This window comes from Nicotiana sylvestris, chromosome 2, assembly GCF_000393655.2.
Source record: "Nicotiana sylvestris chromosome 2, ASM39365v2, whole genome shotgun sequence".
NCBI lineage: Eukaryota > Viridiplantae > Streptophyta > Magnoliopsida > Solanales > Solanaceae > Nicotiana > Nicotiana sylvestris.
Window position 1 is genome coordinate 113,655,924 of NC_091058.1, and position 72,089 is coordinate 113,728,012.

General features: G+C 36.6%; 4 protein-coding genes and 1 long non-coding RNA gene across 19 annotated transcripts; 4 read left to right on the forward strand and 1 right to left on the reverse strand.

Annotated features, from left to right (window-relative positions):
• The first annotated feature begins 27,826 nt into the window (after positions 1-27,826).
• Positions 27,827-33,182, forward strand: LOC104241785 (uncharacterized). The gene is made up of 6 exons (XM_009796733.2): positions 27,827-28,213; positions 28,910-29,145; positions 29,229-29,487; positions 31,694-31,873; positions 31,957-32,112; positions 32,391-33,182. The coding sequence occupies exons 1-6, from the start codon at positions 28,184-28,186 to the stop codon at positions 32,556-32,558; spliced, it is 1,029 nt and encodes a 342-aa protein (XP_009795035.1). The 5' UTR covers positions 27,827-28,183; the 3' UTR covers positions 32,559-33,182.
• A 2,742-nt stretch (positions 33,183-35,924) lies between these two features.
• Positions 35,925-46,020, reverse strand: LOC104241783 (small ribosomal subunit protein mL103 (rPPR7)-like). 15 transcript variants are annotated; one of them, XM_070168151.1, is made up of 5 exons: positions 44,695-46,020; positions 43,969-44,037; positions 43,833-43,859; positions 38,586-38,687; positions 35,925-36,576 (listed from the first exon to the last, which is right to left on the reverse strand). In XM_070168151.1, the coding sequence occupies exons 1-2, from the start codon at positions 45,886-45,888 to the stop codon at positions 44,002-44,004; spliced, it is 1,230 nt and encodes a 409-aa protein (XP_070024252.1). In that variant the 5' UTR covers positions 45,889-46,020; the 3' UTR covers positions 35,925-36,576; positions 38,586-38,687; positions 43,833-43,859; positions 43,969-44,001. The 15 variants fall into 15 exon arrangements, with proteins under 15 accessions (XP_070024252.1, XP_070024249.1, XP_070024251.1 ...); XM_070168148.1 differs by having other exon boundaries at positions 38,586-38,707; XM_070168150.1 differs by lacking the exon at positions 43,833-43,859.
• On the forward strand, positions 41,983-42,357 carry LOC138885432 (precursor of CEP6-like). The gene has a single exon (XM_070166380.1). The coding sequence runs from the start codon at positions 41,983-41,985 to the stop codon at positions 42,355-42,357; it is 375 nt and encodes a 124-aa protein (XP_070022481.1).
• A 14,932-nt stretch (positions 46,021-60,952) lies between the features above and the next one.
• LOC138885433 (uncharacterized) lies at positions 60,953-62,935 on the forward strand. The gene is made up of 2 exons (XM_070166381.1): positions 60,953-61,662; positions 62,173-62,935. The coding sequence occupies exons 1-2, from the start codon at positions 60,953-60,955 to the stop codon at positions 62,933-62,935; spliced, it is 1,473 nt and encodes a 490-aa protein (XP_070022482.1).
• Positions 62,936-69,243: 6,308 nt separating this feature from the next.
• Positions 69,244-70,841, forward strand: LOC138886379 (uncharacterized). The gene is made up of 2 exons (XR_011405088.1): positions 69,244-69,639; positions 70,614-70,841. It is a non-coding gene; the product is annotated as an uncharacterized lncRNA (long non-coding RNA).
• The last annotated feature ends 1,248 nt before the right edge of the window (positions 70,842-72,089 follow it).

Sequence of the window (72,089 nt, forward strand, 5' to 3'; positions counted from 1 at the left end):
CAGAGGATGAGCATGTGGGTCACCTGCGAGCAACACTCCAAACCCTCCGCGATAATAAATTGTATGCCAAGTTTTCTAAGTGTGAATTCTGGTTAAAGTCCGTAGCATTCTTGGGGCATATTGTATCCGACGAAGGTATAAAGGTAGACATTCAGAAGATTGAGGCTATGAAATCCTGGCCTATACCTACCACCCTGACAGAGATTCATAGCTTTCTAGGCTTAGCAGGATATTACCGGAGGTTTCTAGAGTGTTTTTCTTCTCTTTCAGCACCATTAACAAAGCTGACGCAGAAAGCAACTAAGTTTCAGTGGATAGAGGCCTGTGAGCAAAGTTTCCAAGAGCTTAAGAACAGGTTGACCTCAGTGCCAATTCTAGCACTTCCAGAAGGTCCTGATGGTTATGCCATGTATTGTGATGCCTCAGGTGTCAGGCTAGGATCTGACCCACGACCTCGAATTAGCTGCAGTTGCCCGTGCACTTAAGATATGGCGGCATTATTTATATAGTGTTCATGTTGATGTGTTCACAGCTCATAAAAGCCTGCAGTATATCTTCAAGCAAAAAAGAGTTGAATTTGCGACAGAGACGATGGCTTGGGTTATTGAAAGATTATGATGTTAACATTCTCTACCATCCAGGGAAAGCTAATGTTGTAGCAGATGACTTAAGTCGACGATCTATGGGCAGCTTAGCACATATAGAGGCCGAAAAAAGACAATTAACCAGAGAGATTCATCAATTGTCTTGTTTGGGGGTTCGATTAGTAGACTCTGGAAATGGAGGAATTTTACTCCAAAATACTGCAAAATCATCTCTCATAGCTGAAGTAAAGGAGAGGCAGTACGAGGATCAAGAGTTAGTCAAGTTGAGAGAGCTGGTTCCACAACAGAAGAAGTTGTTGTTAGAACTCAAAGGAGATGGGGTTCTCAGATACAAGGGTCGTTTGTGTGTTCCAGATGTAGCAGGGCTACGAGATAGGATTATGTCAGAGGCACATTATTCATGGTATTCCATTCATAACATTAAGGATGTGTATTGGTGGAACGATATGAAGAAGAACATTGCTGAGTATGTCGTTCAATGCTCTAAATGCCAGCAGGTGAAAATAGAGCACTAGAAGCCCGAAGGGATAATACAGACTATAGAGATCCCGACATGGAAATGGGAGGCGATAAACATGAACTTTATCACGGGTTTACCTCGTTCCCATCATAAGTTTGATTCCATATGGGTGATAGCCGACAGGCTCACAAAATCAGCTCATTTCCTACCAGTTAGATCTACATATACACCAGAGGATTATGCAAAATTATATATTAAGGAGATAGTACGACTACACGGAGTACCCGTATCTATTACAGCTGACCGTGGGGCCCAGTTTATAGCACATTTTTGGAGGTCATTTCAGAAAGGTCTAGGGACTCAAGTGAATCTCAACATAGCTTTTCATCCACAAACGGATGGACAAGTCGAGCGCATCATTCAGACGCTCGAGGATATGTTGCGAGCATGTGTTCTGGATTTTAAAAGAAGTTGGGATGAACATCTATCCCTTATCGAGTTTGCATATAATAACAGTTACCACTCCAGTATCGAGATGGCTCCGTACGAGTCTTTGTATGGGGGCAGGTGCAGATCTCCTATAAGGTGGTTTGATATTGGAGAATCTGGGTTGTATGGGCCAGACCTGGTTCAACAGGCCATAGAAAAAGTAAAGTTTATCCGAGAGCGACTGTTGACAGCTCAGAGTCGTCAGAAGTCATATTCTGACGTGCGGCGACGAGATTTATAGTTCGGGATTAATGACTGGATATTTTTAAAGGTGTCACCTATGAAAGGTGTAATGAGATTTAGCAAGAAAGACAAGCTTAAACCATGGTATATTCGGCTTTATAGGATCATTCGGAGAGTGGGCCAAGTAGCTTATGAGTTAGAATTGCCCTCGGAATTGGAGTCTGCTCATCCGGCTTTTCACGTATCTATATTACGAAAGTGCATTGGCGATCTTACTCTAGTGGTGCCCACAGATGATGTACAGATTACAGAGGACTTGTCATATAAAGAAATTCCGGTTTCCATTCCAGACCGACAAATCCGCAAGCTACGAAATAAGAAAATAGTATCCGTGAAGGTTTTATGGAGAAGTAAGAAGGTGGAAGAGATGACGTGGGAAGCAGAGAAAGAAATGAAGTCTAAATACCCCCACCTATTTCAAACTGAAGATATGATTCGAGGGTATAAACTCTCAGGCCAGTAGGTCATCAGGTAAGCTCTCATTTTTAACTCTCAGAATTTATAATGGATAGTTGTGTGGAGCCAAGTGTTGCTATTTATAGATAGTTGGCCATGTGTGGCAAGTATAGTAAGTTTTCTTGCTGCGTACCGGTTGGTTTTTAGTCTAATATGCGAAAGAGGCTCCGGCAAAAATTTTCCCAAAGTATTAGAATACACATTCGAGGACGAATGTTTTTAAGAGGGGAAGGATGTTACATCTCGCATTTTTCATACGTTAAAATTTCGTCTCCAGTTAATTGAAGTAGACTCGGGGGTGAGATCATCTTGACATTAATGTATTTACGCTATTTATAACAAGCGGAAAGGATAAAGGATGCACAAATTAGAGAAAACGAGTTTCGTTGAAATTGCCAATTTGGGATAAAATACGGATTAAGTAATAATACCCGATAATTATAAACTAGTACCATGCAAGGTACCATATGATCACGGTAGTATAATATACAAAGTATATATGAAGTATTTTGAAAATAAATAGAATTTTAAGTAATTTGTGATAATTTTTAAATTATGCGGGTAATAGATTAATTATCGGGTAATGAAACATTGCCCGGTTAATTAATAAGTGGATAAAAATTAACAAATCACCCCCTCCCCAAGAGAACGTGGTAGTCCCTCCCCCCCCCCTTTGTTTAAGGTGACTCATTGTTCACCTTTACATGTGTCTTAAAAGTTTCAAAAGGCTAATTTATAAGTCTTATCAAGAAAGACTTTTGTAAGCATTATCCAAAACATTTGTGTCTTTGATTTTAAAACCAAGAACGTGAGTATGCTCCAAAATCATTAAAGCCATTCTCAAGTCTTTCCAACAGAACTTTGAAAAGTCATCTTCAATATTTCAAAACCAAGAACATGAGCATTCTGAGAAATTGAAGGAGGCAACGTACATCATGGTTCTATAATTCAACAAATTCACGAGAATTTTTAGAATTTTAGCAACGGAGGAATTTTGTGGTTCTAACGAAATACGGTGTAACTTTTTCCAAGGATTCATACGGATTGTCCCTACTTCGGGCATGTTAAGGCTAATATTTTCCTTTGTTTTAGCATGATATCGTAATTACACAAGTTTGATAACGATGCATAAAGAAAAATTCGTATCCCGAAATTTACATATATTTTACCAGTCTCGCAAATTTCATATATTTTCTAGTTTTGTAAGTTACCATATTCTTCTTATCAGGACTGCATATTCGGTTGAGTAATTCCTCCTTCCGGGTCAAAAGAGTAGAGAGTTTACATATATATAGTATTAAAATTATTTTCATTACCATCGAGCTATAATCGATGGGCAGGCCTCTATTGGGCAACCTCTGATCAGATGGTAAGTTATATACCGAGCCTGCTGTAGCCGAGCGCCTATGAGCGAGCCCAGTTGGTTGAGATACAGAGCCTAGTATGGCCGAGCGCCTATGAGCGAGCCTACTACGGCAGAGCAGATATATATGTATATCGAGCCTTACAGGGCCGGACAGCTATTTTACTCACTATATTGAGAGAGTTAAGTCAGTATCAGCTTATGGGCATATCTTCAGATTATCTTTGATCCCCAGTTGCTTTTAGTTATTAGATCATCAGTTCTGTTTCAGCTTTTAGTATATTGCCTTACATACTCGGTACATTATTTCGTACTGACTTCCCTTTCTGGAGGCGCTGCATTTCATGCATGTAGGTTCATACAGACAGACGGGTAGACCTCCTCATTAGGTGTTGCCCGAGTTCAGCTTTTTCGGTAAGCTCCCCTTCTTTTGGAGTTTCCGAGTCTAGTAGTGTGGTGGATATCTTGTGTATATATGTAGATAGTGTCACGCCGCCTTTTTCGCCCGCGCCGCCCGCGAAGGGGCGCGGAAGGGAGTTTTTTCCAATTAAAGGACAATCGAAACAGGATTTGTTTATTTATTTCAGAGTCGCCACTTGGGAGATTTAGGGTGTCCCAAGTCACCAATTTTAATCCCGAATCGAGGAAAAGAATGACTCTGTTTAACAGTCTGCACACCAGAAATCCGGATAAGGAATTCTGTTAACCCGGGAGAAGGTGTTAGGCATTCCCGAGTTCCCTGGTTCTAGCACGGTCGCTCAACTGTCATATTCGGCTTGATTATCTGATTTTATACAATTATGAACTTATGTGCAAACTTTAAACTCTTTTACCGCTTTTATTATTATTATTATTATTATTATTATTATTTTTAGAATTGCAACGTCATGAAAATGCGTTTCGAACCACATCGCAATCAATGCACTCATGGTTGTTGACATGTTTTGACACCGTTGAGATTTGAATTTGGGTCACATAAATGCGCACCCGAGTTTAGGGATGTAGTATTATTAAAATCGTGCCTAAAGAATCTAACGCTTTATTACTTTGGAGAAGTCCGTGAAATTTGCTAACGACCCATCTCGAAATCTAAGTATTCAATTAAACATTTATTGAGGGCCCCGCAATTTGTGCGTTTTATTGGGCGAGGCTCATCTCATTTATTTTAAAAGAACAATCCTAGAATGCCTACATTTTTCTCTATTAAATTTGTCTCTACAAAATGAAAGAGAAAAGGTCTTAATTTATTTACATGCTTGAGTTGTTATAGTTGGGTTTCGAATATGATTCATAAAATCTGAAAATGATGCAAGCAGGACAGTCCGTTGCCAATGCGGGCCCAGGCCCGACGTGTATGGGACAAAACTGGACCTGGGCCATATCATTCACATGTTACTACCTAATTACATTATACTAGGTATGTTCACAATTTGTCAAATTAAAAAAAAACTTGGCAATCTAATTCTAATCCTAGACCATTTACATGTTGAAATTAACCAATATTATTTAGCTAAACAATATTTCTACAAGTTCCGAAACGGTCTATTCGTTTAATGAACTAAGTGTTGGATAATCATTTAAGAATAGTCTAAATCAGCTAACATGGTTTTTGAGACATGATAATCATTCAACAATAACGAATTAATTAGACAGAGTTACTACACCATTTATTTATTTTGTAAGCAATACCTAGATAGTTCGTCTGCTAAGCTATCGTCAGATGTTCCACTATATATATTAAACAACTACATGATTCTGATTAGAGTAAGCTAAATAATTTATATATACAAATAAAATTCAGAATATAATTAAATAAATTCAGAACTTCAACTTTTCATTTCGTATTCATGCTTTCATGTTTCAGTTTACAGTAACCAGCATGACAGTTGTGTACCTGATATTGGAAGCAAAAGAAAAGGGAGATCAGCAGAAATGCAGTAGCATATAACAACAGCGACACCCAGTAAATAGCAACAACCAGCAACGAGAAACCAGTGATGGATTTTAAAAATCAAGATAAAAATCCAGAAACACCGACAACAATCAACGGACAGAAGCCAAGGGAATCTTTTCAGATTTGAAAGACTAATTAATGTTCAACACTTAATTTCTGAATCCGTATATCAGAATATTTAAATTGTATATCATGTGTATACTACTCTCTCTTTTAATTTCCAGAATGTTTTTATTTGTATGTTTGGAAGTCTTAATATTTTCGAAATTTTTTCTCTCTCTTCAATATTCAGCTCCCCTTTTTTTTCTATCTTTTTTTCTCTGTCCTCTTTAAATCTGTCCAAGTCCCCCTATTTATTACCATCTTTCAACATTTTTAAAAAAATTAAAACCCACTATCTTCCACTCATCCCCCTTTTAATCCCACTACCTAATGTTTTGTCCTCCATTATATTAAATAAATACATTATCCTCCCCCATTATATCTTGTTCCCCATGCTTATATTAAACAATTGCATTATTTCCCACCATTATATCTTGTTCCCCCCCCCCCATTATTGATTATTTTAATATTATTTTAATCGTAATTGACAGAGCACTCAAAGTAAATAATTGTTCAGAATTTTAATTTCAAAAATACCCCTCTGACCTTACTGAAATTACCATTTTGACCCTGAAAACATTGTAATTTACCAATCTACCCCGTCAGCTATAACAAGTTTAACTAATCAATTCTAACCAAAATATAGCAGCTATAACCAATTCCTAATCAGATTTTATGAACAAACTCAAGCTATATGGTGAACAATAAAGAAACAATTGGAATTATTTTGATTGAACAATCTTTAAACAACAAATCTACTTTCAGATTCAACAACAATAACAAACAAGTATATTCAAATCATGAGCTCAAATTCAAATTAAACTTAAACAAAATAAATAAACAGATTCAAATCACTAAACTCAAATAATCAATTGATCTTCAAATTAAATCCCACAAAATTACAACAAAGATACATGATTCAAACTAAATCAAAAAATTAAAAACTAAAACATAAAATCACATTAAATCACTGGATTAACATGAACTTCAAACACAAAATGAACATATATTATCATGTCTCAATTAAACAACAAACATGTTAGATTCAAACGATTTAAACTAACATATTTCTATATTACAACTAAATTCTTTTAAACGAATAAAAACAAACCGAAGAAGAAATAATTAATTGAATTTCGACTTGAATCTAACAACATTAACAATTTCTAAAAAAAATACATAAATGCTCATGAAACAAACTTGAAGAAATAATTAATTAAATTTCAATTTGAATCTAACAACATTAAAATTAAACTAACAACTTCTTTTACAAAAAATAAATAAAAACACATGAAATAAACTGAAAAACTAGTTAATTAAGCGATAAACACGAACAAAACAAGAATCAAACATTTACCGATTTTAAATCCGAGAATATCAAAACAAAAATACGGACAAAATGAAACTCCAACCCACTAACCGGATCGAAGCGACGACGAACTCGAACGGAAAGTAGTTTGGTCGTTTGGGCGAGGACGAAGAAGGAGCAACGAGGGCAGCCATGGCGTACAGTGAAGAACGCAGCAGCAGCAGTGACGGAGAAGAAGAAACAGTATCAACGTGAAGAAGAAGAAACAGCAGCAACGATCTTGAAGAAGAAGCAATCAACGTGATCTTGAAGAAGAAGGAGCACGGGCAGCAGCAACAGACAGAGAAGAACGTAGCAGCAGCAGTGACGAATGGAGAAGAAGAAGCAAGAACGATCAGTCATGGCCGAGCTTTGAGCTCGCCAGGGAGAAACGAAGACGTAGCGAACGTGACAGACTGAATGTTGCTGCTTTTGGAGCGTCGAAACTGAACGTAGCAGCAGCTCACGTCCATGGCTGGAGCTCGACGGGGCAACAGGAGTTTGGTTGTTCATGGCTTGGGTGGTGCGATGACGATGGCGGATTTGTTGGTCGCCATTGACGAGCTCCGATGACGCAGATGAGGCAACAGTCATGGCTGCTTGGAGATGTGTGTGCGTGGTGTGTGCTATGTGTGTTGGAGGTGTGAGGGGGGGCAGCCATGGTTGGCTGAGGCTTGGAGATAGTGAAGTCTTGGAGAAGAAGAAGAGAGGGTGGCGGATGGGATTAGCTTTCTTAGGGTTTGGGTTTTTTTGTTTTGTTTTGTGAAATGTAAGATAGGGAGATATGGGTGTTGGGTATTTGGGTTATGGACTGGGTCGACCCGTGTTGAGATGGACCGGGTCATGGGGAAGGTTGGGTATTTTTTGGGCCTGTGGTTTGAATTTGAAGAAGAGGCCCAATTCCGATTTTCTCTATTTTTTGCTCTCTTTTCTTCTTTTATTTTTCTAAAACTAAATTCTAAAAATCCTTAAACTATCATATGGAACTAAATTAATTTATAAAAGCGCAAATTAACTCCCAATAATAATTAACACACAATTAAGTAATAATTAAGCATAAAATTGTACAATTGGACATTAAATGCTAAAAATGCGAAAGATGCCTATTTTTATAATTTTCATTTTTGTAAAACAAACTTAATTGCTAACAATTGTAAACTTAAATCATAAACGCAAATGCGACATATTTTTTATATTTTTTATTAATTTATAAAATAAACATGCGCAGACAAATGCAAACAATACAAGAAAAATAACACAAAAATTCTCAAAATTGCACACCAAGGAAAATCATTTTATTTTGAATTTTTTGGGAGTAATTCTTTCATAGGGAAAAAATCATGTGCTTACAGCTGCCCCTCTTTGCCCGAAGACACGAAGGGTTTTCGTGCAAAGATAAAGTGAGCGATTTTTGCCCATCCGAGTACTCCGTGTGAAGCATTTTTTTTTTGAAAAAGATTTAACCGAACCTTTGCTTCAAAGGTTTCCTACATATTCCTGGCTAAAGGGGAATCAGGTTAATGTAGTTCGGGAAGTTTTGGTAGCTGGGACTACCATGGAACTGCAATGTTACTGTTGTTGCATGCTATTACCACTGCTTACCGATCTCCTTGTTACACCGTGTTTAAAAGAAAAATCAAGAAGTTAGGCTAGACTACGGATTACAAGATCACATCTATCTTCCATTTGTTCCTGATGCCTTGTTTTCTTGTCGGCTTGTGTTTCTTCCGGTGTTTTTCTTCCGAGAACTTGGGGATGACACTGGCCTTTTGCTTTTCTGAATACCAGTTTTCATCATTTTTCTCGGTCTACTAGGAATATGGCTTCCTTCATTAAGCTTTTCGGTGGTTCCTCTAGGGATATGGCTCTCTTCATTAAAATTTGTTATGCTGGGCATAATTTAATGTTCACAGGCCGCTTCTTTCAAGACGTGTCTTTTCTTCCTTTTGACTCATGCGCTTGAATTTGTGCTGGGACCTCTTGTTGCAACCTTCTACTTTCCGGTGCTGGGGATTTTTATTGTTTCCTGCTGGGGATTCCTTTTGTAACCTTCTACCTTCCGGTGGGTTACTGATTTCAAGATCTGAAGTATAAGACTGAAAAGTATTCCTCTCGTTATACAGGTGGGTACCTGAATGAAAAAATATGAAATGTATTCCCTCGTTATACTGGTGGGCGACCTAGGACATGAAATGAAAAACAAAAATGTATGCCCGCATTATACTAGTGGGCGACCTAGAAAATTAAAGAACAGAAATGTATGCCCGCATTATACTGGTGGGCGACCTAGAACATGAAATGAAAAACAAAAATGTATTCCCGCATTATACTGGTGGGCGCCTAGGACATGAAATGAAAATAGAAATGTATACCCGCATTATACTGGTGGGCGACCTAGAAATGAAAAACTGAAATGTATACCCGCATTATACTGGTGGGCGACCTAGGACATGAAATGAAAAATAGAAATGTATTCCCGCATTATACTGGTGGGCGACCTAGGACATGAAATGAAAAACAGAAATGTATTCCTGCATTATACTGGTGGGCAACCTAGGACATGAAATGAAAAACAGAAATGTATACCCGCATTATACTGGTGGGCGACCTAGGACATGAAATGAAAAACATAAATATATTCCCGCATTATACTGGTGGGCGCCTAGGACATGAAATGAAAACAGAAATGTATACCCGCATTATACTGGTGGGCGACCTAGGACATGAAATGAAAAACAAAAATGTATTCCCGCATTATACTGGTGGGCGTCTAGGACATGAAATGAAAACAGAAATGTATACCCGCATTATACTGGTGGGCGACCTAGGACATGAAATGAAAAACAGAAATGTATTCCCGCATTATACTGGTGGGCGCCTAGGACATGAAATGATAACAGAAATGTATACCCGCATTATACTGGTGGGCGACCTAGGACATGAAATGAAAAACAAAAATGTATTCCCGCATTATACTGGTGGGCGCCTAGGACATGAAGTGAAAACAGAAATGTATACCCGCATTATACTGGTGGGCGACCTAGAAATGAAAAACTGAAATGTATACCAACATTATACTGGTGGGCGACCTAGGACATGAAATGAAAAACAGAAATGTATTCCCGCATTATACTGGTGGGCGACCTAGGACATGAAATGAAAAATAGAAATGTATTCCCGAATCATACTGGTGGGTGACCTAGGACATGAAATGAAAAACAGAAATGTATACCCGCATTATACTGGTGGGTGACCTAGAAATGAAAAACTGAAATGTATACCCGCATTATACTGGTGGGCGACCTAGGACATGAAATGAAAAACAGAAATGTATTCTCGCATTATACTGGTGGGCTCCTAGGACATGAAATGAAAACAGAAATGTATGCCCGCATTATACTGGTGGGTGACCTAGTGGTAAAGACATGAAATGTATTGCCTTGTTATACAGGTGGGCGCCTAATGGTAGAGACATGAAATGTATTCCCTTGTTATACAGGTGAGCGCCTAATTTGTAAAGACATGAAATGTATTCCCTTGTTATACAGGTGGGCGCCTAATTTGTAAAGACATGAAATGTATTCCCTTGTTATACAGGTGAGCGCCTAATGGTAGAGACATGAAATGTATTCCCTTGTTATACAGGTGGGCGCCTAATTTGTAAAGACATGAAATGTATTCCCTTGTTATACAGGTGGGCACCTAATTTGTAAAGACATGAAATGTATTCCCATGTTATACAGGTGGGCGCCTAATTTGTAAAGACATGAAATGTATTCGCTTGTTATACAGGTGGGCGCCTAATTTGTAAAGACATGAAATGATTTTAAACTAGGAAGTGCGTCTCCTATGAGTGAAATCTTAATTTAGAAAATACGTCTCCTATAGGTAAAACTAAACTTAGGAAGTGCGTATCCTATGGGTAAAACTAGACTTAGGAAGTGCGTCTCCTATGGGTAAAATAAACTTAGGAAGTGCGTCTCCTATGGGTAAAATAAACTTAGGAAGTGCGTCTCCTAGGAGTAAAACTTTAATGATTTTAAACTAGGAAGTGCGTCTCCTATGGGTAAATAAACTTAGGAGGTGAGTCTCCTATGCACGAAATCTTAATTTAGGAAGTGCGTCTCCTATGCATGAAATCTTAATTTAGGAAGTGCGTCTCCTATGCATGAAATTAAACTTAGGAAGTGCGTCTCCTAGGGGTAAAAATAAACTTAGGAAGTGCGTCTCATAGGGGTAAAACTTTAATGATTTTAAACTAGGAAGTGCGTCTCCTATAGGTAAAACTAAACTTAGGAAGTGCGTCTCCTATGGGTAAAACTAAACTTAGGAAGTACGTGTCCTATGGGTAAAACTTTAATGATTTTAAACTAGGAAGTGCGTCTCCTATTAATGAAATCTTAATTTAGGAAGTGTGTCTCCTATGCGTGAACCATTTCCTTCTTCCTGAATTATTTACTTACCTGTGTTGTCTTCCCACGAAACTGCTGGGGATAACACTGCTGGGGAATTATTTACTTACATGTTGGGGGATAAAGTGTTATCAGCTGGGGATAACGCTGTCGAGGATAACACTGCTGGGGATTTTGATTCCTTCAAAACTAGTGATTTACTCTTCGGAAGGCTGCTGGGAATGACACTGGCCTTTTGCTTTTTCCGAGCACAAGTTTCATCCTTTTGTTCTGTCCGCTGGGGAACAACTTCCTTCATTAAAACTTATTATGCTGGGGGTAACACCAGTTCAAAGACCACTTCCCTTGAGACTGGTGTTATCTTTATTCTTCCCCAAATGGGTATCTGACTTTCAGAAAATTTTCTAAATGAAAGGAAAATTTTCTGCCCCAGTTTGATAATCTCCCTTGTGGCATGCATTCCCATCATCAATGCCATTTCTTTTACCTGTTTCAAATCAAACAAAATTTGTTAGTTTAAAACGCGGTGGTTGGTTGTGATACTCCTACTGGGATGGTTTTCCCTTTCTCCTTCCTTGCTCTGCGTTCCAAAACTTGTTGGGGATGATATTATTTGTTGGGGATAATCCCTTTTCTTCTTTTGTGGCATAGCTCGGAAACTGGCATTTCCCCGACCTTTTAGTCTCGTATAAATTTCCCAAATCATGTTCATTGCTCTCCTTGCTTTGTCCACGGGCCTTGGCCTTGAGTTTTAATAACCTTTGATATCGGCGGGGATATCCTTCTTGGCACTCGCCCATCCTTTTGTCCATCTCCTTTTGCGGGGAATATCTTTCTTGACACTGACCTCGCGCTTGTTCCTTTCTGACTTAGACCATTTGGATGTTCTAATTGGATCTGGTCTTGCATAATTGGAAAGCTGATGCAGATTTTGAAGTCATTTCTCACTTGTTCTGACCAAACAACTCTACTGGGGAATTTTTCTATGAAAGGAGAAAGATAAAAAAAAAGGAACAGAATAAAAGACAAAGGAAAAAGATGACTCCTTAACAAAAGAAACTATAAATAAAAACCTATCAAACACAGATACCGACTCTAATGGTCATGACATGCACATATGGCCTATCCTCCACCGTCAATCGTCTTTCAAGATCTTCATTTGGCGATTCTCCATCTTATTCTCAATCTTATTCGACTTGTAGTGCCCGAAGAGTTTTCACTATCAAGCCTCTCTCATTTTGGTTTTTCTCTCAGCTTTCATCGCCTTATGGTGCCCGTGAAGATTTTCACCGATAAGACTCTCTTATTTGTATCACTTTCCAGCTGGGGATTTGGAGTGTTGCCGATATGACTCTTTATGCTGGGGATTAGAATCCTTTCTGCTGTGGATCAGAGTGTTATGTTCACCGGTAAGACTCTCATTTGTCTGACTTGGCATCTTTTGAAGACTGATCAGAAGGTCTTTCTTTGGACCGTAATATGGGTTTTTGGACAGGCTAGAAAAAAAAGGTATTAAAGGCTCAAGAAACAAGTCAATTTGGGGTTCAAAATTACAACCTTCAGAACCATATTTGTCTACAGCAAGCGTAACCATTGCCCCAGTTTCTTGCTTGGGAACTATTATTATTATATTTTTTTTTCTTCTAATTTTTGTTACATTATGACCGAGCCGTGAGGCGCCTATGTATCCTTTTTGAGGAATCAGGTCAAACGTAGTTCCCAATTCCTCTGTTTTCTTCTGACTTTCTTTTGTTTTTGTTATCATTTTTCTTTTCTTTTTTTTTCATTTTTCTTTTATCATTTTGTTGTTTTCTTTTCTTCTTCTTTTTCTTTTTTCTTTTTCTTCCACATTTGTGTTTCTAACCTTTGCTACTGATTCAGAACGAGGGGTATGAAAGAAAACAAATAAGGCCCAAAGGGTTAACGAAGGATAAATTGTTTAGATAGCAGAATAAAATGTCTTCGTCATTCCAGTCTTCAAAACATGCCAAGTGCAAACAACATAATTTAAACAAAGATTTGTAGCCTCTTCTGATGGTGCTGAACTTGACAATTATATTCACACATTTGCCTTTTCATTTGTCATCTCTAAATCACTGCTGGGCAACACTCTCACTCTCATTATCATGAAAGGCGAATCTTGTTTTTAACGGTTTTCTTTGTGTTTTACTTGCCCTAGTTCCGTATGACTCGAGCTCCAAATAATCTCAAACCGTCCTTATTTCCTTTAAATGTTATGATCACCTTTCTAGGGTTTTATGATTAACTATTAAGATTAGGCCCATATCATGTCACTAGAATCGGCGCTGAACAAAATGATAAAAAAACTAAACGAAAAGAGGACTGGAAATAATAAAAGACCGAATTTTGCATTAGACTACCGGTGAAATGGTTTGAATAACAAAACAAACAAAAACAAACCAGAATAAGATCCTAAAATAACCTAGACAAAACTTAAACAAACCATTGTGGCAAAATGGAAGGATAAGAGGGTTTGACACAAGACAATATCCGGATTACAACCCTAAGAATAATCTAGACAACAGAAATGACAACAAAATAAGCCATCAAAGATCCTCTCCGGCTGACCCAAAAATGAAGTGTCTTTCCAACTACCAAGCATGACATTTTAGCCATTGAGCTCTATATAAACATTGCCAAGACCATCACCAACTTCAGCATCATCAACATCAGTCAACAAGTTCTCAAGAGGATTCGCGTGCTCCCTGTCACTGTCATTGATCACAATTGCCCCTTCCTGAATCATTCTTTCTATTTCATTTTTCAAGGAACGACAGTCTTCAATGCTATGTCCTTGGAAATTAGAGTTGTACAAGCATCGTACAACATGATCAAATCCTTTTGCATATGGGTCTGGAGTATAGCCAAGAAGCGGCCCAATCAGGCCAGAAATCTTTAACTTTTTAAACAAACTTGTGCCGGATTTCCCCTGAAACCCATCCCTGGAGGGTTCCTGTAGGCTCTTGGTGGTGGATAGGTGTTTTGTGGTGGTGGGTATGTGTTATGTGGAGGTGGGTATGTATTGTGGGGAACCGGCGCGCGCCATTGTGGGCGAACCGGAGGTTGGGTGTATGTCTGGGCTTGATGGACGGTGAAATGTTGTTCTTGTGGTTGGTAGTAGGGTTGTGGAGGGTAATTTGGAATGTGTGGGTAGTTTAGACGATGGGGTCTGGGTTGGTAATGAGGGGAAGGACCTCTAGATCTGGACCAATTGTCGGCCTCTAATGTCGTGACCTCCTCTCTCCTTTTCTTCCCTAGCGCACCTCCCGTGCCGCTCTGAATGGCCTGAGTTGTTGCCTTAATTGCCGAATAACTCAGGATCTTATTGGACTTAAGTCCCTCTTCTATCATACCTCCCATTTTCACCACTTCATTAAATGATTTGCCAACTGACGTCACCAAGTGACCAAAGTAAGTTGGCTCGAGAGTTTGTAAGAAGTAATCCACCATTTCTCCTTCTCTCATTGGGGGATCAACTCTGGCTGCCTGTTCTCTCCATCGGAACCCAAATTCCCGGAAGCTCTCTCCGGGTTTCTTCTCGAGCTTTAGCAATGTGAGACGGTCTGGGACTATCTCAAGGTTGTATTGGAAATGTCCTGCGAAAGCCTGTGCCAAGTCATCCCAGGTGTACCACCTGCTCGGATCTTGTCTTGTATACCACTCTAATGCCGACCCGCTCAAACTCTGGCCAAAGTAAGCTATCAATAGCTCATCTTTGCCCCCTGCTCCCCTCATTTTGCTACAAAAACCCCGTAGATGTGCCATAGGATCGCCATGCCCTTCGTATAAATCGAACTTGGGCATCTTGAACCCTGCTGGTAATTGAACGTCAGGGAAAGGGCATAGATCCTTGTAAGCCACGCTGACCTGGTTACCTAACCCGTGTATGTTCCTGAAGGATTGCTCCAGGCTTTTAAATTTCCGCATCACCTCGTCCTGCTCTGGGCTCTTAGCCGGCTTTTCAATCTCCGCCGGGACCTCAAAGTGGGGATTATAGGTATGTGGCTCGGGTGCTTTGAATGTGAGTTCAGGGGGGTAATATTATGTATCGTGAGCCTGAAATAATGGCTCGCTAGACGATCTGTGCAATGGGGCTGGGGCAAGCGCCACAAAGACGGGAACATTTGGTGGAGGAGGATTCTGATTGGGTGGTGGAGCTTGGGGATCATAGGCCTCTCTTCCCTGATAGTAGTGATGGCTTGGGAAACTCGTTGAAGGGCCGGGATAGGGGTATTCTGACGTGTGTCCTGGTTGGAGAGTAGGAGTAACAGGTAGTTCATGCCCCTTTAGGGCTCTAGCTAAGGCTATCTGCATTTCATTCATTTCCAGCCTCATCTTTTCCATTTTTTCCATGGCTTCCTTCAGCATCTGATTTGCCGTCTTTTCTGACTCAACACTGTTGTCTGAACTAGTCATGCTTTCTGGTATGGGCCCTTTTGATTTTTTTTATAATGGTACGGTGCCAGTACGCTTTAACAAACTAACTGATATTGGATTGGAAAAACAACAAACTTGTCAGTGTTAGAGTCTTAACAGATATTGTAATTGCACCTTGGGGAATGCAATGTTCTTAGTCAAGTAACCATTTCTAATATGCTTTTGCTCTGACCGCAGGCATCATCCCGGCTTATTTTATTTGTGCCTCTTTCGAGTGTTTTAGAAACCCCTCTTTTTCTTCTCTTTTTTTTTCATTTTTCTTTCTTCTTTTTTTCGATTTTTTTTTCATTTTTTCTTTCTCTTTTTTTTGTTGTGGTCGAATCTTATGGAGATTGCCGACATATCATAACCCCGCATGAATCAGACCTTGCGTAGTTCGGACGATCATGAATAAAGTAAATAAACTAACCTTTTTTTTTTGAAGGAAAGACTTATAAAGAAGAAAGGGAGCATTTTTGCAAAGAAGGATTTCTAAAGAAAAAAAATTAATTTTTTTTTTGAATTTCGAAAGAAAAACTTCTAAACAAGAAAGAAAATATTTTTCGAATTTTACTTCCAATGAAAGTAACGCTTCTAAAAAATATTTTTGAATTTTTAATTCTCTTTTCAATTTTGAAAGAAGAATGAAAATATTTTCGGATTTTTTTTTGGAAGAAACTAAAAGAAAATATTTTTATTTTTATTTTTATTTTTATTTTTATTTTTTTTCTTAAAAAAACAATTAAAAAGACTTTCTAAAGAAATCAATAATGGAAAATATTTTGGATTTTTTTTTTGAAAATTGGGGGTAAAAAAAACTTTTCTAGAAAGGAAATAAAGAAAAATAATTTTTGGATTTATATATATATATATATATTGCAACAAAGAATATATATATATATATATTGCAACAAATAATAAAAACATGTTCAACGCACGACTCTTTTTATTTTTATTTTTGGCATTTTCATAAACAAATAAATAAATAATAAAAAACCATTTTAGAAACAAGACACTTTTTCATTTTCATTTTTCATGGCAAGACAAACTATTTTTTTCTTTTTTTTTTCTTTTTTTAGAAAATAAGACAAAGTGAAGATTTTTTTTCTTTTTCGTTTCACCAAAATGACCGACCTATTCTTCCAAACTTAAAATAAAAGACTCTTTTTTTATATATATTATTTTTTGAGTGAAATAAAATAAAACATTTTTCTTTTCTTCATTTTTTCAAGATTTTCGGCAAAATTTCGACAGTATTTGGGCATTGGGTTTTTTTCAAAAATAAACAATTAACTCCCTAACCGCTATTTCTTCTTCTTTGTTTTTCTTTTCTCAATTTCACAATATTCCTGATATTCAAAAGTCGCTCAACACACAAGTCCGAATCAAATAAATGCGCAAGTAGCAGCAAGTAAGATGCATCAGGATGGTCATTTTCATTTTTGGTGCACCTGTCCTAGACAGACCCAACCCCTGTGTTGAGCCTCCAAAGTCAGATGCACGTGATGTAAACAAACATTCCTACTAGGGATCCGGCATGAAGCTGAGTTATTTTAAGTTCATAACCTGGGCATTTGTTCTAGACTGTGTACCCGAGCGGACAACTCGAGTCGAGGAGGGGGCTACGTACCGGGGACCCGCGGGGTCGTCCGGCTTTGTAACTTATCTGGCCTCTTTCTTATTTCAGGTATTGACACTAACAGAATAGGGAGTCTCGACCAGCGAGCTTCTCCCCGGAGGTAGAAGAGAAGGGTTTCGACACAGTTTATACACAGTTCACATAATATCAAAGCGGTAAAAGCATCATTTAGCACATTGAGCCCAAACATATAACAAAATCAGATAAAACCAAATATAACAATTTATCTAAGCTCGAATTTCTAACCCTGAACCAGTGGTTCTGGGTTAGGGTCCCCAGCAGAGTTGCCAGAGCTGTCACACCTCCTTTTTCGCCCGCGCCGCCCGTGAAGGGGCGCGGAAGGGAGTTTTTCCAATTAAAGGACAATCGAAACGGGATTTATTTATTTATTTCAGAGTCGCCACTTGGGAGATTTAGGGTGTCCCAAGTCACCAATTTTAATCCCGAATCGAGGAAAAGAATGACTCTGTTTAACAGTCTGCGCACCAGAAATCCGGATAAGGAATTCTGTTAACCCGGGAGAAGGTGTTAGGCATTCCCGAGTTCCGTGGTTCTAGCACGGTCGCTCAACTGTCATATTCGGCTTGATTATCTGATTTTATACAATTATGAACTTATGTGCAAACTTTAAACTCTTTTACCGCTTTTATTATTATTATTATTTTTAGAATTGCAACGTCGTGAAAATGCGTTTCGAACCACATCGCAATCAATGCACCCATGGTTGTTGACACATTTTGACTCCGTTGAGATTTGGATTTGGGTCACATAAATGCGCACCCGAGTTTAGGGATGTAGTATTATTAAAATCGTGCCTAAAGAATCTAACGCTTTATTACTTTGGAGAAGACCGTGAAATTTGCTAAACGACTCATCTCGAAATCTAAGTAATCAATTAAACATTTATTGAGGGCCCCGCAATTTGTGCGTTTTATTGGGTGAGGCTCATCTCATTTATTTTAAAAGGACAATCCTAGAATGCCTACATTTTTCTCTATTAAATTTGTCTCTGCAAAATGAAAGAGAAAATGTCTTAATTTATTTACATGCTTGAGTTGTTATAGTTGGGTTTCGAATATGATTCATAAAATCTGAAAATGATGCAAGCAGGACAGTACATTGTCAATCCGGGCCCAGGCCCGACGTGTATGGCACAAAACTGGACCTGGGCCATATCATTCACATGTTACTACCTAATTACATTATACTAGGTATGTTCACAATTTGTCAAATTAAAAAAAAACTTGGCAATCTAATTCTAATCCTAGACCATTTACATGCTGAAATTAACCAATATTATTTAGCTAAACAATATTCCTATAAGTTCCGAAACGGTCTATTCGTTTAATGAACTAAGTGTTGGATAATTATTTAAGAATAGTCTAAATCAGCTAATATGTTTTTTGAGACATGATAATCATTCAACAATAACGAATTAATTAGACAGAGTTACTACACAATTTATTTATTTTTTAAGCAATACCTAGATAGTTCGTCCGCTAAGCTATCGTCAGATGTTCCACTATATATATTAAACAACTACATGATTCTGATTAGAGTAAGCTAAATAATTTATATATACAAATAAAATTCAGAATATAATTAAATAAATTCAGAACTTCAACTCTTTATTTCGTATTCATGCTTTCATGTTTCAGTTTACAGTAACCAGCATGACAGTTGTGTACCTGATATTGGAAGCAAAAGAAAAGGGAGATCAGCAGAAATGCAGTAGCATATAACAACAGCGACACCCAGTAAATAGCAACAACCAGCAACGAGAAACCAGTGATGGATTTTAAAAATCAAGATAAAAATCCAGAAACACCGACAACAATCAACGGACAGAAGCCAAGGGAATCTTTTCAGATTTGAAAGACTAATTAATGTTCAACACTTAATTTCTGAATCCGTATATCAGAATATTTAAATTGTATATCATGTGTATACTACTCTCTCTTTTAATTTCCAGAATGTTTTTATTTGTATGTTTGGAAGTCTTAATATTTTCGAAATTTTTTCTCTCTCTTCAATATTCAGCTCCCCTTTTTTTTCTATCTTTTTTTCTCTGTCCTCTTTAAATCTGTCCAAGTCCCCCTATTTATTACCATCTTTCAACATTTTAAAAAAAAATTAAAACCCACTATCTTCCACTCATCCCCCTTTTAATCCCACTACCTAATGTTTTGTCCTCCATTATATTAAATAAATACATTATCCTCCCCCCATTATATCTTGTTCCCCATGCTTATATTAAACAATTGCATTATTTCCCACCATTATATCTTGTCCCCCCCCCCATTATTGATTATTTTAATATTATTTTAATCTTAATTGACAGAGCACTCAAAGTAAATAATTGTTTAGAATTTTAATTTCAAAAATACCCCTCTGACCTTACTGAAATTACCATTTTGACCCTGAAAACATTGTAATTTACCAATCTACCCCGTCAGCTATAACAAGTTTAACTAATCAATTCTAACCAAAATATAGCAGCTATAACCAATTCCTAATCAGATTTTATGAACAAACTCAAGCTATATGGTGAACAATAAAGAAACAATTGGAATTATTTTGATTGAACAATCTTTAAACAACAAATCTACTTTCAGATTCAACAACAATAACAAACAAGTATATTCAAATCATGAGCTCAAATTCAAATTAAACTTAAACAAAATAAATAAACAGATTCAAATCACTAAACTCAAATAATCAATTGATCTTCAAATTAAATCCCACAAAATTACAACAAAGATACATGATTCAAACTAAATCAAAAAATTAAAAACTAAAACATAAAATCACATTAAATCACTGGATTAACATGAACTTCAAACACAAAATGAACATGAATTATCATGTCTCAATTAAACAACAAACATGTCAGATTCAAACGATTTAAACTAACATATTTCTATATTACAACTAAATTCTTTTAAACGAATAAAAACAAACCGAAGAAGAAATAATTAATTGAATTTCGATTTGAATCTAACAACATTAACAATTTCTAAAAAAAAATACATAAATGCTCATGAAACAAACTTGAAGAAATAATTAATTAAATTTCAATTTGAATCTAACAACATTAAAATTAAACTAACAACTTCTTTTACAAAAAATAAATAAAAACACATGAAATAAACTGAAAAACTAGTTAATTAAGCGATAAACACGAACAAAACAAGAATCAAACATTTACCGATTTTAAATCCGAGAATATCAAAACAAAAATACGGACAAAATGAAACTCCAACCCACTAACCGGATCGAAGCGACGACGAACTCGAACGGAAAGTAGTTTGGTCGTTTGGGCGAGGACGAAGAAGGAGCAACGAGGGCAGCCATGGCGGACAGTGAAGAACGCAGCAGCAACAGTGACGGAGAAGAAGAAACAGTATCAACGTGAAGAAGAAGAAACAGCAGCAACGATCTTGAAGAAGAAGCAACCAACGTGATCTTAAAGAAGAAGGAGCATGGGCAGCAGCAACAGATAGAGAAGAACGCAGCAGCAGCAGTGACGAATGGAGAAGAAGAAGCAAGAACGATCAGCCATGGCCGAGCTTTGAGCTCGCCAGGGAGAAACGAAGACGCAGCGAACGTGACAGACTGAATGTTGTTGCGTTTGGAGCGTCGAAACTGAACGTAGCAGCAGCTCACGTCCATGGCTGGAGCTCGATGGGGCAGCAGTAGTTTGGTTGTTCATGGTTTGGGTGGTGCGATGATGATGGCGGATCTGCTGGTCGCCATTGACGAGCTCCATTGACGAGCTCCGATGACGCAGATGAGGCAGCAGTCATGGCTGCTTGGAGATGTATGTGCGTGGTGTGTGCTATGTGTGTTGGAGGTGTGAGGGGGGGCAGCCATGGTTGGCTGAGGTTTGGAGATGGTGAAGTCTTGGAGAAGAAGAAGAGAGGGTGGCGGATGAGATTAGCTTTTTTAGGGTTTGGGTTTTTTTGTTTTGTTTTGTGAAATGTAAGATAGGGAGATAGGGGTGTTGGGTATTTGGGTTATGGACTGGGTCGACCCGTGTTGAGATGGACCGGGTCATGGGGAAGGTTGAGTATTTTTTGGGCCTATGGTTTGAATTTGAAGAAGAGGCCCAATTCCGATTTTCTCTATTTTTTGCTCTCTTTTCTTCTTTTATTTTTCTAAAACTAAATTCTAAAAATCCTTAAACTATCATATGGAACTAAATTAATTTATAAAAGCGCAAATGAACTCCCAATAATAATTAACATATAATTAAGTAATAATTAAGCATAGAATTGTACAATTGGACATTAAATGCTAAAAATGCGAAAGATGCCTATTTTTATAATTTTCATTTTTGTAAAACAAACTAATTGCTAACAATTGTAAACTTAAATCCTAAACACAAATGCGACGTATTTTTTATATTTTTATTAATTTATAAAATAAACATGCGCAGACAAATGCAAACAATACAAGAAAAATAACACAAAAAATCTCAAAATTGTACACCAAGGAAAATCATTTTATTTTGAATTTTTTGGGAGTAATTCTTTCATAGGGCAAAAATCACGTGCTTACAGATAGGTTATGGGTAGGTCGGGGCCCTATTCTGATAACAGTACATCTATCAGTAGAGGCTTGTAGATATATCTTGTCGGTTAGTGCAGTATGTTGGGCCTATAGGCCCTGTATGTATATTTTGTTGGCTTGTCAGTTGTACTAATTATGACGGCCTTGCCGGACCATCCTTATGTTGATATTTAGTCAACATTGGTCTCTATTCGGTTTTTATATTTTGCATCGCACATTATCGTAATGTGGCCCATGTCCAAAGTATGACATTTCATGTTCAGAGACTCTTAGTCGCAAGTGATACGCAAGGATAGTTGAGGCACTGAGTGCCGGTCTCACCCTTAGGCTTGGGGCGTGACATAGGCATATTCCAACTGGTCGTCGGTTCATAACTTATAAAATTCATGTCTGGTCGGTACCCCCTGTGAAATATATGAGTGTTAATACAAATATAATACACAAAAATATACATCGTAACACAAAGGAAAACTGAAGTTTACCACTCGGCTTGTGGATTATGTATACTAGGGGAGAAATTATTTCCTCGTTCCTCATTCACCCGTGGAGATAAGTTTAGATCCGGCCAAACTCTTTCAACCGGAACCTGTTCGGCTAAAACTACTCCAAAATAACCACCCGATGATTGAGAGGATTTTCCTACTTTGCGCAACCTCATTATTGCGAACGTCTTCAGCCTTGACGTACATTTCCAATAGTTTTATCACATTAAATTCCCTATATTCATCCGATGTCCCCAAAAAATCTCTCAGAGTTTCATCGTCTTCGATGTTAAACTCAGCATAACAAGCAACCCCTTGCGGAGTCACACAATAAGGATATCTTTCGGTTATTTTAAGATTCACTGAACGTTTGCTCACACTCATTTTTTTACATATCAACGATACGAATTTATCATACTCCATTATAAGTGGCAACTTAACATGAGACTGTGGAGATAAACTATAGCTTACTGAGTTATTCGCTACCACAACCTCACCCCCCCTCCCAATATAATGAAACCCTAATTTTTCGCTCTTAAGACATTATGACATAATGCAAAACAATTTAACAAAGAAAATTTTCAGAACACTTGAAGATGTTTATGAATAGATTTTTACAAAATCCTTCACCTCTTTAAATAAGGCAAAAACTAGCCCGAGGTTCAATTATTTGAGGCGTCTTTTAAAAAAAAATGCTATACCCAGTTGAATTATTGTTATGTCAGTTAAGCACAGAAGAATAATTTGTGGGCTTACTTAATATGTATAGTGTTTTAGTAAAGAACGCTATATATATATACTTAACTGGCCAAACGGCCGTTAAATATAGCGTAGTTCCTAAAAATGCTATATGTATTTTTGGTCACTAAGTTTTTTTTTCCGCATATTTTCGTTCTTTGAGTCCAAAAGAACCACATTTTGGTTCCGGATTTTTTTTATTTTTAATCATGACTAATGACCTGTTAGTTTCACTCTATACACTAAAAACTATAAAGTAGTACTCATAAAATAAAGATAATCAGGATAGTACAATTCCATTCACATGAATACGCGCTATCTAGATTTTGACTATTCTTAGGAACCTAATTAATTATTGATTGATATAAGTACCCTTTGCATTTTGGTATGTTCTTTTCGTAGATTGCAGATTGCATTTTTCCAAACGCAAAACCTTTCGTTTGGATATATAGTCATGCGTGCACAATTTGGTTTACATCAACTTCAGAAATTCTAAACGAAAAAAAAATAGTGACTTAGCTTGTTTCTTCAGTTTCCTTTTGCAGATAAAGAAAATCTTATCCTTAAGCATCTTATATGTAGGAATTAGGATAACTTTCATCTTAACTACAGCACCAATCTATAGCTTACAAGTTTACTTGACTTGAAACTCAACTTGTTTGTTTGACTTAAAGGATATTGAAACCTTTTTTGGACAAATCAATCAAAAAAGATGAAGGAGTAAATCTTAGCTAAGCGTAATAATTTCTAGAATGAAAGATAGATGAGTTGGATACAGATAATAGGGATTCCTTATCCCGTTTAGACTAAAAGAAAAACCCTCAACAATAATCTTCTCGATTCTTTATGTAAGCAAGTTTACAGTAGGTATCATGGATTAATCAAAAGTCTCCCTTTATAAAGTTGTTTCATGCTATATATATAAGGGACCCCACCCTTCTGTACTATCTCTTGTTCGTCTTAAGGTCGCCCTCTGCAAGATGTCGAGCTGTGAGGATCTCGTCGTTCGTCGTGCTCATCAACGGCCGTGTTTGTTCAAATTTGGACCCATACATTGCCCTCTTTCTCTTTTCACGTGTACATTTGTCTTAAGGAAAATTTTCCATTGGCTTAGGAAAGTACTTTACCCAATGGCTGCGTTATCCTTTAGATATAGAGGACATTGATATTGAATTTACCATAATTAGTTGCACCAACTAAACTCCCTACTGGAATGAATTATCCTACAACTCCACCTTTAACCTTTTCTAGAAGCAAAATCTCTTGTAGAAACAATGGTAAAAGGAAAAAGAAAAAACTAACAGTATCCGTCAGCACGCATTTGAACATATTTTATAAAAAAAAAATACAAGAAGGAACTATTGAAGTTGTAAATCTTTTGAACATTAGAGAACGCCAAAAGAAAAGAAAAAAGGGAAAAACCTTGGGAGAAAGTTTACTGCATAAAGATTAAAAGACCAGACACAATTACAAAGTTGAACGGTGGTACTCTAAATTAATTATGACATTGTAATAGAAAAATTATTCTAGTCGTTATAAAAAGGAGAGACAATGTAGAATCTTTCATAATCTCATGGAGCACTTTGTTTATATGCTTTACAGTAATAATAATTTATAATTCCCGTGCTATGGATTTCACGATCTATTGAATGAGGAGAGAAAAGACCAGCCCTTGGTCGTGCAAAGGGACAACTTTGAGAATTGTGAGTATGAATATGAAAAGGAAAACGATAGTCAACCCCATAGTTGAGGTTTGCCAATAACTTTGAAACCACTCAATTGTCAAAATTAAGGCTTATATTTTACACGATGTCAGAATTTGGAACTAAGCTGTAGCAATAGATTAAGTAGGGGAAGTGCACGGTTAGCCACTAATTAGAGATGTCTTTACTCTTCAGTTACTGTTTAAAATGTATTTACTCTTTAGCCAGTGCTTAATGAAATTTTATTCGCCCGGACGAAAATACCCCTATGCTAGACATGAGTGCTGTGTAAATATTAATGACATGGTGTCTTAACTTCATGAATGTTGTGTAAATATTAAGAACAAAGTGTCTTGTCATGTCCTTAACTTCATATGTGCAGTGTAAATGTTAAAGACATGACGTCCTTAACTTCATGTGTGCAGTGTAAAAGTTAAGGAATGTTATTAAACTTTAGGATATCATGTCCTTAACTTCATATATGCAGTGTAAATGTTAAGGACATAGTATCCTTAACTTTATGAGTGTTGTGTAAATATTAAGGATATGGTGTCCTTAACTTCATGAATGTTGTGTAAATATTAAGGACAAAGTGTCCTGTCATGTCCTTAACTTCATAGGTGCAGTGTAAATGTTAAGGACACCATATCCTTAATATTTATACAACACTCATGAAGAAAGGGTAAAAACATCTTTTCGTATTAATTTTAATAAAATAGTCCCTATTTTTGCTCATCATTAAAAATACTGGATAAAAACTAAATATCATGTAAAAAAATGGCTATCTCACGCTATTTCTACGATTAAGTACTCCCTCATAATGACAGAAATAATATAATAAGTGGAATACAAATTAAAACGGATAGCTTACGGAAACCAACTTGGAAAACTTCAACCATTTGATATGTTTAATAGCTATTGTTATCGTAATTGCGATAGCAGCACCCGACTCTTTGATTAATCTATTAGAATCCTAGATATTAGTATTAGCAGTTTTAACAAACAAAAAATAGTTCTTGTTTAAAATACGTAATGCTTCTCTTAAAAAGTCAATTGTTGCCTTTTTTTCAAATTTGTCATTATCATTTTTTTGAAGTGTTAATTAAGTGAGATATTTAAAGAGCAATAAAGATTTACTATAGTTTATACAAATACTCCTATAAAAGCTATAGATAGTAGTATTTTTTAAAGGTATAAAAACTTCTTAAAAAACTAATAATATGGATAGGAAGGAGTATATATATTGGTGGTACTTAGGAAAACTGATGAACGACAATTGTGACATATTATTAAATATTTAATTTGCATCATGATGACCATCGATTAATATTAGTGGAACTCATGAATGAGCACAAAAACAATCGAGTTGGTGGAGCTTCTCTTCTCTCAACTTCCCCATGCTATATATGTTAATTGACCTTAGCTTTGGACCACTTCATATATAGTGAACGAAATCGAAAAGAAAGAAAAGCATATACCAATTAATCATCAAAGTTATTGCGTTGCAACTACGTTAGCTCAACAACTAAAACGAAGCTTATAATTTTGCAAACCACAACGATGCAAAATCATCATGAGTGTAGTCAACATGCAATCCCCTAATAGGTGTTAGCTTAGGAAAATCAAAGACTTGTACTCCTTTGTCTTTAATCAAAAGTTTCGATAAAAATTATCGTTACGTTGTTAGGAATTTTCTACCATAAATTTAGATTCGATCAGACCCCAGTACAATACTAGGTCACAAGATGCGTGCGTGGCACAGTACAATGTCCCCAACTGAGCTGTTAGCTTCATGAAATTTTGTCGCCAAATAGTCTCCCAAAGAGTTTAAAGCTGGTTTACACCGAAGTAAATCTTTTCTAACACCGTTACGAGGTAAAGTAAAATCTAGCTCCATTTAAAATTTATTAGGAGATTGCATTGCCTGAAGAAATTTTTCCTGTTTTTCTTCCAGTTCCAACTCCCAACAGATTAGTTTAACGATTTGTGACACTTCTTTACCAACCACCCATGTTTGGAAATTATGAAGAAACAAAAACTAGGGAAATGAATGAAAGAAAAAAGAAAAGTACAAAATCTAAAACATACTAGAAGTAAAACAGAAGAGGACATATATAGTGGAATTGAAAAAGTAAACTAACTGGTACTATGTATTTATTTCCACCTTCCTTCCACGTCACTTTGTTGGTTTTTTCTGTGATTGAGAAGACAAAGAAATGTCTTTGGAAGGTAAGATAATTCTTAAAAGAAGCAAATTCTAGAAAAGTGCTAGATATAAGTGAGATGATGGAAAAAACATGGATTCTATCTCGGATCCAAGTTTTGAAGGTCGCCGGTACACTTAAATATGCTTTGTTTATAAGGTGCTCATTATTAGTATATCATTATTTTTTAAAAACATATACATATATACATATGAAATTGTATCTCTCTTTATAACATAAGTCTGCTAACTAGTAGTATACAAAGTTTATATACTACTACTAATTAATATATCGTAACAGATAATATAACTCATCTTTCAGTTACTCACTCTACTTGTTATGTACAGTTACTTATGATTATTACTTTTTAAATAATGTAAGAATTATATACAATACATAAAAATTAAATTAAAAAAAATATATTGGCAAATACGTGGGGTAAAGTTGAAACAAGACAAAAGTCAAGTCAGAGGGTGGCATCAACCTAACCTGAGCATGCCAGAAATTTAGGTGTTTTTATTACGGTCTCTAAATAGTGTTTATGAATTGGATAGGGACAATGACAAAAAAGGAGAAACAAAAACTAAAACATAGGAGTAATAAACTAAATAGTAAAGTACTTACCATATTAGATGTAGGATGACAAGTAATATACCCAACCCAACACAACAAAGTTGGGGTCATTAGCACTCTATGAAATCAGAATTGAAAAAGACCAGCAAAAGAAGCAAGTAAACCAGCAAAAATAGACAAGTCTGGTTCTTGAAGCTAGAGCTTTAATGTCCTTTGTTTTGCACGAGCAACTTTGCTCAAACTCTCTGCCCGCTTTTCCATTACATAGAGCTGATAACACCAGGCATTTTGAAGGGGTCTTTAGCCTGCTGAGTATACTGTGAATGTAGAATACAAGATTTTGAGGTTTCTCTACAAAGACCCTTCTGATTTTTGTTCGGTTTATTGCAAGTAGAAGCTAATAATGGCTGAGGAAATTTGTTTCTTTACAAAGGTTTGTCTTTTTAGCTTTCTTTTCTTGTTCTTCCTTCTAATTCATGTGCCTATGTTAAGCAGAGATCCAGCTAAAAAATTTTACATTCTTGCTTAAGCTGGAACCCTACTTCAAACATATCTTGGGGTTATATTCCTCTAGCCAAATTCACTAATTATTTGTACAGTGGAAATTTTTTTTGCATTCTCTTCTATTTTTTCTTCCAATTTCTAATAAAAAGTTGTCAACTTTAGCAGATATGTTGAGCTTGCAAGCTGCAATGTAAATATAAATTCTACTTTTTCATTAATTTCAGAGGATGAGTCTATTTTTGGCCAGTTTCCACCGAATGTGAATTGTAGAATAATGTGTAATCGGTTGACATGTGTTTGATCTATCTTATCTTTACTCTTAATTTGTGCCGGTGGTAGTTGCTTTATGTCGAAGTACCTGCTGCTTTTCCGATAACTGTTACCAATATGGATAGTTTTATCTTCTTCTTTTTTTTTTAAAAAAAAAAAGTCACCTTTCTTAACAATTTGGTTCTATTTATCTTTTGTTCCTTATGTGAAACATTTACTTAAGCTTATTCTAATTAAACCTGAAAGAAACTTGTATCCTGCTTAGTCAAAATGATTGATTAGTAACTTCACGTTTTTCCTATCCACTTTCACATTGATCGTTTGCATTAACTACTGGCTTGTATTTGAATGACAGGATAGTATCATCATAAAACCTCCCAAGAAATCTCCAGCATTGCTAAGGATGGTTGTAGTAGTGTTCACACTGATTTTTGGTATTTATATATGTTCAATTTGTCTGAAACAAACTAGCACCGAGAAAACAAGTAAATACTTGAACATTGAAGTCATACAAAGGCCTTGCCATAACTATGACATTGATCGATCCCAAATGCCATACGTGCATTATCCCAAGCCGAAAACCTTTAGACGGTATGTACTTGAGAAATTTCGGATTAGTCTTAAGCTTCCGTCTTACACGAATTTGCCTATATTCATTTCATCTCTGTTGTCAGGGCTGAATGTGCCTGTAATCCTGTACGACTCTTTGCCATTCTCTCAATGCAGAGGTCTGGGAGTGGATGGTTCGAGACACTATTGAATAGTCATATGAATGTAAGCTCCAATGGTGAAATATTCTCTGTCAAAGATAGGAGAGAAAATGCTTCTTCAATCCTGAGGACATTGGAGACAGTTTACAATTTGGACTTCTTGACAAGTGCTTCCAAAAATCACTGCTCAGCTGCAGTTGGCTTCAAGTGGATGCTTAATCAGGTAATAATTTTTTGTTACCTTAAAAGGTTCTATGTATTGAACTTCTTAAGATTCACAGCGTATGAACTTTGTTAACAGCAGTACAGCTCCCAGTTGCCAAAGTAAATATTTTACTATTTGGCGCCTGATGGTCAGTTTGAAAGGGGAAAAGCTCTCTTTTACTTGATGCCTAGCATAGAAGGTTATGTACTTATCAGGAAAAATTAATAGTAAAAAGGGGGGTAGTTACTAGCGTTTGCACCCGTTATATTGGTGTATACCTTGCATTTCTCTTATTTCAAGCTGTTTAAAGCATTGGACAAAAGTACATTTATCTATTACAGCTTCTAGAATTAAGCTTGACAATTTTAGAGTACTTAAAATACAAACATCAGGAGAGTATGCCTTCTCTCGTGAAACTGGGAAAGCTTCACCAAGCTGTTAAGACTAATTGGTGATAAATGATGTGTACCTTTTTGTTAATTATTGATCTGAGATATGAAAAGGGCTATAAGCACATCTATTACTTCAAGTTGCTAATCAGAGATGGTTTTTTCACGTAGAACTGTTATTATGTTCTCCTTATCAAAAATAAAAATAAAAATAAATGTATAGAACTGTTCTTATCACTCACAAAGGTATTGGTTTTTTTTTTTTTAAATTATTATTTTCCTTGTAAACAAGAAGCATTATGTGTTTGCGTAAAACACAAGAATTCTGCAAGAAGGCTCTATTTCTTGTAATGGTCATAAAGAATTTGATCTAAATTTATCTCTCTCTCCTGATGATTTGTTTGAATCTTATAAATCTCTTCTTCCTACTGCTAGTTGTTTTTGTTGTCATTTTTTAATAGAAGAAAATATCACTATATATTTGGAGAAGCTTCTCTAGTTAATGAAAGAGACAGTTAAAGTCATCTTATATTGAAGGATATGACTAAAGGTAAAATATATTCGCAGGATATGATTCATCATTTTAGCATTTTGTATATGGAGAGAAGACGGTTGTAGATGCTCATTTGATGTGACCTCTTGAGAACTGTATCTTTGTATTGTTCATTGTTTAAATGGATTCTTATCTCCATGGTTCTTAAAAAAAAAGGTGCCATAGGATTCCGTCCGTTCTAATTGTATCAAAAGGTTTTTCCATCGTCCAATCACAATTTGTATTGTTAGAAATTCAGATATTCGACGAATATCATAGAAATATAATTTATGGTGAAGATCCATTTAGGATTAGTTTCTTCTCTGAGGAACTTGTAACCAGTGCCCTTTTTGTTCAACTTGATCGTGCATCAAAGTCAGGTTTAAACAGTGAGTTCAGATTGAACGAACCATGTTCAATTCTTCGGGGTTTAGTAGTTCAGCTGGTGAGAATGTGAGTACTCAACTCTGTGTGACACAAAAAGAAAGAGTATGCATGGCTGAAATGGTCTTTGCTTTTCTCCTTGAGCAATTCCTTTACATTTCGAAAAGAAGTACATTTGGATGTTCCTGCACCCAAGGCTGTAGCCTAGTGGTCAATGAAGTGGGTGGAGAACCATGAGGTTCAAACCCTAGCGGAAGACAAAAAATATTAGGTTATTTCTTCCCATCTGTCCAAGCCATGGACAGTACCTGGTACCTGGTACCTGTTGCTGGTGGGAGTTGGCAGGTATCCCGTGGAATTAGTCGAGGTGCGCGCAAGCTGGCCCTTACACCACGGTTATAAAAAAAAAAAGTACATCTGGATGTTCCTTTAGGTTGCCATATTTTTCTCTGAAAGAATATTACAATATGAGGCAAGCTGTGGGAGTTCTCAAATTTGTTGAAGATGTCATCTTGTTCTTCCAATGATATTAAGCTTTATACAATTTGAAACTGAATTTCGTGGTACATTCACAAGGTATGTTATAGGAATCCGAATCTTCATAAAAAAGTTAGGAAATTAGGCTTTTGGTAGCTAATAGCTAACAAGAGATCTTTGTTAAAGAGCAGAATGTCCTGCCTGCAGGATCAATTTTTGTGATTTTTATTTTTTATTTTTTATTTTTGTTGTTATTCCTTGTACTGTTTCTTACTTCATGTAAAGATACACTTAGTTTACCGTGAATGGATTAGGATATTATTTGTGATAAAATAAGCAAATGGTTTTTATGTCGCATCTTCAGCACATTAAAAGCAAGTTGTGTGAATAATGCTTCGGTGGGCTGCTAGAATTTTCTGATTCTTATATATGACCATTGCAGGGGCTGATACAACATCATAAGGAAATTGTTGAATATTTCAATGAAAAAGGTGTTTCTGCTATATTTCTCTTTAGAAGGAATCTACTGCGGCGTATGGTTTCAGTGCTTTCGAACTCCTATGATCGATATGCCAAACTCTTGAATGGAACACACAAGTCTCATGTGCACTCACCTGACGAGGTATCTTCTCGAACCCATCCCTCTTTATCAGTGCAGGCACATGGACATAATATACAATCTAATCACTTTGCTGATTTACCTAGGCTGGTACTCTTGCAAAGTATAAACCAGAAATCAACACAACATTGCTGATCACGGATTTAAAGAAAATGGAGGTAGCAGCCGGTGAGGCACTGGAATACTTCAACAGCACTCGGCATATGATTCTGTATTATGAAGATATTGTCAGAAATCGAGCTGTAGGAATCTTCTTTAAAATTCTTGAACTTATAATTACTTTTGTCCTGCAATACTTCCTTGGAGTTTCACTAAATACATACTCAAATTGCAAATTTAGTCGAGCTTCTTTAACTTTCCCTTTCCGAAAAAAGTAAAGGCGTTTTTATTTGATTTTTGTATCACCAACTTCCATAGCTTGCTATGCTGGAGAAACCAATAAGTTTTCCATCGTCTAACACAGTAATATTTTGCAATCTTGTTTCATCTATGTTGCTCATATTTCCTGCTTTTATTACAGAAATTGGTAGACGTTCTCAAGTTTCTAAGATTGCCTGAGATGGAATTAAGTAGCCGTCAAGTTAAGATACATAACGGGCCACTGAGGGAACATATCAAGAATTGGGATGATGTGAACAAGACCTTGAGTGGAACAGCCTACGAGAGATTCGTCCAAGCTGACTATTAATTTCTCACTTTCAGTCCCTAGGGCTTTGGTTCAGTGGTAAGAGCGTAGCACCTGATGTGTGGATTAGGCACACGTCACGAGTTGGATTGTGCTGCGAACTATTAAGCTTGGTATTTACATGGAGAAGAGTAGAGTGGCAAGCTCATCATAACTAACTGTCCATCTTGCTAGTCCTGGGGGATTTCTCCATCATCTAATAAAAAAGAAAAATATTCTCACTATCATTGATCGATGAAGGAGGTGTATATATCAACTGTTTTTCTTGCAAAAGCTGACTGGTATACTCTCAACTTGGAAAAGCTTCCTGTTGCATTCGACTCTGTAAATCAGTCGAAGCTCAGCACAGCGCCAAGTTTCACTCTCTCATGTATCTGTAGGTTTTTTCTATTTTATTCCACACTGAAGTGTATAGTGAAGTAAGTAGAGTTGGGCAGTGCCAAAGGCGATCTGCAGGAAAGATTTTTCTCTCCTTGTTTTCCCCTTTTGTTCCTTTATTGTTGCCTTTATCTGTAATTTAACAAAGAAACGACTTGAATTGCGAAAGTAGATGCATTGTAGGGAGGTTAAATTCTACCTGTTAAACTTGTAAGGATTCTGGTTGGTCCTAGCAGCAATTTTTGGAACACTTGTGTGTTTGAAAAATCTTCATTTCTTTCATGTGCCTCCTGGTTACTGCATAGCTGGACGGAACTACACTTGGGGGTCGTTTGGTTGCCGATTAGAATGATGCAGGTATTAGTTATACATGTACTATTAGTTATGCAGGTATTAGTTACGCATGGATTATTTTGTTTGAATATTTGGTTTGTTGTATTAGAAATTGATATACATTATATAAATTTTAAAGTAAAATACTTATTTACTGATTTTCTCTCTAATAGATTGAGAAGAGGAAGAGCCTAGCAGTTCTCCAAAGGGTTTGATAAGCCTTTGTGTAAAATGATCGGGGTAAATTTGACATTTCAATATTTTATCCATGTATTACTAATACATGTAGTATTAGTTATTCCATCTTCTACCCTGCATAAATAATACATAGATTAACTCATAACGTATACATGTATTGTTTATGTAGAATTGTAAAATGGTAACCAAACATGGTCTTAGTTATGCTGAATTTTGTACAAAATAACTAATGGCTACCAAACATTGCATAAGTTATATTGCCCCCACTACATGGATAACCTTTCCCCTAACCAGCTACCAAACGACCACTTAGCGTTGTTTTCAGATGTCAAGAAAGATTTTAAACTTACTTATTTTTGTAGTAGTTTCTAAAAAGAAGATGTCATTTTCCTTCAAATTTATTTAAAACTTTTGGAAGACTTGATTGATCTGAAAGACAGTTTTCAAAATTTTCGAATTGTGAAAATTTTGCTGTTAACCATTTTAACAAACGCCGGGTTGAGAACCTCCAGGATGTTGCTACTAACGATTTTAACAGATGGAAGCAAAGAGGGCTAGTTTTTACAGCAAGTCAGACTAATATAATACTATCATTTACGTGCAATCGTGGAAATGCTAACTAAGGATTTGCAAATCAAATATATACGCACTAAACTATTTTTATACTTTGTAAAACAAAAAATATATACTACTATCATTTTATAAAACACATAATCAATGATGTGGCTAAGGAGGGATATAAAACAGTACAAAAAACGTTGATACTAATTCTAAAAAACTGGTCGTTTTCCTACCTCACAAAGGTTGGGCAATGTTCAACAATAGGAAGAGATTCAATTCGAGTCAATTACCATTTTCATATCAAGGGAATCTTACATAAATGTCCCAAATAACTTACCAACCTCTAGTCATTAATCATATATTTATCAAACTTAGCCAAGCACATATAAAAATTAAAAACCCAAATAATTAAGATTCTTTCTCTCCAAGAATCACATGTAAAGATCTCCTTCCATATTTTTAAGTGTGATCATCAACATTAGATGCAAGACGGAAAGACAATTTCATAGATAAGGTAGCAAACAAGGTGACGAAATACAAAGAAATATATATACAAAATTTCAAAAATCTAAGCAAAAAATGACTTTTTCAATGGGTATGGTTGAAGTTTATTGAAAACATATCGATGAGCCAATATACAAACTTTCAGGAAGATGGGAGGTGATTTGATATCAAATTCGTAGTTAAAATCGAGTCAAAAAAAAATTGCGACACATGTATCAAATATGCATAACACACGCATGGATATATATGTGATACACATTTGATACAATATGATACATATGTGATACACAAATAATACACAGTGTGATACACATCATTTTTTTTCATATTTCATCTTCTAGTTCGAATTTTCAATTCAAACCACCTCAAAACTCCGTCAATCATCCCGAAACTGAGATTCAAACTCCTTAAGATACCCAATCTATTCTAATAACACCTATTAAAAGAAAGCAAAAATTTGACTTTTTTTTTGGTACAAATAGCTAATTGGCTAATATTGATAACATTTGAATAATATTGGTAATATTTAATGAATTGGTCAATTTTCGTAATAAGCTACTTATAAATTGACATAGCTGGTAGTTCCCCTTTCATCAATAGGACCATCAACTATGTGAACGGAAAAGAACGAACGACGAGAAAATCAGTGGGATTGGCGGGGGAGGAGGTTGGCGTACAGTTTTTCAGTGTGATTCTGGGCCAAAGTTGTACGTAGCCCAACCAGTTATCTTTCTTGGCCCAATAAAGGTTTCTAGTTGGAGTAAGGGAAATTGATCCCCTAATGTATGCAACTATATTCATCTTGACTGATTGAACTTTGCACAATTTACTACCACCAAAATCTTCAAGCTCAAATGAACTCTTTCACCTTAATCAATTTCAGCCACTAGCAAATAGAGCTAAATTGTAATATACAGTAGGTAGGCCACAAAGTGCAGAGAATATTATCAGATTGATTCTCCAGTTGGAAAGTGAGCATGCTTGACTGAAAATATAAAGTACTAACAAAAGAGGGAAACCAGTGGAGCATATATGAATAATAAATAATCTATACTATATTAGGCCAACATTTTGATATACCGTGACGGGTGGGCTCTCAGAAGTCTAATTAGCCCACTAACTTATGTCCTTTAATATATGACATGAAGTTTTTCAACTTTCTCCAAATGTTGTGAAATTGAATCTTCTGCAAAAAAGTTATCTTAGCAAAGAGGGCAGCAAAGAAGGGATATAAAATCTTGCATGGTTGGCTGATTGGCTTAAAAAACAGAGAAAAAGACTCATTCAGAGGCAATGCAGTATAGGTTTAATGGGTTCAATTGACCTCGTCATATTTTAGGCGAAGTGTGTGTCTATGTACACAATTTATATATATGATAATTATTTAAAAAAATATTAAATTATGAACCCATAATTTCAAAATTATCATGGATTCAGTGGTAGGTACGAAGGCTTAATCCATTAAGTCCAAATCCTGGATCTGCCACTGCTGTCATTATGACTTCTACCACACATTCCATACATATTTTGCAAATAAAATGAAAAAAGTTACTCCAACACATCTCTGTCCTCTTGTGTAATGCATGTGAGAATCTCCAACTAGTAAGGACCCAATAGCCCTCATGTTGCTTGCTTTCCATCTATAAATAGCTACAGAGAATGAGTTTAAGCATACAAATAGCATCAATTGCATTCTGATCTATTATCACTCTCTTCATGGCTCAAATCAAATTGATCCTTGCTAACCTTTTCCTCTCCATGATCTTATTCCCTTACATTATTCAATCTATTGAGGGAAGATACTTGAAGTTTGAGAATGCAAATGACCCCTCTAAACCCTATGTTCACACAGTAGCATTAACCAAAAGAGAAACTGAAAAGATGAAACAGTACAATGGAAACATGCAAGTTTATGCAACAGAGAAGGCACTAATTGACAATATGGCCACACCTGCAACCCCGCTAGCACCAACACCGCCAAGTCCGGTTCAGATAGTGTCTCAGCCCCCTCCCCCTGGTCATGCCGATGGCTTCACTCCTTCGGGACCTGGTCATAGCCCTGGGATTGGTCATTCTCTTAAAGGGAACTAAGAGCTGTAGCTACATGCATCAATTGTTATGCTAGATATAGGTTTTCATGTCTATGTATAAATGTAATTCATATTACATCATGACATTAAATCTTGGCATTCTAATTATATCAGCAGATTACCTATTTAAGTCTCATAACAGAAAAATGTTCAGAGGACTATGTTTATAGTTTTCTGCATGAAGTACACAAACATACATTTTAACTTTCTCATAAGTGCTCATATCACAGTTCCAAACTTGCATTAGTAAACAGTCACTAGACATTAAACTTGACCAAGATCCTGGCAAGTTCTTCAAGGAAAAACAGGCTTTCTGTTTTGGGAATTAAGATTTTATTTACATTAACGGCATTTTAATACGATTGCATGAAAGTATGATTAGTTACATCTCACTATATCAACTCCTGATGAAATTCTTTACCTCGTAAAGTTAAGTTGTCCACCATTCTTCTATTAAGTTGGTCTAAATCAATTTATACACTAACAATAATCAAAATAAAAATATCGGTCTTAGTTCATAATCTTCAAAAATTCAAGTTAATAACATGCGGTCTTACTTATTGCAGTGACAAATTCTGTAACCTACTATGAGCAAAGAGAACAGTGAAATTGCATGAAGTGCATAGAACTATATTTAATTGGTGATCGAAAATGTCTAATACTTATACAGAGATGAAGAGGTCTACCAAAATATTAACATTATGCGAACACATTGTCTTTAGATTATAAAATCTCATTTCATTGTAAGAAATAAGTTCCTCCCCTTAAACTTAATTCTATGACAAAATGCTAAATTAGGAAAAGAACCCACTGCAGGCTTAGGTTACTGCAGACATCTTTTAGTATTTCTTTACATAATGTTAGCACATTAACAGTATATTATGAACTGCTGATAGTCGAGAATTTTTTTCTTTGCCAGCACTCTCACAGTTACACTCTTACACTGATTCATGACACTGCCTTCATGCTCTCCTCATTCTTTTTCTTCCTTGACTTCTAAATTGTCCAGTCAAGATTTTACATATCCAGAAGATGAAAGTAGCAGAAATGAGGATGTTGAGATGGATGTGCGAGCACATTCGGATGGATAAGATTAGGAATGAGGTCATTCGGGAGAGGGTGGGCGTGGCTCCCGTGGATGACAAGATGCGTGAAGCGAGGCTTAGGTGGTTCGGGCAGGTGCGGAGGAGGAGCTCAGATGCTCTGGTCAGGAGGTGTGAGCGTTTGGTTCTGGCTGTTACGAGAAGAGGTAGAGGGCGGCCTAAGAAGTACTGGGGCGAGGTGATCAGGCAGGACATGGCGCATCTCCAAATTTCCGAGGACATGGCCTTTGATAGGAATGTGTGGAGGTCGAGCATTAGGGTTGTAGGCTAGAGGGTAGTCGAGCGTTTCTCCTAGCTGCACCGGCTAGTCTGATAGTGTTTTGTCTAGGACTGCTAGCGATTTTTGTTGTGTTTTATAATTTTTATTTTATTAGGCTGATAGCGATTTTTATTTTTGTTGTATTTTACATTTTCGCCTTTCTATTTATTTGTTATATTTTATGATGTTGATACTATTTTTCTGGTTTCTATTGTGGTTATGGATCTATTGTCTCTGAGCCGAGGGTCTCCCGGAAACAGCCTCTCTATCCCGTCGGGATAGGGGTAAGGTCTGCGTACATCCTATCCTCCCCAGACCCCACTAGTAGGATTCTACTGGGTGGTTGTTGTTATTGTTGTTGACTTCTAAATTGGACAGTCTAAATTCCCTTCCAAAACTTTCCTTTTGTTCCTCTTTTTTCCCCTTCTTCTAACTGTATTTTTATCCCTTAATTAAACCGTGGTCGCATCGCGTTCAATTTGTTTCATTGATGATCTTTGTCAGTGTAAATACCATGATCAACATGTTATCATTCTACATTAAGATATAAAACCTTGTCAGTGCAAATACCATGTCTCTAAGGCTAGAAGAGTAAAGCAATTACCCAAAGATGTGGGAAAAGAATCTCTTGGTAAATGTCTGCATAGTTGTCAAAATCTGCACTCTCTCCAAAATTCCAACATGTGCCTTGGTAGTTGGCGCATCTCTGAATATTCAACAAAAAAACTGCAAGGCGTAATTAACCATCTAAATTGAGAATAGGAAAAAGGAGGAAAGATGAATTATAATGGTAAAAACAACTACTATATTAAAAAATCTATAAACCTTTTTGGTTCAAAAGACATGCAAAAGATCCTTTATACCGTCTTTTTTAGGTGATTTATACTATAAGAACCATTTGAGCTACCACCAGCACTCATGAATCACAGTCTAGCAAAAGCTGAAACAAAATGCTCTTTGTTTTCTAGTAGTAATATAGTCTATCATTTATGTCTTCTGCAATTTGGTGGGCCAACACTAAAGAGAGGCTTCCAGGACTCGAGGAGCCAACTTAAGATGCCCTTATTGAAAGAATCCCCTTTCCCAATTTCAGTTTATAGAGAGAATGAGGAAATGGACAGTCAATGAATTGCATATCCCACTTCCAAGGTATCATTTGGTTTATTTTGACTTACTTGAAACAAGTAGTAATAACCTATTTGAGACAAAGAAGAGTGCTAGGGCCCTCACAAGTAGGTGGCTTCTGTAGTTACCAAATTAATTTTAGTATTCACCAGACAAAATATTCTTCACCCCCCCCCACCCCCCGGGGAAAAAGTATGAGATGATAACCCAAAACGAGAAAGAAAAAACACTATCAAAGACAAAAAGAAAGGAGGTGGTACTTAGTGAAAAGAGAAATATGGGGTAAAGAAAAAAGAGGAGCTTGGCTACTTGAGCATGAAAAAACCCATCATGATTCATGGAACCCTGGCCGTCATTGAAGTTCAGGAAGAACCACGAAAATTTGCTGCAAAATTGAATTATCTAGCAGAAGCAAGAGTAATAACTTTATTTTTATTTTATTTCATATAATATTGGACTAAGATGAGCTAAATAGAGCTAAGGATATCAAGGAAGAACATAATCACAGCCATATCTATTATCCCTTAATTTCCTCCAAACTCTATATCAAATCTCCAGTCCATATGACAAATGAAAGACGCAGAAAAGAATAGAATGTGACCTGTTGAATTAGAATCTCATATTGGACATCTTCTCCACTAGAAGGTCAACAACATAAATCCACAATATAACTGATCCTCATTAGGGAAAATAAATTAACCAGCGACATCAGCATAAAGCTAAAACAGTTCTCTTAAAACAAATAAAACTAATAGTATAGTACTAGAAAGTAAAAGTATCAGAGATGTCACATCAATTTGAAAATTCCTAAAAAAGATAAGTGATCATGACAGTTGAATTTATTAATACTATGGACAAGAAAAGGAAGAGTCAAAGTGTGGAAGATATAAATGAAAAGGACCACAACAAATTAAAATCTAGACTAATGATCACTTAGTTTCAGTCAACTATCCATAGCTTATTTAAGCCATCCATTAGCAATCAACTTTTTTGGTTAGTGGTTGGTGCTCTTTTAAGCAGAAATCATATTTCCAAGGCACCCGTGCGTGCGGCGCATCTTGGTGCTTTTACTTTTCAACAGAATATTATTTGATCCCAGGAAAACATAGAGCTCCAATTTCATACTAATGCAAAGAGAAAATGAATAGGAGTAGCCAACAAATGAGAAGCAACTAGCAATTAATGAACATTATAAGGGAAGTCCCAAGATTCAAAAGGAAAATATAATTGTATTTAACAGCAATGTGAAGAATATCTTTTTCAAATGCATATATAGTTATGATTGAGCATAAATAAGTATGCAGCAAGCAATAGAAGAAATACTCTACATTTCATAAGTTCTCTTCTCCAGCCGAATTTGATACAAAAGGACTAAAATAAGAATGAGCTCAAAACATAGAGAGAAAAGGAGCAGAAAAGGCTTTTTAATTTTCTGGAAAGCTACTTTTAGCAGATTATAACAAAACGGCCTTAGCCGCCCTTCACAGGTTTTTGATACAGCTGAAATAGGAATGATCATGGTTACCTAAGATTTGGAATCTTAACCTTTCAACAGCTAACTAATCATGAAGTACTCTCTCAAAAGCATAAGTGTACCATAAACAAATTAAAATGAACTAGAATAAGATGGGTTTCACTTAAATTTGTGTACTGAAAAGCGTCAGAACTTGCATATAAACCACCCAGATAAAAAAATTAAGCACAGACAAGTGGGAAGTACTAAAGAATCCAATCTTTCAAGTTTAAATTTCGGTGGTGGGACGGCCGGCTGAACATAATTCTGTTATTATAAGCCTAAAATCTGAAGATCTTTAGCTATCTTTGCTATTTAGAAACAATAAAGCTGCATGCACAAAAAGAGAGGCTACTGTACATCCAACTATCAGCCTTACTACAAGTCTAAACACTTTACAATGCAATAAATACTTGTCAGCCAAACGACCGCATGACTCAAGCAGGTCAAAGCATTATATTTTTAGTGTAAGTTGGATGCACCAACATCATGTAGATTTTTTACACCATAATTTAATGTTGACTTACGAGTTATGACCAGAGACGATTCTGAATATAAACTTAATGAATTCATTTTATAAGTTCTTACTTCTTACCATTGAACTTATTGCACTTTTGAAATATAATTATAGGTTCACAATTAATAGTTATTAAAACTTTAGTAATAACTTTTCACATATATTTACACCCCATGTTAAGAATATTGGGTAATTTAGATCCAGTAAACTAAGCTGCTTATCCTTCTTCCTACAACAAATATCTCTTCATAGCAACTATAATAACCTGAAAAATAGAGTAAATCTACTATCGCCTGATAGTATATTATATTTTACTATGTTGTAAAAAAAAATTGCTATCAAATAACTTAAATCCTATTTTTGAAAAATATATGTATATCAGCAACTCAAGTTGTAAAGAGGACAAAGAAATGAAAGAAGCACTGATGGACCATAAAAGAACTAGGAAAGAAGTAACAACGAAATACAGTGCTAAAGATCAGTGACGACCCATTTACAAAGCAAGTTAAAAGCATTCCAAACTTATTGAAGGACCATGAACCATCCAAATTGTTCCTACAAGAGGACAATTTTAAATTTTAGAAAAAGTACAGAGTAATAAAATATTGATGACCTTACATGCATAGGAAAGTTCTCGTTCCTATATATACACAGGTACCACAACAACAGAAAACATTCTTCACCCAAAGACCAAGTTAGATATCATCTCCATAGAACACTTGAAACCCCATTACTTTTCTCTCCTGTGGTGTCTAGTTCTCTTTGCTTCTTTCACAAGCAAAAAAATTAAGCATTCAAAGAGCTATTTCACCTTTAAGTACCTCTACAGAAATTGCCTCTCTAGTTATGGCATGTATCAAACATATCTGTGTATTTAGTTTCCTTCTTGCAGTAGTTGCTTTCCACCTCGTTCTAATGACTGAGGGAAGACAACTGAAAGCATTGAAGAAACACGAGTTTCACTCTGCTGATAACACGATGGAAAAAGAAACTCTTGGGAGGCAAAGTTTTACTGGTGATACTTCACCAGTTATGGGAAAAATCAACTACACACCAACAGGAACAGGAAATAGTCCAGGTATTGGACATTCTTCTTCAGGACCAAAAGCAAATTATCAACCAAAGCACACTGTTGAAGGAAGCGTAAACGATCTCAAAGCAGGACACAGTCCGGGTATTGGTCATGCTTCTCAGAATAAAAATATTGGCCCAAATGTTTAGACATGTTGATATGTACATAAGATTTGCACTCTTATGTGTAATTAGTAGTAGTAGTAGTAGTAGTATAAATTCAATTGTTCGCCACAGGTTGAAATATAAGCCTGGAAGTTGTATTTTCAATAGTATCGTACATGTATATCCGAACATCTAGATTTCATTTTAGAGATGCTAAATAAATTGAAGTTATTGCACCTTAAGCAATTATTCGTGCTCTTGATCCTTCCTCCTTCTATCCCATATAACATTACTTGAAATTAAAAGATATGAGGGGCTAAACACCTCTACGCATGTTAAAGCCCATTGTGCATGCAGGTGAACAATGGGAAGAGATGAAAACTATATATGAAGTTCAGCTATCCAGGTCTATACCAGAAGGTGCTTGCTAATATATTACTACAAAGAAAGGACCATAATGTGCGCCGACTTTATTGCGACATTTATTTTTAAGAAAATCTCATCTTTGTACAATAATCAAGAGGTGCTTTTGTGTCTTATGAAATCTATGATCTTAGAAAGCATCACAGAATACAGTATAAGTTAACAAAGATGTTCAATTACACACAAGGCAGGGCATTTGGAGCATGGACAACATAACAAAGAATAGGAACGGGTCTAGATCTGATACCATATAAAAAAATGAAGTTTGCGACTAACTTTACCGCAAAAGTTAACTCATGAAGTGAAGATTACCCAAAACCATATGAGACAGCAGTTCATTCACTCAACCATGTGAAATATTCTACACCTTTTACAACATGGAAAACTTAACACACACCCTAAAACTTAGCTCTGTTATTTGGCTATCGTTCCGAAAGAATTTAGATCACTTAAAACCCAGCTATAGTTCAAGTTCTAAAGTACAAAGAGATGGATATCTCAAGTATCCTCCATAAATTTACTCCATCCTGTATCATTCCACGTACATAGGAAATACAATTGATCACAGTAGTGTATTAGGTACATGATGAGATGCTTTAACTGTAAAGCGACTATCACGGCCCCAGATAGCATGATTTGAAAAGGTAGCACTTTCCAATCTGGTGGTAAATTGTTGATGATTCTCATATGAACCCACTAAAATATGACTAAATATTTAATTAGTACTATACATAGACAATAGAAACGAACAAGTGGAGTTGACAGTGACAGCTGAGCAACGAGGTTTCCGAATGGGGCAACGCACAACCTTAACCTTTGGTTTGAAAATGTTATTATATCAGTCAGGCCAACTAAAAGAGGAAGGAGAAAAAAGAAAAAAAGGCAAACTCCATGTGTAGGGACTAGGGAAGAGCCAATTAAGCACTTTTCAATTGCAAATTGCAGAGAAGAAATATGATTAAAATAATGTAAAGGCACATGCGACCCACCGTGAATCCCTACTTTTTGTTCAATAAATTAAGTACTAAACAAAAAATGCTGCACCATGATAAAAATAAAAACTGATCTTTGATGCGCAAAACCCAAAGAAATTTGACCTTATTATGACCATAATCGGCATAAGCCTGTAAATCATCAAAGGCGTGATCAATTAGTGACAGCCGAAAAAAAAAATTATAAGCATTGAAAGGGATGGCGAGAGATAAACTATGAGAGCGTAGATGCGCGACTTACCAGCTAGTTCTTTTCCCCTTTCAAATTTGTCAGTTATATGAAAGGAATTCGCCATCGGGCATCCTTTATCTGTCAAATAATGAGAAAAGGGATTACATTTCGTTATATCTAATTCCATACTAATTACTTGCCAATCAAACCATTCAAAATTGTATAATAACGTCCAATTATATCTAGATCAAATATTATTTCCTCCATCCCAATAAAAGTGTCGTTTTTTTCTTTTCAAGAATCAATTTAGATAATTTTCAAAGAGCAACTCAATATTTTAAAATTAACTAGTAGAGGAAGAACCTAACACTAAACCATCATTATTTGTCAAAGTTGTGGCAACATATTTGATTAATCGCATTACAAAAGAGAGATCAAAACGTTCATATTAACCACCCAGTTACTGTTATGATTACAGCGTCTGAGAAAGATATCTGAGAGAGACTGAGAGGAACAAAGCAATGGATTAACAGGACATTCAACTCATAGAATTCACCATTTGCAGATCCTCCAAAAGTAGGCTTACAATCTTCATGTACAGCTCTTCATCAACTTTATAAAGGTCATAAAAAATGGTAGAACCCAATTATCAAGTGTGAGCTCACATCTTTATGAAAAACAAGAGAAATTTAACGATCAAAAAGCCCTCATAAATTATGGAAATGTATGAAACACATCCAGCAAACAAAATCATCCATCACCATCCAACTACTGAGCCTAACAAGTATGATTGACCTTCTTATCACCGGCTTCTAGTTTAGCCAGACCAAGCTCCTCCTCTAGCTTGGTCCAAGCTTTTACCAAGTTAGGAGGGAACTTCTTCTTCACTGTCCTGCCCATCCCTTTTGCATCTTTCAACTTTGATCTCTGCACCAATCCTTCCACCAAATACTTTAGTGTACTGAAATCCGGAATCTTGTGAACTCTCACACTCTCCTTGAAAACTTTATACCCTGTCTCAAACCGTCCCTTCTTACACAAGTAAAAGATCAAAGTCCTAAACGTTGCAGCGTTTGGATTGCACCCCTTTGACCCCAAATCCTCATAAACCTTCTGCGCCTCATCCATCAAGCCATTCTTACAATAACAAGTCATCAAGTAATTGTAGCTAATCGTGTCGGGTTTTAACCCTGCATCACTCATTTCCTCAATTAAGGCTTTCACGCCCTCCGGATCACCACCCTGAATGTTCATAATCTTTACATTGTATGCACCAACATCTGGTCCATGCCCTCTGATCACCATCTCATTCCAAACTCTTTTGGCCTCATCGATCTTCCCCTTCTTATAAAACGAGTGCAGTATAGTAGTGAAAGTAACAGTAGTAATCTCCACGTCTTTCTCTTCCATCTCCTTAAGCCTTTCCATTGCCATTTCTGGCGATCCATTTTCACAATATGACCTAATTAATATACCATATGAGACTTTTTCAGGTAAAAATCCATACTTCACAGGAATTTCATCAAACAGGTGGGGGACACGATCATATTGTTTCGAGTGCACGCAAGCTGATAAAAGCACATTGAAAGAAATTGTTGATCTGGGGGTGCCTAAATCATCCATCTCATGATAAATATTGAGCGCGTGATCGAACATTCCGGCGACTCCATAAGAACGAATTATGGATGAAAGAAAAGGCTCTTGAGTAATTTGTGAGCTATTCTTGTGAGAGTCGAGGAAACTTTCAATGTCGGAAAAACGATGGGATTTAGCGAGGCGCTTGACTGTGTATTCCTGAGCATAGCGGGAGGACAAAGGGGAAATGTAACGGTCGGAAACGGAGGAGTAAATCTCTAGGGCTTTGTCTGGGTCGTGCTCGGCTTTGAGCTTTGATTTTGCTTTGGAGATAGAGATGGTGGCGCTGGAAGCTGACAAAGCAGCCGCGGTTGAGAGGTGGCGCGCGTGGCGCAAGGCGGCGGAAGAAGACATTTGTTCTGGGCTTTAGCAGGGTCGGGGATGAGCTTTGATGTGCAGCTCAAGGGTGAAAATGGAGTAGGGTTTAAGGAGGCGTTCAAAGGTTTGACTCCAGCTTCATGCTGTCGCTTAGAAATTGTAATAGAAAAGTATTTGAGAATTCATTTTCCAAAAGTTTAATTTCCTACTTACTATTTTATTTTATTTTTGCTCTTCTTCTCACTTTAAGCAAATGCACAGTTTGTTTGTTTTTTTTTTAAATACAATTTTAGTGTAGAAATTAGTTGTGCCGATGATCATATAGAATAGGCTTTTTTTTTGTTTAATATTTTTATGTAAATGAATGAAGCTATCCTGCTCCTTGAACTCTATTCGTACAGTTTTTCTGGCTTCTCTCTTTCAAGAAGTTAGAATTGTGAATTGTTCTCCATAAGGTAATACAAAAATTGAGTATTAAGGGGTTGTTTGTTTGGAAATAAATTATTTCTTTTTTAATTATTTCGGGATTAGTTATTTTGAGATTAGTTATCCCACCCTTCTACGGGTATAAAAAAATACTACAATTCCGGGATAACTAATTTCCGGATTAGTTATACCACGATTTTATCTTAACCAAATATAGGATAAACTCATCTCAAATTTAATCTCGGAATTAATATTTAGTTATCTCTCGTACCAAACGAGCCCTAAGTTTGTTTCAATAAGAAAAACTAATTGTGATGGTAATTGTTAGCTAAATTGCACAATGACATTTAATTAGCAGTTTTGACGCTCAAGTTAGTATACACGAGTAGAGGATGTGTTTGTTGCACCATCACTTGTACCGTAGCAAATAATGTGTAGGTTATATTAAATGATTGAAAACTTGGATAACGTTGTGCCAGTGCTACAGAAGAATAATAATATATAAAGATGTAACGCTCTTTGTATATACTCGCGAAGATAATTATTATATTATTTTTGAAATATCAAAGTCTGGTCCCTCAAAATATAAGGCAATAACTATATATAATAAATTAGCTTTAGTGTACATGCATTGCACGTGTTTATAACGTCAATAATATAAATTTATGAATAAATTTTATTTTTATCATATAACTAAATTCCTGAAATCCTATGCTATGACATTATTACAGAATAAAAATATGGCTAGTAGATAATTATTATCTGTTAGTATTGTGTTTAAATGATTAAAATAGTATTTGAGGTAAAACATAGATCAAGTGAAAAACTATAAACTAAATATTAAATGTTGTGTCATCATAAGTTGCTCCTTATTTAAAATAAAATTGCACTTGGACAAGAATAATTAAAGCTTATACTAATTAGAAAATGTTATTCCATTAGTTCGTTTCTGTTTTAATACTTTTTTATATATAATTTATGGGTCTTCATTGTTATGATTGTTCGCTTCTATAACTTCATGTTTAATTTTCATTTCATTAACTTTTACGATTTTGTATAACTCCTCTGCCATTAAACTTTTCCCAATCTAGTGGTTTCCATTTATGTATTAAATGAAAAAAGAAACGTGAGTTCTTTATCCACACTAAATACCAATTAATGGTAAACAATATATTCTTCTTTCTAAATTGAAAAATAATTTATTAGCAAAAAGTAAGAATTATATATTAACTGTGTTGTAAAAATTTAATGAAAATATGACATAACTATTGAGATTAATTTTTATGTACGTTGTATTATCGCAAGCAAGCATCTTATAACTTTGAAAATACTATTCTTATGTTCTTAATCTTTGACATCAGTTGATTTTATTTTTATTTTTATTTTTATAATTGTATCATATCATAATGATAAAACTAATGAATAATATATATTTTTAAACTCAAAACTTTGTTTTGTGGGTGATTTACGTGGTTAGAAACTAATTGTAATAGCAGTAATACTCCATACACTATATGCCAAAATAATAAAATTCATTTAAGCTATATATATATATTATATATATTATAAAAGTGGGAAGCTCTTAATTAAAAAGTTAAATTACCGAAATACCCTTCTAAATAATTTAAATACTTTATTTTTACCAATTTTCTTAAATAAATACCAAATTTATTTGAATGGATGTGATCCATTACATTAGTAAAAATGATAGACTCTTCACAATCTTTAAACCTAAAAGCAGACGTATTTGGTGGGCATATCAATTGAAATTATAAATAAGAAAATTACCTTAAAGAAAAATTTTTAGAAATGCATTTGAGATTAAAAAAGAAAAAAGTTCATGGTTTGGGTTCACATCTATATCTGTGATACGGGTCCTTCTTAGCAGATAAGTTTCAATGGACTTTTTCCATCCTTTTATGTTCCTTGAATATTGGTTTATGATTTGTATGATTATAATTGGCTTGCTTCATATCAATACTATATTTTGATTCATGATTTTATGCAACTAAACTAATACTTACTATAATATAATGTGTATGTCGATTACCATTAATTCATGAAAATTAGTCAAAGCCAATAACTATTCACGTTGGCTAATTTACTTTGTTTTAAAAAGATACTGACAATTAACCTAGCATATTAAAGTTACAAAGTTGTTTAGTAACTTTATTGTTGTCATAGGTTTATATATACACGTGATATAACTTTGTATTTATTGTGAGTCCAATTTTTAATGTATGTGTTACGAAAATTATGTATATTGGAGTTGTTTAAGTGACATTATGTATATTATTATAAAAGTGAAAATCTCAAAATTAAAAAGTTGAATATCAAAATATCCTTCTAATAAATATATGTAGAAATATCATTTAATTACTAAAATATTATACTAAAAATAATAATTAACGTGAAAGAAGGCAACCAATTAGACATGTCTATTTCCAAAAGTTGTGATGCTCCAGTTGATAAATAACCTTTTGAAACTCAGTTTAACTTATTGGCTGTTTTAAATTCTAAATGCCGCACCTATTTAAAGACTTACTGTTTTGTTGCAGCAAATGCACACAAATGAGTCATTTTTCCTAATAATCGGCCAATTCTTCTCATTAACCAACGTTCAGGAATATTGACATTCATTTTTCCTAGGTTTTGTACTCCAATAGTAAAATAAAAAAAAAATGATGAAAAATATTCATTATATTCGTAGGAATAGTCTTATTTGTTTCCATTGGGTTAAATTCTTGTAGTAAAAAAATATCAAAGAATGCAACTTCGACCTCTTTAGTAGCCATTATATTCTGGCGCATAAAATACTACTGGCAACTTCCTAAAACCCCATTGCCTAACATCGATTTCGTAATTCCATCAAATCTCTTACAATTATTTCATTATTAAAAAAAATGGTTGCAAAATTTGGCTCTTTTAGATTCTTTTTCAATATTTATAGAACAATAATAGTAATTATTTTGATTAAAAAGTGTGTTGTTTGTTTTGCAAGTTATACCAACATGTCCCTGATAGAGTAATTGTAGGAGTAATCGGCCAATTGAGAAGGAAAAAGAAAAAAAATGATGAAAAATAAGTTTTCAACACTGACATCACATTGGCGAAAGGGAGATTCATGAAAGAAAACAAGTCCAGAATGTTGTATATCCGCCGTTGATGGATCCCAATTTGAAGTTCATAAATTTTTTGTTTCTCCATTTGTTTCTTATTTTGGCTTTTTTCAAAATTAGCACATGAATTATCAATATTATAAGATTATATATATTCATTCAGATGGCTTATTATTTTGGCATAATTCTGTGTGTACATATATATATAACAGTGTGCACTCGCAAGATCATTCAGTGAAAGGGACTACAATAATATTAAAATTTGTCCAAATTTTGAGAATATCTCTGGTTCATGGAACTCTATGGAACACGAGAGAATAACATGAAAGGTTAGTTATTTTATTGAAAGACACAACTCTTTAGAAGAGAAACGATAAATCTATGTTTATTTTATGATAATATCATTGAATATAATAAGCACTATTTTATATAATTTATTCAATGTGGTATTTATGATTGTTATTATGAACTAATAAATTAGTTTGTTTTATGAAAGAATAATTTACTTTTTGTTCACCAAATGTACTGAATGTTAAAGAAATTAAACCTTAAAGGAATAATGAGATTCAAAATGTTTATTTTGTCAAATTACATTGAAAAAGTGGGTGAAAAGCTAAGATAGAATTGGAATAGTCAATAAGCACTATCGAGTCATATTTATTGCAAGAGACATGCATATTCAAACTCAAGTTATAAAAAACACATATTAAAACTCCTACAAAATTTGTGATTTGAAAACAATAATTTTAAATTTGTGACACTTAATTATTTGTTAAAAAAATATCAAATATTGGTCGTTCTTTAATAACTATTTTAGCACTTGAACAATTACTATATTTTAAGTTCATAAACTGAATTTCCGAGCAAATGACTTAAATTTTGGACCTTCCAAAAAGGTATACGTGCAATAGTACATAGATGATTTGTAGAGGATATAACAACAATGTATACGTGCAGAAATTATAACTGGTCAATATGCTACCAAACATGTGCTTATTCTAAGAATTTATTAATTTTCTTCGTGAAAATGAAGGATTCTCAATTTTCTCAGAAAATATCTCCATCTACTTTTATGTTTTGCAAGGACGGTAAAAAAAACATACGTCAAACAAATTTCAATATCTGACAGTTTCTACCACATCGTGTTTTCACATAGCAAACTTTAATTACTCTTAAGAGATATCAATGTCGACAACAAGAATCATGATCATAATAGCGCAACCAAAATGGATGAAAGTAACATATACTAGGAATATATATTTATGCCTCATGAAATTAAAATTGATAAAAAATAAGTCACCCATAATATCCAATCATCTTGACCTTGGCAAACAAGTAACTATACAATAATCCACATTGATCGTTTGACCGGCTTATATATTTTATTCATTCATACATTATTACTTATTCAAAATTTTGCTCTAATAATATTGATATTATTTTGAAAATTTGTGTACTACATAACTCGGCATACACGTGCAACGCACGTGTCGAGAGACTAGTATATATATATATACTCCTTTGCTTAAAATTAATATTGTTGTACCTTTAAATTTTCAGCAAGAAGAATGATAAGTATTGTAAATGCCTAATTTCGCCTTATATATATATATATATATATATATATATAATATGTATGTGTGTGTGTTATTTGTGTATGTATAGGTTTTAAGAGTTGAGTAATGGTTTGATAAATGGGGTAGGGTTTGGGCTAGTGTAATTTAATTAAAATTGTGCCAAAATTGGCCCAAAATTTGAGCCCAAAGAGCCCAAACCCGGTCCAAAAGGGGGCTGCCAAGAAGAGCTTAAAACGACGTAGTTTTGTCTTGAAACTACGTCGTTTTGGTTAAGTGACAAGATTCAATCTCATCCACCCATCTTGATTTAATCCAACGGTCCTAGTTTGATCTTCATCCTAGGTATTTAAAGCCTAAAATCCCCAAAAATTTGCCACATTTCCCCATTATTTCCTCTCTCTTCTTTCCCTCTCATCACTCTCTATTCTCTCTCCCCCCAAGCCGCTGCCGCCGCCCCACCGCCGCCGGCCGGAAATCGCCGTCGTTGGCGGACCACCTCCAAACACCTCCAAATTCACACCATGTAATCTCCACAACTTCCTCTTTCCATATCTCAAAACCAAATCCTTCAAAAATTCCTCAAACTCATTGAATCTTAGATCTAGGAAACTTTCCTTTCACTTTTTTGCCTAAATTATTGAAGCTCCAACCACTACCACCCCACAATACCTACATCAATGGATAGAGCTCCTCAAGACCTAGCTATTGATGCCAATTTCACCCTGAAAATCCGGCGACCAAAATCCGGCCAAATTCCGGCGACCTCCCTGAACACCCTCTTTTGGCATACCACCATTTTTTCGGCCACTTGAATTGTAAAATGGTAAAATCCTATTCTTTTTCATGGCTGATTTTTTATTTTTATTTTTATTTTTCAGATTTTATTTTTTATTAATAATTATTTTAGCATTAGTTTTTGACGTTTTGGAATGTTAAATTTTCTGTTTTTGCACTTGTTGAAGTAGTAAAATAGCTTTGTATTGATTAAAGTGAGGTAGTGAGGAAATGCTTGAGAGTATATGGTAAAATCGTAATCCTGCTCTGTTATTAATTTTTTGATTTTTTTTAGTTAAAGTTAGTTTCTATCTTGTTTCTTCATTTAATCCATTTTGATTATGTTTGTCTAGTTGGTTTTATTAAATCGCTCCAGTGATAGAGTGCGTTTCGTTTGGCTTTAATAGTTAATTTTTGTTTGCTTACGATTGGTTCATAACACATGTGTGAAGTTTAATTACATGTTTTAATACTTGGTTTAGTTTGAATCAACAGGGTGATATTGATGTTGTTAAAATATGAAGTTTATGTTATTCTATCACAAAATAGGGTGCTAGTAGCCTACTTTTACTAGTTAGGGTGACTGAAATGATATTTTTTTTTCTCTTTGTTTCTGACATAGTAGATTTCCTTTGACCTTTGGACATATTTTGAACAGTGTTTAGCACACAATGTTAGTTTTTGTCGGACAGACATTTGTGAACCAAAATCTCTCCAAATTTGCCTGTTTAAGGGCTGCCCTTTCCTCACTTTGGGGGGACTCCATCACACTTCCAGGGGGCATTTTTTATAATTGCTTTGTCACAAAAACAAAAAACAAAATCAGCAGTTGAACACATGAAAAATAAGCTGAAATGGTGAGCTTTGGGAGTGAATCTTAGAGTGCAAACTTTTAAAAAAGTATAAGTCCTCTTTAGAGTTCGTTTATGGGTTCTCTCTCTAAGTTTTCGGGTTGTTTTAACACGGATTTGCTGCTGGTTTTGCTGCTGTTTTGCTGTTGTTTTTATGCTGCTTTAGTTGCTGAACTACTGTTTATTCTTTTGCTACCAGGTAATCCTTTAAGACTCGTAATATACGTATTTTCAGCAATGGGAACAACTTGAACATGCTGCACCATTTAAATGTGTTTGATGTGATGAATAGTTTGACAACAAAAGAGCTTGTATGTTGTTGTTATGTATCAAGCATGTGATAATGTGAATATAGTCCTTCATAATACTTGAATATTGAGGTGTAAGTTTTTGAATGTGATATGTAAGTCATTTATGGATTTTTTAAGCATGTTTTCAAGCTATTATATCCGAGTAACAATGCTAAGTATGTCATGAATGACTTTAGGTGTATAACACATAGCATGAGTTCGTTTTAGTTGCTGAAATTTCACTGACAAACATATGCTTCTAGGAATGCTGTGATAATATCTTTTTGAATCTGGCCATTTTGCCGGATTTGCAAAAATGACTATTTTTGTAAAGTGGACGTTTATACAATTGTGACTATGTAATTAATGGTCATGAACTCAAACTAAGTAAAGAGCTAAGATTGTATCAACTTTGGGCCTTATTGAATCAAAGATAAAAGTTGGCTCATTTATTTTAAACAACAAAATTACCCCTTTTCTTCTATATAGCATTGGGCCAATTGAAATTCATTTCTTGGCCCATTTTAATAATAAATTCTAGCAGCCCAAAAGCTCCATACAAGCTGGCCCTTTTTTTTAACAAGAAGTTGGCTCATTTCTTTTAAAATAGATAAAGTTGGTCCAACATTTATTTGCATAAATTTTTCCAATTATAAAGCTCGAAATAATAATAATAATATCAGATTTTTCTACTATTTTAATTAACTAGTTTCCCTTTAATTAATTTAAACGTTAGGCAAATAGTAGGTGCGCTTTAACTTCACGGACTCACTTGTGTAGCGTGACGCTTAACTTTTAATAAGTTAATTCATCAATTTCATGTCATATTCAATAGTTTTAATTAATTTATAAATCTTTTGTCATAATCACGGATTCGCTTGCGTAGCGTGGTAGTGACATTTAATAAATTTTCTGAAAAAAAAAGATTAATGTTTCCTCCAACACAATTGCAGCAATTTTTCAAAAGTAAATAACGTGCTAACAATCGTCTGTCATGACTGCGGATCGTTTGCGTAGCGCCGTTATGACTAAATAATAAATTTCGTCGATCACGCATTCGCTTGCGTAGTGTAGTTATGACATCTTATTATTCAAAAATATTCTTTAATTTTTTCTAATAATCAAGAGATAAAAGAGGATAGGTAAAATATGAAAATAATATAAATCACAGTTTGTCCAAAATTAATTCAAGCCAAGTTTAAGTCAATAAAGCGACCGTGCAGAACCACGGGACTCGGGGAATGCCTTATACCTTCTCCCCAGTCAACAGAATTCCTTACCCAAACTTTATTTTCGCGGACCGACTAAAATAAAGTCAAACCTTCCTTTGACTAGGGATCCAAATAGATGGTGACTTGGAACACCGAAAAAATCAATTCTAAGTGGCGACTCTGAACAATAAAATAATCCCTATTCAAATTTTTTCACTTTAATTGGTAAAACGTTTTGGCCCATACATATATTATTATTATTTTGAGGGGTAGAAAAGGGGTGTGACAGCTCTGGCGACTCTGTTGGGGAATTACATAAGAATTCGAGCTTGTACATGTTGATTTTTTATTTGGCTTTATTAATTTTGTAAATATTGTGATTTATTTGTGCCTAATGTGCTACCTATTCGCTTTTTATCATTTTGATATTGTTGAACTGTACATATAAACTGTTTTCTCACGCACCCCCTCTGAGTCTTTTTGAAATTAAAAATTGGGCATTTGCTTGACATAGCCCGCTTTCTTTGAGATTGCCGAGGCGTTCGTCAACCGGTGAAGGATTTTAGTCACACCTGTTTTAGGCGGGGAGCACCACCAGTTAAATCAGAAAGCAATGCTACTGGTACACTGACCCTCCTCGGCTCGAGTTGTCCGCTCGAGTAAGCCAGTCTAGATACCTTCTCCAATAGGATCTAAACCTAGAAGAACAAGCTTCATGCCGGATATCCCTAGTAGGTTCGCTTTATTTGCATCACGTGCATTTGACTTAGCGAAACTCGGCACAGGGACCGGGTCCGTATAAGACAGGTATCCTCTTTGTGACCATCATGTTCACGTATGTGCTACTTGATACATCATTTGGAAGGCTTACTTGCATTGTCGACCGGTTTTTAAAAAAATTAGTGTAATTATTAAAAATGAAAAAAAGAGAATAATTCTCCTAGTTTAGTGCAAATAAACCTTTTTTTTAAATATATATATATATTTTGTAGTAGTCTGGTGTGAGTTGTAAAGATTAATTTTCATTAAAAAAAACAAAAGGGGAGAGTACCCTGTTTTACTGAACTACGCGGGTTTGATTCTCACCGGATATGAGATACATAGGCAACCTCCATCGGGTTCAGCCCACATGTTTCAAAAAAAAGGGAGCATAAATTTTTAAAAAAAAGGGCCTATTTTGGTCACATTTTACTGTCTGGCCCTCATGTTCCAGCTGTTTTGCCAAGACAGACTTAAAAACTTCCTGGAAAGTGCTGAAGGGACATTTTTGTAAAAATAGTTACTTTATCCATATTTATTCACCTTTTACCATTTTGCCCTTATGTCTGGCCATTTTTGTCGAAGCAACTTTAAACCTTTCCGGAAAGATTGTTTTTGCAAAAAGTAGTTATTTTTATCTGGTTATGCTCATATTGCAAAGGGTCATTTTCGTAAAAATAGTTTTATTTATTTATTATTTTATCTATTTTTATTGTTTTGTTCCTGTGTTTGGCTATTTTTGCCGAGACATCCTTTATGTCTTCTATGGAAGTATTAAAGGGCCGTTTTTGTAATAATAGCCATTTTTCGCTTTTATCATCTCAACTTTTGTGTCCAGTAATTTCAAAATATATATTGTAATTAAAAAAAAAATAGATTGAGTCCTAAATTGACCAAAAAATAAAATAAAATAATGAATGATCATAATTTGCATATAGTTTAGGTAAGTTCTAACCCCTTTTTTTTATCTTATTCTTAGGACCACCATGAGTTCTCCAAAAAGAAGCAGTCAGAAAAGGGTAAGGGACGAGGCACCTCCTATGTTCTTGATCAGAGATAAGACCCTGAGTAGTCTCTGTAATTGGTGGGCTAGTTTTGCTACATGGGAACGAAATCGAGTATTTAAGCACCTCAAGTTCCTCACCAACCTCATGGGAATTAAGCCTAACAGAGATTTAATCGAGGCTCTAGTAGGTTTTTGGGACCCCGCGAACAATGTCTTCAGGTTCAAAGATTGTGAAATGACACCCACATTGGAAGAATTAGGTGGGTTCACCGGATTGGGGAGAGACCTTCGTGGGAAAAGGCTTGCTGCTCCAAGAAAAGTTGGTGTGAACAACTTTTTAAAGAAGTTATGCCTTCGTCGAATTCCAATGGTTTGCTTAAACGAAGGTTGGGTTCCGTCGGAATATTTTTATGACAGATTTGGGGACGAGAAAGGGTTTGAGAACTTCTCGGGCACAAAATTCGTCAACCAGTTGAGTTACGACGCTTTGAGGGAGTTGAGAATCTTTGCGTTCATGATATCATTTCTAGGGATCATGGTCTTTCCGGAGCATGGTGGGCGCATCAGAATTCGATTGGTTGCGGTAGTCTCGTATTTGCAAAGTAGCGAGGATCATACCATTCTTCCCATGATTTTGGGAGATATTTTTCGGGCTTTGACCCGTTGTCAAGAAGTTGAAGATTACTTTGAGGGATGCAACATTCTGCTACAGATGTGGTTCATAGAACACCTTTATCATCATCCAATAGTAGTAAATTTCAATGATGATTGGCTGAATTACATTGGATGTCTCCCAGACAGAGCTGCGAGTTGTAATCTTCCAGAGGGGGTGAGGGCTTGGCGGACATTACTTGGTTCATTGAGTGCTGATAGAATCACTTGGAACTATTACTGGTTCCCTTCTGCTAGGGTCATGCATATGTCGACGTATCGCCCATTCTTCATACTCATGGGTTTTAGGGGTTTCCAACCCTACGCGTCATGCGCTTGTTAGGGAGAGAGCAAAAAAGGCCCCCGATTGAGGACATGCACCCGTTCATGTGGGAATTCAAGGGAAGAGGAACCTCCAAGGGAGTCATATGCACAAAAGATTTGGTTTGGTAGTCGATTTTCTGATTTATACGAGATGGTAGCTGATCGTGAACGTGGGGAGGTAAGCCTCGCATACCTTGAGTGGTTTCACAACCAGGCTATCCCCGAGCAAAGGACAGAGAGATCCATATGACACGCAGTTGATTGGGAGAGAGAGATCGAGGTCAGAGTTAGAGAAACCAGAAGGGAAGTGGCGCAAGAGTTCCAATCTCGTATTGACACTTTACAAGAAGATAAGGGCATTCTGGAGACAACCATTGACGTACAACAAGCTGATTTTGAGTGGGAAAAGGCTCAGTGGGCACGAGAGAAGCAAGCACTCAAAGCCCAAATTCGAAAGAAGAACATAGTCACAACCGCTCAGTAGCAAGAAGAGAAAGAATCCCAGTTTAGGGTAGTCCGTGATCATGAACGTAGAGGTTTCGCTCCATTAATCCAAGGTCCGAGGGATCAGATAGGGGGAGTTGAGTCAAGCAAAGAGAGCCAGATCGCGGAGTTTGAAATAGAAAGACACCACTACCAAAAGGTGATCAATCAATTAGAAGTGGAGTCGCTAGAAGTTCAGCGCCAGAAAGATATGGCCTTGCACCGCGAGCGTGATACGCTGGATCTAGTTGAGACCCGTGGTCGGCAGAATCAAGAGCTGCACGTGGCTCAGGAATACATTAAGGGAAAGATCCTCGAGGTAGCCACATATACCTCAAGAGCATGCAGGAGTTGCCAGGGCATGACGCCCGAGAGGTTTGTAGAAGTATCATTGAACGTTGCTCGTCATATATCTGCAGACTTGGAGAGGATATACCGCAATGTTGGGGGTCAACCGCAAGAACAAGAGCCTTGATTACAGTAATGCTAGTGGATTCTACTGCAGAGATCAAAGTCTTCTTTTAGTTATCAGTCCTTTTCATTATGCTTTTGTTGTTTCTAAGTCTATAAGAGTTTTTTGGTGTTGTTTTAACTTTTATTCTAAAAAGACTATTTGAGTCAGGTTTGGTCTCGTTTATCTTACTCTTGATTTTTAAGTCTTGTATCAAAATATTATATCGAAAATCAATGAAAACGTTTTTGGTGTTTGTTTTGTAAAAAAAAAATCAAGTGTCTTGCATATCTGAACTACGTAATGATCTGATTCATGCGGCGACATGATACGTAGGCAACCCATAAAAGGCTCGATCACGTATTCATTTTAAAATGGCTCTAAAGTAAAGGATCAAATAAGATGAGTGAAAAAAATAATAAAAAAAAAGAAAAAATGAAGAAGAAGGAAATAACAGTGTCAATAAGCAACAAGCTGATAAGCCGGAATGAAACATTGAAGCCTTCTAAAAGCATTTTAGAAATGGTGGCGATGTTAGGAGCATGACATATTACGTGTAATTCATATCTATAGAATGCCTAACCCTAACACGTTTGTTGTCTCTTAAACCAGTAAGTTTAAGGTGGTTGGTTTGTGGTAAATCTGGTAGCACATCATTACTTCACAAGATCTAAAGGACCAGTAGTAATGGATAACAGTGATGAAATCGAGTTGGTCATTGACAATCCGCATGGTTAGTCAGTTGAGAAAGAGTCTGAGGAGATAAGAAAATTGAGACAACAACTGTCAGATGTATATCAAGCTTGGGTTTCCTGTCGACCTCCACCCCAGGGTCCCTCAGAGGGAACTTACACCATACCTCAGGCTACTCAACCACTGCTCCATGCAACGAGCGACCCCATTCTACCACCAGGGTATGTGTCGAACTACACCCTCCATGCTGCCCCCAGTACCTCTAATATGCGACCTCCAGTCGCACCGGTCAGGAACACCCCTCTCGTCGTGTCTGGCGCACCGGTATATACAATCCCGCCACCACCTCCTGTGGCAAGGCCAAATAATGAGCCACCATCTCATGCTTATGATGGACAATACTATTCTCTGAATATGGCTTTTGGGGTCTCGGCTCCATACAATCAGACTCCTCGATACGAATCACCAGTGGAAAATGAAATGCCTACCACGACGATATAGCCAGATGAGATGGCCAGGAAAATGAAAAGTCTTGAACAGAATATAAAGAACATACAAGGACTAGGTTGTCACAAAAGTGTTTCATTCAGTAATCTATGCATGTTCCCTCATATCCATTTGCCACGAGGGTTCAAAACCCTAAAATTTGAGATATATGATGGACACGACAACCCTATCGCCCACTTGAAAATGTACTGCAACCAGCTGAGGGGTGCAGGAGGAAAGGAAGATCTGCTGATGGCTTACTTTGGGGAAAGCCTTGTGGGGGTAGCTTCCGAATGGTTCATTGACCAAGACATCTCTTACTGGCATATTTGGGATGGCATGGCCCAGGACTTCGTCAAGCAATTCCAATACAGCATTGATATTGTACCGGACCGCAATTCCCTATCCAATATGAAGAAAAAGCCGACGGAAAGCTTTAGGGAGTACGCTATCAAGTGAAGGGAGCAAGCGGCCAGAGTTAAGCCGCCCATGGATAATCATGAGTTGATCACTGTCTTTTTGGAGGCTCAAGAGCCTGATTATTTCCAAAACATGATGTCTGCAATAGGTAGGCCTTTTGATGAAGCAATCAAGATAGGGGAAATGGTCGAAAATGGCCTAAAGACTGGCAGAATTGTAAGTCAGGCTGCTCTCAAAGCCACCACCCAAGCGATCCAAAATGGGTCGGGAAGTTTTGCAAATAGGAAAAAGAGAGATGAAGGTTCTATGATGACCTCGGGATCTAGGGAAGTTCAAAGAGGGGCATCTCACCCTTATGTGCAAGTTCAGCAGGGGCGATCCAGCTACCCTCAACATTACTATCCCCCGCCAATTCCTCAATACTCTGTGGGCCCACCACAATATACAGTGTTCAATGCTCAATCATATGCTCGGCCTCCCAATCAGCAGGTACGGGCACCAGCTTTAAGGGGCCCCCGACCTCAGCAACAAAATTTTCGGGCACCCTACAATGCTCGTCCCAGGCAGGATTATGGTCGAGAGCAGAGGCCGGCAGAAAAATTCACTCCATTGGCTGAATCATACTCTAGTCTATTCCAGAAGCTGAAGCAAATAGGCGTGATTGGACCCATCGCTCCCTACCACATGCATCCGAATTCACATGGATTTCAAGCAAATGCTAGATGTGAATATCATTCAGGTGCCCCGGGGCATAGCACCAATGAGTGTTGGACTCTGAAAGGAGCCATAGAAAGACTCATTTCTGAAAAATTAATTGTAGTAACGAATGGCGAGTACCCTCATAATGTGACAAGCAACCCATTGTCGGAACACAATGATGTTCATTTCATGGTAATGATTGGCCGAGATCAGGAATACAAGCCGGTCAACCAAACAGAAATAACAGTGGGAGCAATTCAAGAAGGAACAAGTCTAAAAGTAAGACCAAGCCGAGATGTGCCGTTGATTGTAAAAGGCGCCCCGAACTCAAAAAAGGTAACTTTATTTGTGCCCAAGGTCTCGAGGTTAGAGGTTTGCTCCAATGTTCCAAGCCCAAGGTTATATGTCCTTGGAGGCCACCCCGTCACAAGGCAGTATCGTGGCGGTACGAATGGCATAGCAGAGCCGATCATAATCAAACCTGCCGTACAACCCCATGTGATAAACACAAAAACTGTTCCTTGGAACTACAACAAAACTGTGATGACCTACAAAGGCAAGGAAATCATAGAGGAAGTGGGGGAAACTGGAGGTTTGACTCGATCGGGGAGGTGTTATTCTCCAGAAGAGTTGATAAAGGCCAAGCAAATCAGAGGAGGTCAATTGCCAATAAAGAAGCCAGTCACTGAAGCATAGGCAGAAGAGTTTTTGAAGAAAATGAAAGCTCATGATTACTCAATCATTGACCAGCTAAGAAAGACTCCTGCCCAAATCTCTCTACTATCTATGCTCATACATTCCAAAGAGCATGCCTGTTTACTAATCAAGGTCCTGAACGAGGCACATATCTTAGAGGAGACCACAATGACAGTTAGAGAAGATGGCCAATAGATTTTTTGAGGTAAACAGAATCTCATTTACCGATGATGAACTTCCCGAGGAAGGAGCCGGGCACAATAGGGCTTTGAACTTGATGGTCAAATGTGAGGGGCATTATGTAAAGAGAGTCATGGTTGATGGAGGCTCAAGTGTAGATGTATTCCCTATCTCTACTTTGCAAAGCATGAAGATCAATATGGACAGAATCCGACCCAGCAATGTTCGCATCCGGGCTTTTGATGGCTCAGCGAGAGATACCATGGGGAAAATCAACCTCACCATGACGATTGGGCCGATGAACTTTGAGATTGTTTTCCAAGTAGTGGACATGGTCACTTCTAATAACTTTCTTCTTGGAAGGCCATGGATCTATACAGCCCGAGCTGTGCCATCCACCTTGCACCAGATGCTCAAATTCGAACATGATGGGCAAGAAATTATTGTTCACGGAGAAGACGAGTCTTCCGTTTATAAAGACCCATTAATCCCCTGTATTGAGGCCAAGGAAGGGTATGAGTCTATTGTCTATCAGGCTTTTGAAGTGGTTGCTGTGGACCATGTCGAGGAAGGAAAGCCCATTCTGCATCATCGTCTTTCTGCCATATCTGTAATGGTGGCTACGGTTATGATGAGACAAGGTTATGAGCCAGGAAAAGGTTTGGGGGCATCATTGCAAGGAATTTCAGAGCCTATTTCTCAGTTAGGCAACCGGTTTTGGCTTAGGCTTCGGGCTAACACAAGCAGACAAAAACAAATCCAAACACCGCAAAAAGAGTGGATGGGTCTTGCAATAGCCTATCTCTCATATTTTCTACACTTTTGTCAAGCCACGACTCCGAGAGGGTCAAAATTCCTCGGCGCATGCAAACATTGATGAAATTTGCCATGGCCTCAGCGAGATATTTTCTGAAGTGAATATGATCCAGGCTGGTGAAGGCACTAGTCGTGCCGATGTGCAACTAATTGACCCAGACACCATGCTCACTAACTGGGAAGCAACTCCTCTCCCCATAAGGAAAGAGTCTTGGTAGTCTGCTTTTGCAGCTTCTTTTTTGTATTTTGGGTTACTTTCAGGGTTGTAATCCAAATATCTCAGGATGATTGTTTTGTTTTGATGTTAACCCTTCTATCCTTTCGAATTCAATAAAATGCAGTTCAGTTTCCTATTAAGTTTCCTATCTTTTCCTTTTCCTAATTCGTGTCATTTTATTTTCATTGCAGTTTTGTTAATGCCGGCTTTAATAACATGACATGCATGCGGAATTCATGCCTAGATCTTGAAAAGCTGTCTAATATCGAAATAACGCATCAAGAGGTTGAATATGAGGAAGATGAGATTGTTGAGGAAATAAAAAGAGAGTTGGAACAATTTGAAAACAAGCCTAAGCCAAACTTCAATGAAACTAAGACGATTAATATCGGAAGTCCTGGAGAAGTTACAAAAACGAAGATAAGCATTCACACTGAACAAAAAACCAGAGATATCTTGATTCAACTTTTATTTGAATACAGAGATGTGTTTGTTTGGTCTTACGATGATATGTCGGGTTTAAGTGCTGATCTGGTGGTTCATAAGCTTCCTACATATCCTGGTTTTCTACCAGTCCAACAAAAGCAACGAAAATTTAAAACAGACATGAGCGACAAAATCAAAGAAGAAATAATGAAGCAACTAAGCGCCAATGTGGTCAGAGCTGTCCGATACACCACTTGGGTGGCAAATGTTGTGCCTGTGCTAAAGAAGGATGGAAAAACCAGAGTTTATGTCGACTATAGGGACCTGAATAAAGCAATTCCAAAGGATAATTTTCCTTTGCCAAACATCCACATTCTTGTAGATAATTGCGCAAAGCATGAGATCCAATCATTTGTGGATTGCTATACCGGGTACCACCAAATTCTAATGGATGAGGATGATGCAGAAAAATCGTTTTCACCACGCCATGGGGTACTTATTGTTATAGGATCATGCCATTCGATTTAAAGAATGCAGGGGCAACTTACATGAGGGCCATGACCACCATTTTTCACGACATGATGCACAAAGAGATTGAAGTATATGTCGACGATATCATCATAAAATCAAAGACACAAGCCGATCACGTGTGTGATTTGAAAAAGTTCTTCGAACGGCTTCGTAGGTATGACCTTAAGCTTAATCCAGCCAAGTGTGCATTTGGGGTCCCATCTAGGAAACTCCTCGGTTTTATAGTAAGCCAGAGAGGCATCAAATTGGATCCATCTAAGATAAAGTCCATTCGAGATCTGCCACCCCCGAAGAACAAAAAGAGGTCATGAGTTTGCTCGGGAGGTTGAACTACATCAGTAGGTTCATTGCTCAGCTCACAACCACGTGCGAGCCCATCTTTAAGTTGCTGAAAAAGGATGCCGCTGTCAGATGGATAGACGATTGCCAAAAGGCTTTTGACAGGATCAAAGATTATCTGTCAAAACCCCCTGTACTGGTCCCACCTGAACCTGGTAGGCCTTTGTTTTTATATCTATCAGTGATGGATAATTCCTTTGGATGCGTTCTGGGGCAACATGATGCAACAGGAAGAAAGGAACAAGCAATATATTATTTGATCAAGAAGTTCACCGATTATGAGGTTAAGTACACCCTTTTAGAAAGGACATGTTGTGCCTTGACTTGGGTCGCTCAAAATTTGAGACATTATCTTTTGTCCTACACTACTTACATCATATCCAGAATGGATCCCTTGAAGTACATCTTCCAAAAACCAATGCCCACTGGCAGGCTCGCAAAATGGCAAATCCTGCTCACAGAGTTTGACATCGTCTATGTCACTCGCACCGCGATGAAAGCACAGGCTTTGGCAGATCATTTGGCAGAGAATCCAGTTGATAATGAGTATATGCCACTTAGCACATATTTCCTAGACGAAGAGGTAACTCGATAGAGGAAGTGGTTCCAGACGATCACCCTGTATGGAAAATGTATTTTGATGGGGCTGTCAATATCAAAGGAGTTGGGATCGGGGCAATCCTCATCTCACCTATTGGACACCATTACCCTGTGACGACCCGACTTTGGTTCTTTTGTACTAATAATATGGCAGAATATGAAGCTTGTATCATGGGTTTGAAAATAGCCATCGATCTAGATGTGCGTGAACTATTAGATATGGGAGATTCTGACTTGCTTATCAGGCAAGCCCAAGGCGAATGGGAGACTCGAGACATCAAACTTATTCCGTACAGACAATGTGTACGAGACTTGAGCAAAAGATTCAAATCTATCGAGTTCAGGTACATTCCCCGGTTTCACAACGAGCTAACCGATGCATTGGCTACTCTAGCCTCGATGCTCCCTTATCCAGGCAACACTCATATTAATCCACTAGAAATCCAAGTTCGGAATCAACACGGTTACTGTAATACAATCAAGATAGAACCAGATGGTGAACCATGGTATCATGACATAAAATGACTCCTGAAAACAAGAGAATATCCAGAGCATGCCAAAGGAGATCAAAAAAGAACTATAAGGCGACTCGCCAGTAGTTTCTTCCTGAATGGGGAAATTCTGTACAAGAGGACCCCAATTTAAACTTGTTGAGATGCATAGATGCTACAGAAGCTGAGCGGATCATGAGTGAAGTGCATTCATGGGTATGCGGACCTCACATGAATGGATATATTTTGGCGAAGAAGATTCTACGGGCAGGGTATTACTGGCTTACCATGGAGCGAGATTGCTTCAGATTTGTTCGCAAATGTCACCAGTGCCAAATTCACGGTGACCTGATTCACTCGCCTCTTTCGAAGTTGCATCCCATGTCCTCTCCTTGGCCTTTCATTGCTTGGGGAATGGATTTATTGGGCCGATCGAGCCAAAGGCTTCAAATGGGCATAGATTCATTTTGGTTGCAATTGATTACTTCACCAAGTGGGTGGAAGCCGTCACTTTCAAAGCAGTCACCAAGAAAGCAGTCGTAGACTTTGTTCACTCCAACATCATTTGTCGCTTTGGTATCCCAAAGACCATTATCACTGACAATGCAGCCAATCTAAATAGTCATTTGATGAAGGGGGTATGCGAACAATTTAAAATCATGCATCGCCATTCTACCCCTTACCGGCCAAAAACCAATGGAGCAGTTGAAGCGGCAAACAAGAACATCAAGAAGATTCTTAGGAAGATGATCCAAGGTTCCAGGCAATGGCATGAAAAGTTTCCTTTTGCTCTTTTGGGATACCGTACGACTGTACATCTATTGGCGCAACTCCGTATCTGCTTGTATACGGAACTGAAGCTGTAATACCCGCTGATGTCAAAATTCCCTCTCTCCGAATTATTGTGGAATTAGAGATTGAAGACACTGAGTGGGTCAAGACCCGATTAGAACAACTGATGTTGATCGATGAAAAACGGCTAGCAGCAATGTGTTTCGGCCAGCTATACCAACAAAGAATGGCACGCGCTTACAATAAAAAAGTGCGCCCAAGGCAGTTTGAGGTAGGCCAGCTGATTTTGAAACGCATCCTTCCGCACCAGGTAGAAGCTAAAGGCCAGTTCGCCCCGAACTGGCAAGGACCCTACATCATCAAGAAAGTGTTACCAAAAGGGGCCTTGCACTTAGTAGATGAAGAAGGACGGGTACCAGAAATAACTATTAACACAGATGCAGTCAAAAGATATTATGTCTGATATATACCCATTGTAGAATTTTCACGCATTGATTTTCTCAGTGGCGAAGGCTATCATTTGCTCGCTATTCCAAATAGGTGTCACCCTTTTTGTTAATCCTTTTGAGCCATATTTGTCTTCCTTGTTTCTCACTTCCTGGAACTTGTGTACTTGTAAAAAAAAAACAACAACAAATCTCTGAGTCATTGAACTACGTCCGACCTGATTCCGAAAGGATACGTAGGCAGCCTTACCCTGGGTTCGGTCCCATCAGAACAAAAAATCCATATTCCCAATACTCCAAAACTGGGGCACAAGTTTGTTTTATTTCACGGTTTTTTCTTTAAAAATGATTCCAAAAGTTGTAATTCAGTTCAAGGTTCATTTCGCCTTTTTATCTTTTAAGAACTTCTGATCGATGTTTTTTAAGAATGATTGAAGTCCCCATGCCAAAGGCATTGGATAACCTCCATCATACAGTATCTTAGTCAAAAAAAAGAAATGAGAGAGTCTTATCAGTAAAAACCCGTACGGTCATTATAAGGCGATAGTGAGCAGAGAAATGAGTGAGTCGTATTGGTGAAAACCCAGATGGGCACCATAAGATGACAGTTAGTAGAGAAATGAGAGAGGTTAGTTAGCGAAAACCTGCAATGGGCGCTACTAGCCGAATAAGGGTCTTTGATTCTCCGACATGAGCACAACCAAGACAAATTCAAGATGAACATTTGCGGCGGATTTTGAGAATTAGATAGCTCAGACAGATCAGGCATCCAGTCCAAAATGCATGTTATGATTCATTAAAGTCGGCACATACCTCCAGATAAGTTTCCCTATTCCTTTTCCCGAAAGGGACACCTTTTGTTTAAGCATAGTTCTTTTTCGCTTCCAATTATTATTCTGTTTTTACCCATAATTTTTATTTAAGTCCCCTTCGGTCTAATCCTGCATCAAAATCGAAGCAAAGAAAGGGCTGCAAAACTGGCTACAGCTTCCCCGTAATGTCGAGCACAATTTGGGGAATATATGGCATTGACGAAGGCACGAATCTATCTCTGATCTCATTCAATAAGACAAACAAAGTGTCTAAAAAAAGAGCTGAAAAGGTCGCCTAAGCAAGACCTGCTTTATGAGAAAAGTTGATGAGCACTACGGACACAAACTGATACTGGGGTAAGACAACTGAGTTTGATTTTAGAGAAAAATGCATTGCCTTAGAGACAAGGGTAGCGGTACCATGGACATCTGGGTATGAAACAGTTGGGGGCAATATTGTGAAGCCAAGGTCTCTAGAAAATGATACAGAGCGGCATAACATCTCGGTACCACGCTGACAAATCGGTTCTTCGACAGCAGTGGTCGTGAATCAAGCTACTCAGGTCATCAAGGCCACAAACCAACCACCACTTTAAAAACTCACAAGTTTTTCTTTGTTTAAAGCATGAACAAAGTAGTGCAGAATGTCGGTCCTAAGTGAACGAATGTCACCAAACGTAAGATCCTTAAAATCTTAATTTTTCTTTTATTTTCAGCATGCATCACTATTGTTCACACCTCCCATTTTTGAAGCTTAACTCAGGTAGAACCGTTTCGCCTAGTTGGATCCAGCTCATAGTTTCCGGGTAGAAGTACTCTTCACTCAGGGTGTTTTCTGAAGCTTAACTCAGGTAGAACCGTTTCACCTAGGGGATCCAGCTCATAGTTTCTCGGTAGAAGTACTCTTCACTCAGGGTGTTTTATGTAGCTTAACCCAGGTAGAACCATGTCTCCTATGGGGATTCAGCTCATAGTTTCCGGGTAGAAGTACTCTTCGCTCAGGGTGTTTTACGTAGCTTAACCCAGGTAGAACCGTTTTGCCTAGGGGGATCTAGCTCATAGTTTCCGAGTAGAAGTACTCTTTGCTCAGGGTGTTTTTCGTAGCTTAACCCAGGTAGAACCGTTTCGCCTCGGGGGATTCAGCTCATAGTTTCTGGGTAGAAGTACTCTTTGCTCAGGGTGTTTTACGTAGCTTAACCTAGGTAGAACCGTTTCGCCTAGGGGGATCTAGCTCATAGTTTCCGGGTAGAAGTACTTTTCGCTCAGGGTATTTTACGTAGCTTAACCCAGGTAGAACCGTTTCGCCTAGGGGGATCTAGCTCATAGTTTCCGGGTAGAAGTACTCTTCGCTCAGGGTGTTTTACGTAGCTTAACCTAGGTAGAACCGTTTCACCTAGGGGGATCTAGTTCATAGTTCTGAGTAGAAGTAATCTTAGCTCAGGTTGTTTAAATACAGTTTAACTCAGATCGAACCGTTTCGCCTAGAGGGATTCAACACTTTATCGATAATACATGGTGCTAACACCCGATTCTATTTCCTTCCAGTAAGAGAGGGTACCATCCTATGATTAAATTTCCTTTTAGTTGCACAAGGTACCGATCCCTGGTTAAACTATCCTTTGTTACCAAATTTTATCTCTTTCAGCTAGTTTATACTACCGTTTCTATCTGCCTTTTCAATAAATTAGATAATTTACAGATTTCTCTAATAACTCACAGAATTTTCCAAGTGCTAAACTGGGGCAGAAAAATTTTGTTCGTTTTTGTTTGTCTTTGATGGCTTTGTAGGCTCTGCCGTATAGCATAAGTGACGATTAAAGCTTGCAGTTTCAGTTTCTCATCAGAAGAAAGAAATCCTTCGATCACAAGATAGTCGGAGTTTAGCTTTGATAATGTGTCAGCAGCCCAGCTTCTCAAGATTCATCTTCTCAAATTCTGATCCAGAAAGCAAGCCATCGAGATTGAGTCATAATCTTTTATTCAAAAGAATTAAGATCAAATCTAAGGTCAACACAAGCGAAGAGGTCAAGAATCAAGATTTGACTTTAGAAGACACGTGGATAGGAATTTTTGTACTCTTAGTTTGCAGACAAATGTAGTGATCTTCTCTTTTTCTTTTGATGTAAGAAGCAGTAACGGTAAGAGTAACAGCAACAGCAGCAACAACAACAGTCTTAACTCCAGTGTCTGGTAGTCCCACCTACCAAATTTTCCCAGAACTACACTGACCTGATTCCTTTATAGCCAAGGATATGTAGGCAACCTCAGAAGCAAGGTTCAGTCACCACCTTTTTCAAAATGCTTCCACTAGAGTGAATGTGAGCAAAAACTTATCCATGACATTTATTTGACTTTGCACGAAAACTCTTCATGTTCTCGAGCAAAGAGGGGCAGCTGTAAATGCCTAATTTTCGCCTTATATATATATATATATAATATGTATGTGTATATATATATATATATAATATGTATGTGTGTGTGTTCTTATTTGTGTATGTATAGGTTTTAAGAGTTGAGTAATGGTTTGATAAATGAGGTAGGGTTTGGGATAGTGTAATTTAATTAAAATTATGCCAAAATTGACCCAAAATTTGAGCCCAAAGAGCCCAAACCCGGTCCAAAAGGGGGCTGCCAATAAGAGCTTAAAACGACGTAGTTTTGTCTTGAAACTACGTTGTTTTGGTTAAGTGACAAGATTCAATCTCATCCACCCATCTTGATTTAATCCAACGGTCCTAGTTTGATCTTCATCCTAGGTATTTAAAGCCTAAAATCCCCAAATATTTGCCCCATTATTTCCTCTCTCTTCTTTCCCTCTCATCACTCTCTCTTCTCTCTCCCTCCAAGACGCTGCCACCGCCGCCGGCCGGAAATCGCCGCAGCTGGCGGACTTCCTCCAAACACCTCCAAATTCACACCATGTAATCTCCACAACTTCCTCTTTCCATATCTCAAAACCAAATCCTTCAAAAATCTCTCAAACTCCTTAAATCTTAGATCTAAGAAACTTTCTCGTCACTTTTTTGTCTAAATTATTAAAGCTCCAACCACTACCACCCCACAATACCTACATCAATGGATAGAGATACTCAAGACCTAGCTATTGATGCCAATTTCACCCTGAAAATTCGGCGACCAAAATCCGGCCAAATTCCGGCGACCTCCCCGAACACCCTCTTTTGGCATAACACCATTTTTTCGGCCACTTGAATTGTAAAATGGTAAAATCCTATTCTTTTTCATGGCTGATTTTTTATTTTTATTTTTCAGATTTTATTTTTTATTATTAATTATTTTAGCATTAGTTGTTGAAGTTTTGAAATGTTAAATTTTCTGTTTTTGCACTTGTTGAAGTAGTAAAATAGCTTTGTGTTGATTAAAGTGAGGTAGTGAGAAAATGCTTGAGAGTATATGGTAAAATCGTAATCCTGCCCCGTTATTAATTTTTTGATTTCTTTTAGTTAAAGTTAGTTTCTATCTTGTTTCTTCATTTAATCCATTTTTGATTATGTTTGTCTAGATGGTTTTATTAAATTGCTCCACGATAGCATGCGTTTCGTTTGACTTTAATAGTTAATTTTTGTTTGCTTACGATTGGTTCATAACACATGTGTGAAGTTTAATTACATGTTTTAATACTTGGTTTAGTTTGAATTAACATGGTGATATTGATATTGTTAAAATCTGAAGTTTATGTTATTTTATCACAAAATAGGGTGCTAGTAGCCTACTTTTACTAGTTAGAGTGGCTGAAATGATATTTTTTTTCTCTCTTTGTTTCTGACATAGTAGATTTCCTTTGACCTTTGGACAGATTTTGAACAGTGTTTAGCACACAATGTCAGTTTTTGTAGGATAGACATTTGGTGAACCAAAATCTATCCAAATTTGCCTATTTAAGGGCTGCCCTTTCCTCACTTTGGGGGGACTCCATCACACTTTCAGGGGGCATTTTTTATAATTTCTTTGTCACAAAAATAAAAAAAAAATCAGCAGTTGAACACATGAAAAGTAAGCTGAAATGGTGAGCTTTGGGAGTGAATCTTAGAGTGCAAACTTTTAAAAAAGTATAAGTCCTCTTTAGAGTTCGTTTCTGGGTTCCCTCTCTAAATTTTCGGGTTGTTTTAACACGGATTTACTGCTGGTTTTGCTGCTGCTTTAGTTGCTGAACTACTGTTTATTCTTTTGCTACCAGGTAATTCTTTAAGACTCGTAATGTACGTAATTTCAGCAATGGGAACAACTTGAACAAGTTGCACCATTTAAATGTGTTTGATGTGATGAATAGTTTGACAACAAAAGAGCTTGTATGTTATTGTTATGTATCAAGCATGTAATAATGTGAATATAGTCCTTCATAATACTTGAATATTGAGTTGTAAGTTTTTGAATGTGATATGTAAGTCGTTTATGGATTTTTTAAGCATATTTTCAAGCTATTATATCCGAGTAACAATGCTAAGTATGCCATGAATAACTTTAGGTGTATAACACATAGCATGAGTTCGTTTTAGTTGCTGAAATTTCACTGCCAACATATGCTTCTAGGAATGCTGTGATAATATCTTTGTGAATCTGGTCATTTTGCCGGATTTGCAAAAATGGCTATTTTTGTAAAGTGGGCGTTTATACAATTGTGACTATGTAGTTAATAGTCATGAACTCAAACTAAGTAAAGAGTTAAGATTGTATCAACTTTGGGCATTATTGAATCAAAGATAAAAGTTGGCTCATTTACCTTTAAACAACAAAATTACCCCTTTTCTTCTATATAGCATTGAGCCAATTGAAATTCATTTCTTGGCCCATTTTAATAATAAATTCCAGCAGCCCAAAAGCTCCATACAAGCTGGCCCATTTTTTTTAACAACAAGTTGGCTCATTTCTTTTAAAATAGATAAAGTTGGTCCAACATTTATTTGCATAAATTTTCCCAACTATAAAGCTCGAAATAATAATAATAATATCAGGTTTTTCTACTATTTTAATTAACTAGTTTCCCTTTAATTAATTTAAACGGTAGGCAAATAGTAGGTGCGCTTTAACTTCACGGACTCACTTGTGTAGCGTGAAGCTTAACTTTTAATAAGTTAATTCATCAATTTCATGTCATATTCAATAGTTTTAATTAATTTATAAATCTTTTGTCATAATCACGGATTCGCTTGCGTAGCGTGGTAGTGACATTTAATAAATTTTTTGAAAAAAGAGGGTTAATGTTTCCTCGAACACAATTGCAACAATTTTTCAAAAGTAAATAACGTGCTAACAATCGTCTGTCATGACTGCGGATTCGCTTGCGTAGCGCCGTTATGACTAAATAATAAATTTCGTCGATCACGCATTCGCTTGCGTAGTGTGGTTATGACATCTTATTATTCAAAAATATTCTTTAATTTTTTCTAATAATCAAGAGATAAAAGAGGATAGGTAAAACATGAAAATAATATAAATCACAGTTTGTCCAAAATTAATTCAAGCCAAGTTTAAGTCAATAAAGCGACCGTGCTAGAACCACGGGACTCGGGGAATGCCTTATACCTTCTCCCTGGTCAACAGAATTCCTTACCCGAACTTTGTTTTCGCGGACCGACTAAAATAGAGTCAAACCTTCCTTTGACTAGGGATCCAAATAAATGGTGACTTGGAACACCGAAAAAATCAATTCTAA

Bases quoted from the DNA above. Each gene is read 5' to 3' on its own strand.
- LOC104241785 (XM_009796733.2), top strand. From the start codon at position 28,184: ATGGCTGAGGAAATTTGTTTCTTTACAAAG. The intron at 28,214-28,909 runs GTTTGTCTTTTT...TTTGAATGACAG, and splicing joins AAATTTGTTTCTTTACAAAG to GATAGTATCATCATAAAACC. The intron at 32,113-32,390 runs GTAGGAATCTTC...CTTTTATTACAG, and splicing joins ATATTGTCAGAAATCGAGCT to AAATTGGTAGACGTTCTCAA.
- LOC138885432 (XM_070166380.1), top strand. From the start codon at position 41,983: ATGGCATGTATCAAACATATCTGTGTATTTAGTTTCCTTCTTGCAGTA.
- LOC104241783 (XM_070168150.1), bottom strand. From the start codon at position 45,888: ATGTCTTCTTCCGCCGCCTTGCGCCACGCGCGCCACCTCTCAACCGCG. The intron at 44,038-44,694 runs GTCAATCATACT...ATTATTTGACAG, and splicing joins TAGAAGCCGGTGATAAGAAG to ATAAAGGATGCCCGATGGCG.
- LOC138885433 (XM_070166381.1), top strand. From the start codon at position 60,953: ATGGCCAATAGATTTTTTGAGGTAAACAGAATCTCATTTACCGATGAT. The intron at 61,663-62,172 runs GTTTTGGCTTAG...TTTTCATTGCAG, and splicing joins ATTTCTCAGTTAGGCAACCG to TTTTGTTAATGCCGGCTTTA.